At 44.9% G+C, this 72,089-nt stretch overlaps 1 protein-coding gene, 2 long non-coding RNA genes and 1 pseudogene across 3 annotated transcripts in view; 2 read left to right on the top strand and 2 right to left on the bottom strand.

The window, feature by feature from the left end:
* The window catches only part of LOC105883565 (nucleolar protein 11-like), a 19,154-nt gene extending 1,693 nt beyond the window's left edge, over positions 1-17,461 (top strand). Inside the window, exons 2-5 of the mRNA XM_012786752.3 lie at positions 316-417; positions 543-601; positions 2,185-2,333; positions 3,752-17,461. Coding sequence (XP_012642206.1) covers positions 316-417; positions 543-601; positions 2,185-2,269 — 246 coding nt within the window. The 3' untranslated portion in view covers positions 2,270-2,333; positions 3,752-17,461. The remainder of the gene's footprint in view (positions 1-315; positions 418-542; positions 602-2,184; positions 2,334-3,751) is intronic.
* A 2,465-nt stretch (positions 17,462-19,926) lies between these two features.
* Positions 19,927-26,759, bottom strand: LOC142861844 (rho GTPase-activating protein 27-like; annotated as a pseudogene).
* A 3,678-nt stretch (positions 26,760-30,437) lies between these two features.
* LOC105883561 (uncharacterized) lies at positions 30,438-38,922 on the bottom strand. The gene is made up of 4 exons (XR_001159813.2): positions 38,837-38,922; positions 32,260-32,323; positions 31,646-31,746; positions 30,438-30,915 (listed from the first exon to the last, which is right to left on the bottom strand). It is a non-coding gene; the product is annotated as an uncharacterized LOC105883561 (long non-coding RNA).
* A 112-nt stretch (positions 38,923-39,034) lies between these two features.
* LOC105883566 (uncharacterized) lies at positions 39,035-53,334 on the top strand. Its single transcript, XR_001159821.3, has 3 exons — positions 39,035-39,279; positions 47,859-48,040; positions 51,786-53,334. It is a non-coding gene; the product is annotated as an uncharacterized LOC105883566 (long non-coding RNA).
* The last annotated feature ends 18,755 nt before the right edge of the window (positions 53,335-72,089 follow it).

The raw sequence follows: 72,089 nt of genomic DNA, 5'->3' as shown, positions 1-72,089 counted from the left end.
GCGTCAGCCTAGCTCACGGCAACCTCAAACTCCTGGGCTCAAGCGATCCTCCTGCCTCAGCCTCCCAAGTAGCTGGGACTACAGGGATGTGCCACCATGCCTGGCTAATTTTTTCTATATATATTAGTTGGCCAATTAATTTCTTTCTATTTATAGTAGAGACGGGGTCTTGCTCTTTCTCAGGCTGGTCTCGAACTCCTGACCTCGAGCAATCCGCCCGCCTCGGCCTCCCAGAGTGCTAGGATTACAGGCGTGAGCCACCGCGCCCGGCCTTAAATATTGTATTTATTTTAATTTCATTTGCTTTCTGATCAGAAAACCTTGGGGAGTTGGTCAGTGAAGCAAGGTCAAATTATAACATGTCCAGCTGTGTGCAGCTTTCATACTGGAGAGTATATTGTTGTACGTGATAATAAGATGAGTTTTAAAACTTTTATATAATAGCATATAGAATGCAAGTCAAATGTTGATTTATTAACTATTTGTGTTTGTTATATAAATGGAGAATGGCATACATTTTAACTTGTATGTTTTCATTTCAGGTTTTGAGAATGTGGAACAGTGAAGATGTAAACCTGGATAAAGTATTTAAAGCTATATAGTAAGTCTTTAGATTTTCCAGCATATTTATTTAGCTTATGATGAAATGGAATCATTCATAATAGAATATACATTATCTTAATGCCTCTGGAAAAGTGAGCATAAGGTTACAGTTTTTCATTCTAGTTAGTGAACTTCCTGTGCCCTTTCTCAGAATAGACCCTGCAAGTTTTGTGTATTATACATATTAAGAATAGCACATAATACCAATGACCTAAAGTATGTTAATTAACTTTTTCTTACTTATAAAATGAGGATCTCAAACTAGATTAATCCCAAAAGTTCCTTCCAATTCTAAATGTTTGATTCTAAATATGATTGGCACATTTTAGAAGTGTCTCATAATAGGGCTGATTCAAATATATTGCAGTTGTTGCCTGGATCCTTGAAACTTCTAGCTAACTAGCTGTACTTTCCCCTGGCTCCAGTCTTTTCTTTTACCTTGGGGTAGAACAATCCTGAACTTTACACAGCAGAGGTTGTTTTTGTTTGTTTGTTTTACCTCACATATATTGTTAACTTCTTTTCTTGGTATTGTAGGCTGTAGTTATAATTGTGGCATTAGTCCTTATCTAACACCAGAACTGCATGTACATTTGCATTAGTAACTTTATTTGTACCGTCTCCACCCCCAGTTGTGGGAGACCCAGCTTTTTGCCTAACCTCCAGTATTTGTAATGGATAATCTGAAAATGAATAAAAAAGGTTACCTATGGAGGACAGGTAGGGACAGGGTAGAGAGGGTAAGAATAGAAGTTAGACTTCTGAATGTATTTTGTGTTGTACCTTTGATTTTGGAACCATACATAGTTATAAAGCAATATTAAATCAAAATGAAAACAAATCAGTCCCTTAAATCACTTGGTATGGCGCTCACTGGCCGCAAAACCTTGCCTACAGCCAGCACTCATAGTCTGTAGGATAGTTTGTGCTGTGCATTGATAGCAAATCCGTTTTGCTCTTGTGTGATGAGGAAAGCTTTAAAGCACTGAAAGCTTGTTTTACGTTACACGCAGCTTTACTTGTCATGTAAATCAGAATAGGTAACATATACATATATGTTTTTATTACGTTATTTTTAAATGTTGACAATTTTAATTAGAAAAGTCATATCACGGCTGTCAGTTAAAGTCGAAGCTCGGTTCGTCTGTGGCTGTCGACTGTAGTCAACGCTGGTACCAAAGTGGTTAAAAATAAGCCTTTTAGGCCGGGCTTAGTGGCTCATGGCTGTAATCCTAGCACTGTGGGAGGCAGAGGCAGGAGCATCACTTGAAGTCAGGAGTTTGAGACCAGCTTGAGCAAGAGTGAGACCCCCCCCCCCCCAATCTCTACTAAAATAGAAAAAATTAGCCAGGTGTGGTGGCAGCACCTGTAGTCCCAGCTGCTCAGGAGGTTGAAGCAGGATTGCTTGAGCTCAGGAGTTTGAGGATCCAGTGAGCTATGATGATGCCACTGCACTCTAGCCAGGGGGACAGAGAGAGAGTCTCTTGGGGCGGGGGTTGGGGAGCCTTCTATAAATGTCCCTATTACATTAGGTAAAAATTGTTTTAGAATAAAAATTGAAATAGTCTTGCATTTTTCCAGTTGTCGGCTGAGGTATATAGGATACATTCAATACAAGGAACAGAACCCTTGGTACTATTCAAGGAAGGAGCTATTCGTGGTTTAGAGGCTTTGCTTGCAGAGCCCCAGCAGAAAATTGAAACTATTATTTCCGATGAAGAGGTGATTAAGTAAGTTTCGATGCTTATAAGTGAATTTATCAAAATAAAAATGTACTGCATGTTTTTAATTATATTTTTTGCCATGTTCAAAAGTATTTTTAGTTATAAACATTATAAAAGTAACCTGATTAAAAAACATTTATAAGACATTGACGAAAATAACATCTCAAAAGCCTCTGGAGTGATAGATGATTCAAAAAACCATAGTCTTATGAGTCTTATTCTAATGACAGAGAACTGGACAGTCAGTTATTTGAAAATGAAATGGGTTATCCCAAAAGACCAAATTCTTTGTGTTTCTGTCATGTTACCCTGACTGCCAAGCTTGCGATTTTTTCCCCCTGGCAAAAAGTGCAGCTTGTCATTAATGAAATCATGATAGTGCTTTAAGACCTCTGCTTTCCCAGATTCTGGAAAAAAAAACTGGGAAAATGACCTACCCAAATGATAGAAGGACATTTCATGATTTCAATTCTCTCTAATCATTATTTCATCATGTTTCGTGTCCATATGACTTGCTGCTTCTCCAGGTCCACTTGGTGGAAACTAAACTTCTAAAAGTCAAAACAAACGCTTGTACTTAGTAAGTAAACAATGTGGACAATGACCAGTTATGTCTTAGACTGACCTGATGAATACCTCTAAGGTGTGATCAACTGTGTTTGGGGGAACTCTTGAGAGTATTTGTTTCTAATTGCCACTTTGCCATAAACTGGCTACACAACCCTTCAATGTTCCTGTACCTCAGTTCCCTCTGTCAATTGAAGAAGCAGATGAGATCTTAATGTTTTCCTCAGAACACGAGTCCCAAAAATAACTATGAAAAGAGGAGGCCAGGCACAGTGGCTGAAGCCTGTAATCCTAACACTCTGGTAGGCTGAACCTGGAGGGTTGCTTGAGTCAGGAGTTGGAGACCAGCCTGAGCAAGAGCGAGACCTCAGTCTCTACAAAACATAGAAAACTTAGCTGAGTGTGATGGTCCACATCTGTGTTCCGAGCTACCCAGGAGGCTAAGGTAGGAGGATTGCTTGAGCCCGGGAGTTTGAGGTTACAGTGAGCTATGATGACCCCACTGCTCTCTAGCCAGGGCGACAGAGCAAGACTCTGTCTAAAAGAAAGAGAGAGAAAAAGAGGAAGAGAAAAGGGAGGGAGGGAGACAATTTAAATTTGGGAAGTTCTGCATACCTTTCTCAGAACTTTACAATTTACAGTCATCTGGGAGGTTTAACAACCTGCCTTTCATCCAGAGATGCATTTAACAGATTCATATTCCCTATAGTATATACTTTGAAACACCAAATTAGGTCTTTGATGTCTTTCTGGTTCTCAAAAAAAATTGATAAAAGATTGGATTAAATTTCAATTGATACTGTGTTTCAACTGGTGATTTTGGCATCATGTAATTTTTCTTATTTTTTTTTTTTTAGGTGGACGAAGATTTTCATTGTATTTAGGCATCCTGTTTTAATTTTCATTACTGAAAAAGTAAGTGATATCTTCAATTCCTAGCCCATTTTGTGAAATTTCAAAATCACTCATGTTATTTTTAAAACTAAAGTGTGTCTTTTGTCTTTCTCTTAGATTTTTAAATGTTTTTATCTTTTTTAGATATTAAAAAGTCTATTAGTCACTATTTATAATATTTTACACTTAATTGGACAAGAGGTTTTTAAATACTCATTTATGTAATTACAATGGGATAACAACGTCTAATTTTAATATTTAAATATAGGTGGTTGGGCCGGGCGCAGTGGCTCACGCCTGTAATCCTAGCACTCTGGGAGGTAGAGGTGAGCCGATCCTTTGAACTCAGGAGTTCGAGACCAGCCTGAGCAAGTGCCAGACCCCTGTCTCTACCAAAAATAGAAAAAATTAGCCAGGCGTGGTGGCGCCTGCCTGTAGTCTCACCTACCAGCAACCTCAAACTCCTGGGCTCAAGCAATCCTACTTCTTCAGCCTCCCAAGTGGCTGGGACTACAGGCATGTGCCACCATGCCTGGCTAAGTTTTTCTATATATATTAGTTGGCCAATTAATTTCTTTCTATTTATAGTAGAGACGGGGTCTCACTCTTGCTCAGGGTGGTTTCGAACTCCTGACCTCAAGCAATCCGCCCGCCTCAGCCTCCAAGAGTGCTAGGATTACAGGCGTGAGCCACTGCACCCTGCCCAATTTAGTAAATTTCTAGATCTATAATTTTATAGTACAGAATTTAAATTCACCTTAAATTCCTGATTCTTCATTATGACCCATTCCAGGAATTTCCCTAGCCTTATTAAGAGAAGAGGGAGGAGCTGATAATAATTTGCCCCTTAATAATCTGTTAAGAATAAGAGAATGAAGATTAATGAAAAAATGTTCTCAAAGAATCTCATGGTAGACCCTCTTTAGGAACAGTATTTTTCTTGTTTGACATTCCTAAAAAACAACAACAACAACAAAAAAAACAGTATTTATCTGAGAAACAGTAGTAAACATTAAAAAATAATTTATAGGCCGGGCGCTGTGGCTCACGCCTGTAATCCTAGCTCTTGGGAGGCCGAGGCGGGCGGATTGCTCAAAGGTCAGGAGTTCAAAACCAGCCTGAGCAAGAGCGAGACCCCGTCTCTACTATAAATAGAAAGAAATTAATTGGCCAACTGATATATATATATAAAATTAGCCGGGCATGGTGGCACATGCCTGTAGTCCCAGCTACGTGGGAGGCTGAGGCAGGAGGATTGCTTGAGCCCAGGAGTTTGAGTTTGCTGTGAGCTAGGCTGACGCCACGGCACTCACTCTAGCCTGGATAACAAAGCGAGACTCTGTCTCAAAAAAAAAAAAAAAAAAAAAAAATAATTTATAGGTTGGAGATGCCTGTAATCCCAGCACTTTGGGAGGCCAAGATGGGAAGATTACTTGAGACCAGGAGTTCAAAGCTGCAGTGAGCTATGAGCATACCACTGTACTCTAGACTGAGTGACAGAGTGAGGCGCTGTTTCTTTAAAAAAAAAAAAAAAGATTTAGTTTTCATCAGCAACAAGACTGACTAAGAATTTCAGACACTTAATTTGACTATTTTTTGTTTTAAAAATGAGTTAAATTTTTAAGTTTTTTTTTTTTTTTTTGAGACAGAGTATCACTCTGTTGCCCAGGCTAGAGTGCAGTGGCGTCAGCCTAACTCACAGCAAACTCAAACTCCTGGGCTCAAGCAATCCTTCTGCCTCAGCCTCCCGAGTAGCTGGGACTACAGGCATGCGCTACCATGCCTGGCTAATTTTTTCTATATATATTAGTTGTCCAATTAATTTCTTTCTATTTATAGTAGAGACAGGGTCTCCCTCTTGCTCTGGCTGGTTGCAAACTCCTGACCTCAAGCAATCCGCCCGCCTCGGTCTCCCAGAGTGCTAGGATTACAGGCGTGAGCCACCGCGCTCGGCCACAGAAATGTTCTTTCTATATACAAACTTATCTTTCATTTTATTTTTTCTAACACAAATAAGATCATAGTATGTGAGCTAGTCTGCCATTTTTTTTTCACTCATGATGTTTTAGACATTTCCTAGACCAGTACACATACATCTACCTATTCCTTAACCAGTGCATACTATTTCATTTTACAGATGTATCTTAATTTATTTACTAGTGTTTTATCGATAGACATTTAAGTTATTTACAGTTTTTTACTATTGTAAACAAACCTTCAGTGAGTATCTTTATCTTTATATCCTTTATATCTTTATATATCTATATCTTTATATCCTTGCATATTTATGAGAGAACACCTGTTGGATAAATTTGCACAAGTGGAATTACTAGATAAAAAGGTGCATATATTTTTAGCTTTCAGAATGCCAGATTACCTTCTGAAAAGTTGTGACAGCCACCACCACTACTGCCACCAAGGTCTGAGGCCTTAGATTTCACATTCTTACTGACACTAGTTTTGTCAAAGTTTTGACTTTTTGCCAATCAGATAGGTAGCAAATGTTAACCTTATTTTAATTTGCATTTCTTTGTTAATGAGAGAGGTAAACCATCTTACCCATTTCTGTTTCTTTTTGTGAACCTGCCTGATCAAGTTGTTTGTCCATATTTTTATTACATTTGCTATCTTTTTCTTTTTGTCTTATAAAGAATTCTTTCTATATTAAGGAAATTAGCCTTTTTCTATTGTAAGTACTTCTTTCCTATAATTTGTCTTTTTACTCATTTTAGTATAATTTTTTGATATAGACAAGTTTTTCATATTTTTTTTTTTTTTGAGACAGAGTCTCGCTTTGTTGCCCAGGCTAGAGTCAGTGCCGTGGCGTCAGCCTAGTTCACAGCAACCTCAAACTCCTGGGCTCAAGCAATCCTTCTGCCTCAGCCTCCTGAGTAGCTCGGACTACAGGCATGCGCCACCATGCCTGGCTAATTTTATATATTTATATTAGTTGGCTAATTAATTTCTTTCTATTTATAGTAGAGACGGGGTCTCGCTCTTGTTCAGGCTGGTTTCGAACTCCTGACCTCCAGCAATCCGCCCGCCTCAGCCTCCCAGAGTGCTAGGATTACAGGCGTGAGCCACCGTGCCCCGCCAAGTTTTTCATATTTATGCTATTAAAATGTATTAAGCTTTTCATTTATGGCTTCTTTACGGCTTAAGTCATGCTTAAGGCTCTTCTCTTAAAATTCTCAAAATAATCACCGTTTTCCCTTCGTACATCAGTGGTTTCATTTTGTGTCTTTAACTCTTTAGTACATATTATTTTGGTATAAGGAGTTCCATAGGGATCAGCTCTACCTCCAAAAATTGATGACCAGTTTCCTTAATGCTTTTTTTTTCTTCTTATATTTTTTCTTTTTTTTATAGCTAGACATGTGATAGAACCATTGAATCCTTAATGCTTTTTCATGACAGTGATATTTGCATGTTAACCACACCATCTGAAGATATAAAACTGCATAGGAAACTTTTATAAATGTATAGTGATGATTTTTAGTTTATGGTAGCTTGTCTATAATATACAATACTCTATCCTTGTGGCACAGTGTATCTTGCAGAATAGAAAATGAACGGGTTCTCTTTTTGTAAGTGAAAATAATTATCAAAACACAATTTTGAAAAGACAAGTATTACTCTTCTTTGGATTAAATGTCACTTTGGCTTTACTATTACTGATTAACACTATGAAAAAGGTCTAATTATGCTTGTAAAATAACAAGTATAAAAGCCAGAAAAGAGCCTTTTTATAATTCTTAGAAATTCTTCTATCTCTAAACTAACTTGTTTAGATTTTTATAAAGACTTATTTTTCTTGTAACTGATGTAATTATAGACTTTATAAAATGAATTAAACTAAAGTTCAATTTAAAATCTTAACTTTCCCTATTTATCTTCAGATTATGAATTGGATATGCCTCCTGTTAGATGCTAATTTTACTGTTGTGGTAATGGTACCCAAAGCAAAAAGGCTACTGACAAACCTTTATAAGTTTGTCAAATCTTAGGTTTGTGATTGATATATACTGATTGTATTTGTACTCAAGTATATCACCTGAATTAAAGTTTATTCTTTTTTTTTTTTTGAGACAGTCTTGCTTTGTTGCCCAGGCCAGAGTGAGTGCCATGGCATCAGCCTAGCTCACAGCAACCTCAAACTCCTGGGCTCAAGCAATCCTGCTGCCTCAGCCTCCTGAGTAGCTGGGACTACAGGCATGCGCCACCATGCCTGGCTAATTTTATATATATATATTAGTTGGCTAATTAATTTCTTTCTATTTTTAGTAGAGACGGGGTCTTGCTCAGGCTGGTTTTGAACTCCTGACCTCAAGCAATCCACCCGCCTCGGCCTCCCAGAGTGCTAGGATTACAGGCGTGAGCCACCACACCCGGCCAGAAGGATTTCTTGAACCCAGGAGTTTGAGGTTGCTGTGAGCTAGGCTTATGCCACGGCACTCTAGCCTGGGCAACAAAGTGAGACTCCGTCTCAAAAAAAAAAGAAGAAAAAGAAAGAAAGGCAATGCAAAAAGTGAAAGAAAAATTTCTGCCTTCTGTGTGCTTACTATCTAGAAGGGATCACAAATCAAAATGAAATCGCCATACAGGTTCATCTTTGTATACCAAATGAGTTTTACTGACGTTCAGTGCTTCCAGAATTCTACAGGAAACATGTACAACAGTGTTTCCCAAACTTTGATTTCATGAATCAGTAAAATTTCCAAAAGATTTTGGGATCTGACATGAGGTCACCAAGGTTTTGTTTTGCTATTAATCTTTAAGAAGAGCTTTTTATGTTGCCCTAATTTTTCCAAATTCACCTCACCCTGGCTAACAGTCACGGCACATCAACAAGTAGACTTCCATTCATAGGACTGGAGTGTTGTTAGAGAACAAGAAGAATTAGAGCTAGGCTCTGAGTAAGATTTGTATGGGCAAAGGTAACCATTAAAAATATTCAAAACTGCAGAGTCAGTAAATTGAAATTAGCATCCTTAATTTGATGTGTTGGATCATAGTTTTCTGGAGTTAATTTGCTACTTAGAGGGTGAATATGGTACAGACTGCTATGGCTCAGGTTTCCTTTGGGTTTGATGTGACATGTGCTGTTGAAAGGTATGTAATGACTCAAGTTTCCAACCCTTTCTCTCTTTGAACTGTTAAGAACTTTTCATTTATATAGGACATCATGGCATTTTCCTTTCACTGTGCATGAGTGCTTTTCCATTAGCATATGAAAGTTAATAAGTGTTCAGGCAGGGTGTGGTGGCTCATGCCTATAATCCTAGCAGTCTGGGAGTCCAAGGTGGGAGGATGGCTTGAGCTCAGGAGTTTGAGACTAGCCTGAGCAAGAGTGAGATCATGTCTCTATCAAAAAGAAAAAGGAAAAAAAAAAGAATGAAAATCACAAGGGTGTCATAGAGACAGGAAAGGATAACCTGTACATTACAGAAACTTGAAAGACTTATCAGCTGACTGTAATGCGGGGACTTTGTTTAGTCCCAATTTAAACAATGACCCTAAGAAAATGTCTGACATGTATGAAACAGTTGATTTCTGATTAGCTAGGTGATACTATAAGGAATTATATAGGAACATGTGTTTTCTTTTAGGTGTTTTTATCATTTTAAAGGGAGTTCCTTTCTTTTGGAGGTACATACTAAAATATTGAAACAAGAAATTATATGATTTCTAGTATTTGTTTCAAGATAATATTTGAAGAGGGAGGTGGGGGGTTAGATAAAATGTGTCAAAAGACAAAATGACAACAAATTTAATTATAGGTCTAACTGGCTTTTATTTAAGATACATGAATTGGGGCAGCTTCCATTCTATAGAATGAGAGATTCCATTGGACAATGGCAGAACAGTGGGCTTTGTAAGGTGAGAACAAAGAAACAACAATAGAACAAAACCTGATTGGTTAATATCTGTTTACTTCAGGTTAAGTTTTTGTAAGGGTTAAAGGAGAGAGGACTTCCTTATTATACTGATTCAGGTAGATTAGAATCTCCTGTTTTCTCAGGAAAAACTAGTATGTTTTGGGATCTGTCAGCTTCCTTAAAGTTTCAGTTTTTTTATGTGGCATTTAGCATGCGTGACTCCATTTTGGTTTGGTCTGGTCTGTTGGGGCCCAGTGTAGGGGCTCAGTCCAAAAAAATGGCCTCCCATAATTTTGTTTAACATGTGTTTGGCCATAGAAACACATTTCCCTCTCATTTCCAACAAATTTTTCCTTCTTACTCTTACTGGTTTAGGAAAAGCTGGAAGCTGGGCCAGGGGAGAGGACCTTCAGGCATTGTTGATGAAGCTGAGGATTCATGGCAGGTCCAGGATAGAAGCCGATAGATACCCAAGGCAAGGGATCTGTGAAGGAGAAAAAGTAGTATTTTTTCCTTACCTGTCACAAGGTTCCCCAAAGACAGATTAACAAGAGAAAAGCATGCAAATTTATTTAATACAATTTTATATGACACAGAGCCTTCAGAAATGACCAAAGGAATAGGGAAATCTGTGTGTTTTTATGGCCAATCATGCATAAGTATGATCAGAAGACAAAGAGTGTGATCTAATAGCAGTAAACTGGGGGAACTTAGAGAGGCCTGTTTGACCAGATTCTTCTTGGCACTATGTCTTCATTCCTTTTCTCTGGGCATAGGGCATACGAGTATCTTCTGTCTGCTTCAGGGGAAGGTCATCTTGGTTTTACCGCCTGTTTCAGGGACAAGGGTGAGGGGAAGGTGAGTGTGACCTTCCTGCTTCTGCTGTTTTTTCATATGCCACAAGTGCCATATTTTGGTGTAGTATGTCTTGAATTCTACCAGAGCTGAGCTGGGCCAGACACTGGACAGAGGGCTAGAACAAGAATGACGTCAGACCATTGAAGCTCCACAAGGAAGGTAAAGTTTAGCATTCAGGAAGCAATGGTTGAAGACCAGGGAAGTCTGCCTAAGTATAGTGAGCAAGACCACTGTGGAGTCAGACCCAAGAAAGAAGGAACCTTGGGAGGTAAGTGGCATCAAAGGACTAAAAGGATCCAGAATTCCTCCCCCACCTTCACTTGGGGACAGTGTCTCTGGAGCCGTACCATTGTCTGCTATTCAGATGGTCAAATCTTTCAAGTGCCTGTTTACTAGCATCTGTGCATACATTTTATGGACTTGTTTGAGTCGGCAGCTCTAATTCCTTAATGTTCAAAGTGTGGTCGGCAGATCAACAGCATCAACTTCCCTGGGAAGTTAGAAATGCAGGATTGCTGTCCTCACTCTAGACCTATTGAATCATAATCTGCATTTTTTTTTTCCTTTCAGATAATTATATGCACATAATCTGCATTTTTAGCAAGATTCCCAGAGTATAAGGGATAAATTTCTTCAGGGAGGCCAGATGTAACTTGGTGCTGGCATGTTCTTAGGCTGTAGTTATACAGTCTTTCAGGAGGACAACTTATCAATGCATGAAAAACCTTAAAATGTGCATATCCTTTAATTCAACAATTGCATTTGTAGGAATTTATCAGATATGTGCAAAGATGTATGTGTAGAGGATGTTCAGCAAGGATGTTACTTATAGAAGCAAAAGTATAAACAAGCTAAATAGCCAGTAATAAAGGCATTATTAAGTAATTTATAAAAAGAAATTCTATGTGATCTTTAAAAGACATGTTATATAAGAATGTTTATTAGCACAAAAAAATATACATGATATATTTTGTGAAAATAAACAGGCTTTAAAACAGTTATGGAGTGTGATACTGTTTACACAATGATACTGTTTAAACGTGGAAAAATACTTTAATGATTATCTTTGATAGGTAGAATTATGGGGGGTGGTTTTCTTTGTAATTTTCTGTTCTCTAAATTTTATACAAGTTATTTCTTATTGTAATTAAGAAAACAACTATTCTCTTTTTTAAAAAAATAAAAGATAAAGGGAAGAAGTGAAAATTGCAACAAGGAAAACTATTCGTTATCATAGGAAACAAAAGAAAATGTTTGCTTTGGATAATGTGTCAATTTCCTCTGATAACTCAGAAATTAAACCATTGTTGTAGGTTCGGTGGTGTCTCCAGAAAGATTTGGTGACCTGGGAATGCAGCCTTATCTGGAATAAGGGTCTTTGCAGATGTGATCAAGATGAGGTCATACTAGATTAAAGTGGGAGCCAATGTGACACATACGTGGTACTTAGGAGCATGGCACCAGTTACAGGGAGCCAGTGGGTCACAATGCTTTGGCGTATGGATGGGAGCTTGTGTCAGGAGACCCAGAGCAAACAGGGGAAGGAGTTGTGTAGCAACAGTGTAATGGGGCCATTAAAGTTCAGAGCATGGAGAGATTACCACTGGCCAGAAAAGGGAATGCCACTGCTAGTAAAGAAGTAGAAATGAAGGACAAAGCTTAAAGAGGCAGAGGTCAAAATATACAAGGTCTGAGCAGCAGAGTGGCAGAATGTCAGGCCCAGAGGAACTGGTTGATGAGAACTAAGCTCAGGTACAGGGTTGCAGATCTACAGGGCAGGATCCAGGCAGAGAGACTGAGTGGCAGAGATCAAACCCCAGGCACAGAACGACTGCTCAGCACAACCAGTAACCACCATGTGTGAGCAGCCGCTGTGCTCTGCACTGTCCATGCAGCATCTTGTGTATTTACAGCAGTCCTGTGAAAAGAGGAAACCAAGAGGTTCAGAGATGTCAGGCAACTTGCTTGTGGTCACCCTGCTGTGTGGCCAAGCCTGGTTAGCCTGGTTTTGAACCCAGGACTGGTGGCTCCAATACCAATGGGAAAGGTCAGCAGAGATGGGGAGGGAGAGTAAGAGGTGCTGAGAGAAGAAGAAACTAGCAAATGGGGCTTAATCCCACTATCCCTTCTGAAAGGGGGTCCTGGAGGGGAACCCTTGTTTGCACATGAGCAGGATGGAGTCCTGCAGGCTGGGAGCCCACAGTGCCAGACATTCCTGACACAGGAACCACTTAGAACAAATCTCAACTCAATCATTCTGGCATCTTTCCAGCTCTGCTTAGGAAGTCAGCTGCAGGGAAAACCTGGAAAGCAAGGCTGGCATTTCTGTAAGCAACAAACTCAAGGTCTCTCCATCTCAAAAAGAAAAAGTGTGCTCCCTGGACCCAGCTCGCATTGCCTATTACTGACTAATTCCTTTCTCCCTTCCTCCTCTTCAGAGGTGACTTCTCTGTCCCTCACTTAGACACCTGCCCCCTGCTTGGAAGGCCTTCCATGCTCACTTGATGACAGATCTGGTCCTCCTCCCGCCTGACTGGGCAGGGGCTGCACCACCTCTGCCACAGCCTCAGTGCCGGGTACCTCACCTGGCTTCTCACTCTGCCCGCGAGAGTGCGACCTGCTGTAGGTCACAAAAATTCACAACCCCTCTCTAGGCTCACACATCCAACTGCTGCCTGCATGTCCTTTGTAGGCCTCGAAAGATGTCCAAAATCAAACTGTCTCCCTCTCTTGTGTCAGCATCACCCCTGTGACTCAGGTAGAATCATCTGTGACTCCTGCCTCCTTTGTGTCATCTGTCACTGAGCCCTGGTGATCCCCCTGCCCGAGCCTTTCAGACCACTGGTTCACAGGTAACTTGGGTTAGAAGAACAGGAAAACGCTGTCACAGGGAAGCCAGCACACACGACAGACACCCCATGGGGCAACTGGTCTGCTCTCTTGAACAAGTCAGTGTCAAGGCAAAGAAAGGGTGGCTCTGCCCAGACTCACTCCCAGACCAGCCCTCACCGAGGGGGAGAAAAGGACACACCTGGAAGTCCCAGGGCCCCACCGACCACCTGAGGCACTAGAGAGTGCATCTCCAGAGGAACAAGAGTGGGTTACAGGACACAAAAACAACAGTGTAGCCTTTTCCTCCAAGCAAGCACCACCTACTGACAGGACTTTCTGCACACCCTTTTCACAGCACCTACTGACTCATCATACAGGGTGTGGTCGAATCTCACCCACAAACACCACCTACCAGCTCAGAGACTAAACACAGTATGTCAATACCCAAACAAAAACCTAAAGGAAAGAAGCAACAACCGATCCAGATGGGAAGAAATCAGTGAAGGAACTCCGGAAATATGAAGAACCAAACGGAAACCACACCCCCAAAGAGGAGCAACTGCCCCTTAGAAACGGACACCAATGAAAATCAGGCAACCAAAATGACAGAAGAGGAATTTCAAATGTGGATCATAAGAAAATTCAACAACCTGCAAGAACAACTGGATAACCAACACAAAACACAAAAAGACTCCAGGACCTGGAACAAAAATTCACTAAAGAAATTGATACAATGAAGAAAAGTTTAACCGAACTCCTGGAAATGAAGAATCAATTCAGGGAACTACAAAACACAGTGGAAAGCCTCAAGAACAGGGTAGATCAAACAGAAGAAAGAATCTCAGAAATGGAAGATAACACCTTCCAATTAAATAAATCAGTCACAGAGATAGAGCAGAGAAACGAGAAAAGAGGAAAGCCTACAAGATATGTGGGATTACGTGAAGAAACCTAATGTGAGGGTCATAGGGTTACCAGAAGGAGAAGAAGAAAACTTTAAGGTTTGGACAAGCTATTTGAAGAAATAATAGAGGAAAATTTCTCAGGCATTGCTAAAAATCTCGATATACAAGTTCAAGAAGCCCAGAGAATCCCTAGGAGATTCAATGCAAACAGGAAGACATCATGACATACAGTCATCAGACTGACCAAAATATCAACTAAAGACGCTCTTCTAAGAGCTGTAAGACGGAAGCAGCAAGTAACATACAAAGGAAAGCCAATCCGAATCACACCAGACTCATCTAATGAGACTTTACAAGCAAGGAGAGACTGGGGCCCCATTCTCACTCTTCTGAAACAGAACAATGCCCAGCCTAGAATATTATGCCCTGCAAAACAAAGTTTTGTATATGAAGGAGAAATCAAGACATTCTAAACAAAGACTGAAGGAATTCACCAAGACAAAACCAGCCCTTCAAGAAGTACTCAAAACAGTGTTACCCACGGATCAGCACAATAAACACGAATGTAAATCTACTCAAAGCTAAAGATCAAAGCCTAGATACCACAATGGCTCAAGAGAGAAAGCAAAGCAACAAAGTTCAACCCAACATAATGAACAGAAATCTGCCCCACCTATCAGTTATCTCAATAAATGTGAATGGCTTGAACTCCCCACTCAAGAGACATAGGCTGGCTGAATGGATAAAAAAACACAAGCCAAGTATCTGCTGCCTTCAGGAAACACATCTAACCTGCAAGGACACATATAGACTAAAGGTAAAGGGGTGGAGAACAATATTTCAAGCAAACAGAAGCCAAAAGAAAGCTGGCGTGGCGGTGCTGATTCCAGATAACTTAGTTTTTAAATCAACAAAACTAATAAAAGACAAAGAAGGTCACTATATAATGGTGAAGGGTACAGTTCAACAAGAAGACATAACAATTCTAAATATATTTATACCCAAACTTGGTGCACCCAGATTCATAAATCAAACTCTACTTAATCTAAACAAATAGATAAACAACAACACCATAATAGTCGGAGACTTTAACACCCCACAGATCCTCCAAACAAAATCAACAAAGAAATAATGGACTTAAACAGAACTCTAGAACAAATGGGCCTGACATTTACAGGACATTCTACCCCAGAACCACTGAATATACGTTCTTCTCATCAGCTCATGGGTCATTCTCTAAGACTGACCATATCCTAGGACACAGCACATCTCAAACAATTTTTAAAAATATAAATTATAGCATGTATCTTTTCAGACCACAATGGAATAAATGTTGAAATCAATCCTAACAGGAGTCCTCATTTCTATACAAATTCATGGAAACTAAACAACCTTCTGCTGAATTATCACTTCATAAATGAGGAAATCAAGATGGAAATCAAAAGATTCTTTGAACTAAATGACAAAGGAGACACAAGTTACCAAAACCTGTGGGACACAGCTAAAACAGTCCTAAGAGGAAAGTTTATTTCCATAAATGCCTATATCCAAAAGTCAAAAAGATCACAAATAGACAACCTAATGAATCGTCTCAGAGCTGGAAAAAGAACAGACCAACCCCAAACCCATTAGAAGAAATGAAATCATTAAGATCAAATCAGAACTAAATGAAATTGACAACAGGGAAACTATATGGAAGATTAATAAAACAAAAAGTTGGTTCTTTGAAAAACTAAAATTGACACACCATTGGCTAGACTAACGAAAAGCAGGAAAGAAAAATCTCTAATAAGCTCCATCAGGAACAATAAAGGAGAAATTACAACTGATGCCATGGAGATACAAAATATAATTTATGAAACCTCTATGCACACAAAAATGTGGAGGAAATAGACAATTTCTTAGAAACACACAGCCTTCCTAGGCTCAACCAGGAATAAATAGATTTCCTGAACAGACCAATATCAAGTACTGAAATTGAAACAGCAATAAAAAACCTTCCTAAAAAGAAAAGTCCTGGACCAGATGGTTTCACACCTGAATTTTACCACACATACAAAGAAGAACTGGTGCCTATCCTGCAGAAATTATTCCACAACATAGAGAAGGATGGAATCATTCCCAACACATTTTATGAAGCGAACATAACCCTGATACCAAAACCGGGAAAGGATACAACAAAAAAAAACTACAGACCAATATCCCTTATGAATATAGATGCAAAAATTCTCAACAAAATCCTAGTCAATCAAATCCAGGTGCTTGTCAAGAAAAAAATTCATCAGAACCAAGTGGGCTTCACCCCAGGGATGCAGGGTTGGTTCAACGTATACAAATCTATAAATGTAATTCACCATATAAACAGAAGCAAAAACAAAGACCATATGATCCTCTCAATAGATGCAGAAAAAGCATTTGACAAAATTCAATACCCTTTTATGATTAGAATGCTCAACAAAATAGGCATAGACGGGTCTTACCTAAAAATGATACAAGCCATATATGACAAACCCACAGCCAATATCATACTGAATGGGGAAAAATTGAAAGCATTCCCACTTAGAACTGGAACAAGACAAGGTTGCCCATTATCTCCACATCTGTTCAACATAGTGCTGGAAGTCCTCACTACAGCAATCAGACAAGAGAGTGGAATTAAGGGTGTCCAAATGGGAACAGAAGAGATCAAACTCTCACTCTTTGCTGATGACATGATATTATACCTTAGAAAACCCCAAGGATTCAACCAAGAGACTCCTTGAACTGATAAATGAATTTGGTAAAGTTTCAGGATAGAAAATCAATACACAGAAATCAGAGGCATTCATATACACCAACAACAGTAAAAGTGAGAACCAAATCAAAGACTCAATTCCTTTCAAAATAGTGACAAACAAAATAAAGTACCTTGAAATATATTTAAGGAGGTAAAAGACCTCTACAGGGAGAACTATGAAACAGTGAAGAAGGAAAGAGCAGAGGACATAAACAGATGGAAGAATAAACAGATGCTCATGGGTCGGCAGAATCAACATTGTTAAAATGTCTATACTACCCAAAGTGACCTACAGAGTCAACACAATCTCTAGCAAAATACCATCATCATTTTTCACAGATATAGAAAAAATAATTTTACACTTGGTATGGAACCAGAGGAGACCCTGTATAGTAAAACCAATCCTAGGCAATAAAAAGAAAATAGGAAGTATCAGTTTACCAGACTTCAAACTATACTACAAAGCTATAGTCATTAAAACAGGTTGGTACTGGCACAAGAACAGGGACATTGACCAGTGGAACAGAGCAGAGAACCCAGATATAAAACCATCCTCATATAGCCAACTAATCTTCGACAAAGCAGACAAAAACATACACTGGGGAAAACAATCCTTATTCAATAAATGGTGCTGGGAAAACTGGATGGACACATGTAGAAGACTGAAACAAGACCCACACCTTTCACCGCTCACAAAAATCAACTCACACTTGGTAACAGACTTGAACCTTAGGTGTAAAACTATTAGAATTCTAGGGGAAAATGTTCAAAATACCCTTCTAGACATTGGCCTAGGCAAAGAATTTATGAAGAAGACCCCAAAGGCAATCACAAGAGCAACAAAAATAAACAAATGGGACCTGATCAAATTAAAAAGCTTCTGCACAGGCAAAGAAACTGTTAAGAGAGCAAACAGACAACCCACAGAATGGGAGAAAAATTTTGCAAGCTACACATCCAATAAAGGGCTGATAACTAGAATCTCTTTAGAACTCAGGAAAATCAGCAAGAAAAAATTAACCCTATCAAAAAATGGGCAAAGGACATGAACAGAAACTTCTCAAAAGAAGACAGAATAATGGCCAACAAACATGAAAAAATGTTCAACATCTCTAATCATCAGGGAAATGCAAATCAAAACCACAATGAGATATCACTTAACTCCAGTGAGAATGGCCTTTATCAAAAAGTCCCCAAACAAACAAATGCTGGCGTGGATGTGGAGAGAGAGGAACAGTCCTACACTGCTGGTGGCACTGCAAACTAGTTCAACCTCTATGGAAATCAATATGGAGATACCTCAAAGCGATACATGTAGATCTACCATTTGATCCAGCAATTCCACTACTGGGCATCTACCCAAAAGATCAAAAGTCACTCTACAAAAAAGACACCTGCACTCGAATGTTTATAGCAGTACAATTCACAATTGCAAAGCTGTGGAAACAACCGAAGTGCTCATCAATTCATGAGTGGATTAATAAAATGTGGCATATGTATACCATGGAGTGCTACTCAGCTTTAAGAAACAACAGTGATGTAGCACCTCTTATATATTCTTGGATAGAGCTGGGACCCATTCTACTAAGTGAAGTATCTCAAGAATGGAAAAACCAGCACCACATGTACTCACCAGAAAATTGGTATTAATGGATCAACACCTAAGTGGACATATAGGAGTAACATTTATCGGGTGTGGGGAGGGTGGGATGGGGGAGGAGGAGATGGGTATATACAACTACAATGAGTAAGATGTGCAATGTTTGGGGGATGGACACACTTGAAGCTCTTACTCAAGGGGGGAAGGGACATGGGCAATATATGTAACCTTAACACTTGTACCCCCATAATGCACTAAAAAAATAGAGTGGGGGGTGTTCAAAAGAGATTAAAGAGACAACCAGAAGCAAGGCACAATCTTGTACTGGATCTTGGTGCAAACAGAGCAGCTGAGAGAGAGAGAGAGGACAATGGAGGCAATTTGACTATACCCTATGTCTTAGATGACATTTAGCAATGAATGTTAATTTTGTCAGCTATAATAATGGTAGGGTGGTTATGAAAAACAAAACATTACTTTTCAGAGATGCATGCTGACGTTTTCAGTGGAAAATTAATAATAAAAATAAATATGGCAAATACTGTTATATATAGGTTATATATAAATACTGTTATATATAGGTATAATTGTATTCATTTAAAAAAATATTCTTTGTGAATAGCCTGAGCAAGACCCCGTGTCTACAAAAAATAGAAAAAATTAGCCAGGCGTGGTGGTGCGCACCTCTAGTCCCAGGTACTGGGGAGGCTGAGGCAGGAGGATCACTTGAGCCCAGGAGTTTGAAGTTGCTGTGAGCTACAATGACGCCATTACGCTGGTGCATTCTAGCCTGGGCAATAGAATGAGATCCTTTCTCAAAAAAATAAAAAAACTAAAAAGTTAATTCTTTTTATGAATACCACAGCATTTCGCATTACCACCCCATATTGAAGTGTCATATCGTATCATGTTTTTCCGATGCCCCAGTGCCTGGCACTGACCACCCATGCAGGCTGGCATTTCAGCACTGATGCCCGTCCCCTCCCACTCCTGGACACTGTCAGCTCTAGGAAGGGCAGAGAAAATAGGTGCAGAGAGAGGCAGACTGCTGGGGCCAGGAAAGAGGTGAGGCAGCAGGTGGGCTTCTCCAGGTCCCGTCCTGGGGCTGCAGGGAATCCAGGGCTGAGAGGTCAGTAATGGGCTGGGGCTCCAGGGAGATCCCCAGAGGACCATGGGGCTGCCTACCGGCCTGTAGAGGACAGAGGGACAGGTGGGGAGAGCTCTGGGTGGCCAGAGCTATGTGGGCTGGGCGTGGGGGACCCAGGAACCTGCTCCCTCACAAGTCAGGTCACAGGCTGGGCAGCAGGTGAGTCACGGGGAGGGAGGGCCAGGCCAGGTGTGAGGAAACCAGTCCAGGGCTGCCCTCGCTGGGGGGCGGGGAGCTGTTCGAGGAGGGGGGACAAGGTCTCCCTGAGTCCCTTCAGCTTGGCTGCAGCTCCCCTGCTGTTACCAACCCCACTTTCTAAAGGCCCCTGGCTGGCCCCGAGGAAGGACAGGTGGATCTGTCCCCAGGCCAGTTGCTGTATCTCAGTCACAGCCACCTCGGGGTTTCCCTTGGAGTTTGCCCCAGGAAGTGGGAGCCAGTCTAGGATCCAGAGAGGAGGGGTCACCAGGTGGGCTTTTGGACCTGGATGGGGAAGGGCCTGGTGGGGGGAGAGTGGGAAACCGCAGTTCCTGGAGGAACGAAAACCACGGCCCTGGGCTCCTTCCCCTGCAGGTGCAGGCCGCCTGCTCAGGTGCCGCCTCCTGGGCTGTTTGTGTAAGAAGTGGCAGCTGCTGGGCTGTAATTCTTCCTCCCAGCGGCCAATGTCCCGCAGCAGGGGGCGGGCTCCTGACTAGAGTCACTGGGCCCTCCTGCCTCTGGGGCAGGATGGTGACCAAACCCAAAATCAGGACTGTGGCTTTGGGGGAGGGGCCTTGGAGGCTTTTGCCAGGCTTCCCTGACTCCCTGAGTGGCCACCTTGGGGGAGAGGCGTCCACCCAGCCCACCCCCCCCCCATCTCTCTCTCCTTGGAAGCCTTTGCTTCCGCCCTCTCCTGGGACATCAGATTCTCCTGCCACACTCAGCTGCAGACAGCAAGGTCAGAGCTTGGAATTCATGTCCACGACAGGGCTGGGCACATAGGTGTATGCAGAAAAGTGAGCACTTGTTTGCCTTTGGCTTGTACTGTTCTTGCTGAGGGTAACAAGGTGGTTAACCTTGAAGGCCACCTGGCTGAAACAGGGTCCAGAACTGACCTGGACACAGCTACTTCCTAGCTGTGTGACATTTTGACCAGTTACTAAACCTCTCTGAACCTCTGTACTCAGGGCAACTTGGGGTACTTATGTCTGCCTTCCGAGATGCTGGGAGCTTAACCCTGGGTGCAAGCCTTTGAGTGAGAGCCCACAGGACTGTTAGCTCCTTTGGGACTGTGTCCCATGACCATTTGGGTCCCCAGTGTCCAGCAGGATGACCAGCACACACCAAGTGCTCAATATGTGCTATTGGAGTGAATGGTGAATGACAAGGCTGTAAAATACCATACATGGCAGAGGCTCCTCTCTTCTGGGGGTGCCCTGGCCCTGCCGAGTAGCCTGCCCGGAGCCCTGAGCTGATTGATGCCCTGCAGACGGGCACCCTTCACCCTCCCCAGCGACCCTGGTCACCTCCCTCACATCCTTGCCTCTCTGTTCTGGGCCCTCCCTCATCTTTTCTCCCAGGATCCCCTCTCAGCAGCCCCGTCTTCCCCATCCTCAGCCTCCGGGTCTCCTGGCTCTTGCCCATCCACTTAAACTTGGGGAAGGCTCCACCCTCGGCCCTATACCCGCTCTGGCCAGTTGTCTACACGCCATTCTCATCGTCACCTTCGCGCCTCTGCCTTCAGCAACCCAAGATGCCAGGACCTGGGGGATCTTCCTCCTTGGCCTGCGCTGCCCTTGGGCAGACTTAGAGCCCTGGTTCATGGTCAAGGGCTGCCTCCTCGTCCCTCCTCAGCACACTCTGTGCACACTGTCCAAGGGCAAGGCCATTCCCCCACCTCCAGGGCACAGCTCAGAGGGGCAGGCACACTCCCACCGTCACCAGGGCAGAGAATGTGCCCGGGAGTGCGCCACTGAGCCTGTCCAGAAACGAACGGGCGCTGGGGAAAGGAGTGCTGGCATCCAGCCACCTACCCCAGAGAAGCCGCCCGCCTGCTGGCAGAGCCGCGGGACACGGACCCGCCTGCGTCCCCGTCCGCCAGGTGCTGTTCTCCACCCTGGCCCCCAGGGGGAGGGCTGGCCCGGAAGAAACCCCAGTGCAGGCGGCGCAGACCCGAAGGGAAGCGCGCCGAGGGGGACCCCAGGCGGTCTAGGGGCCCGCCCGCTACTGCCCAGCGCTTCCACGCCCCGCCCCACATGAGGCTCGCCACACCCTGATCCTGAGGTGCGGCGCTTTCGCCCGCGGACACTGGGCCGGGGAGTCAGGGGGCTCAGCAGCAGCCGGCAGGGCACCCAGCGGAGTCAAAGCCGAGCCTCTGCCCCTCCCTTTGGGCTGAAGAAGAGACCGAGACCCCGAGACGGGAAGTGAATCACGCGCCGGGCGCAGGTGTCAGACGGCTTCTGCGCATCTTGTTTTGCCCCCAGGCCGCCCCTCCCTGAAAAGTTGCTAAAGTTCAAGACGTCGGGGCCTCCGGGAGGAGTCTGAGGATGTAAGAGTGTTTTTAAAACGTGCTCCATTTTCATTTCCCAAACTGACACACTGGATTCGGAAGAGGGAAAAACACCCACTCTTACCATAACTGGACTTCTTTCTGAAACTAACTCATCAAGAGGTTTTTTTGTTGTTGTTGTTTTGTTTTTAAAGGAACTGAAATGTTGGAAACAGCCCAAAAGGGAAATGAATGCCAGACTTTCACATTGTGAACTAAAGTAAAATTTTAAGGCTCACCGCCCCCCACCCCCACTGGCTTACTAAAGGGACCCCTCGTGGCCAAAGAAATATCCTGAAACTAAATTGTCTACCAAGAGGAAGGAGGTCAGACGCGCCTTGTGCCCCCTCCCTTCTAGGGGACATCCTTTGTAACCCATTAATAGGCCTAAGGGTATGCAAGACAAACCTGCAGGTCCTCAATTTACACAACAAATGTATGTTGGGTGGTTTATGTCTGATAGCAGTTTCTTATGTTGAAACATTCCAAGCCTTTAGACAAAGCTTCTTGTCTTTAACCAATTACAAGCCAAAGAATCTTTAAACCCACCTTTAACTTGTAAGCCCCAGGTGGCCCACCTTTTTGGGCCAAACCAATGTGTATGTCCTGTCTCCCTGAAATGTATAAAACCAAACTGTAACCCAGTCACATCGAGTACACTTGCTCAAGGCCTCTTGGGAGTGGCTCTGTGTCATGGTCTTCAAATTTGGCCCAGAATAAATCTGTTTAAAATTATTTTACACAGTTTGGCTTTTTTCCGTTGACAACATCCATCTCGTCTGAACCCCCAAGCTCCGGGAAGAAAGGCGAGGCAGCTGGAGCCAGTGCAGCTCCTCAAGCCCCAGTCCCACGAGCAGGTGTGTTTCGGAATGCAGATTGGCTGGGATTTTAGAAAGAGAACCCGAGAGCACACACCTGCCAGAGGTTACATAACCTCCCGCAAGGGCTCGATCTGCACCCTGCGATCAAGCTTATTTGCATTTCTGCAGCAAAATATGAATATTCACACCAAGTGTGACAAATAAAGACCGTCAACATCCTTATATCGGTTCCCGTGAAATTTTTTCACGGGTGAATTACAAAAGATCTTTGGGCTCCCGGGGAGCTTTGGCACTTGGGAATTGCAGATAAGGGATTGTGAGCCAGTACCACTCTCGTTTTGGGTTTGGGGAAACTCGTCGAAGTGGCGGACACAGTGGAGGGCGTCGAGCGGGACGCAAAGCCGAGCAGGTCTCCTCGCCCCCGGCTCAGTGCAGGCGCAGCCACCCGCCCGTCCCCCACGCCCAGCTGCGTACCTGCTCCGGGTTCTCCTCCCGCCGCTGGCCGCGCAAGTCCAGGATGGCCTTGTAGTCAGTCATTCTCTGAGTCGCTGCGTGCCAGGGGCCGCGGGCACACCCAGGAGCCCGCCACGCTGCAGGCCTTGAAGCGGCCCGTGCTCCCGAGGAGGCCGGCAGGAGGCATGGCGGTGGCACGTGCCAGGTCGTCCAGGGACTGCACTGGCCGCACGGGTGCCAACGGCCGCACATACAGGCAGGCAGGCAGGCAGGCCGGGCGCCAGCCCACCTGCGGGGGCGTCGCGCCACTGCACTGCGCGGGGCCGCACAGGGAGCTGGCACCGCCCCGGGGCTCGGCGGGGGCGCAGTTGGGGCCCGCACGCGAGCGGGCTCATAAACCGGTAGTCGGTAGTTGTAGGCAAGAAGTTCTGGAGCGATGGGGAGGTGACTGGCCAAGTGCTGGCAGCTCGCGCACGTACTATGCTGGCAGGTAGAAGGGGCGGCCGCCGGGCTCGCGCCGCACGTGCCACCAGTGCTCGGTGCTGCGGCGCAGCAGCCGGTGGCGCTCGTTGGGCTGGATGGCTACGCGGCGTCTGTCCTTGCCGGTGTACTCGAAGGGGTGCTCCACCAGCACGTACACGTCCCCCTCGACGTCCGCCGCCATCGCGGCCGCGGCGTTTTCCTGCAGGCAACGAGGAGGCCGCGAAGGTCAGGGCCGCGGAGCCGAGAAGAGCCCCGCGCTGGGGACCGAAGGCCTGGGTTGGAATCCCATCCCGCACTCGCCCCGCGCCTGAGGCCCTGCTTTCCAGTCTCCAAAATGCGGACTTGCATAAAATCGTCTCTAAGGCTCCCACTCTTACACTCAGTGATGGAATTAGGACAATCCGTTCACTGGGGGAGTTGATTGTAGGATTTGAGCCTTGCTTCAGTTCCGTCGTGGGGAGACTGTGGGTAATGCACGTCCAACTTTACTGCCAGGGAAGCCTTGGCTCTAAGACGAAGGGTGATTGCCGGCGACAACGTCGACACCACATTTACCCCAAAGTTAACCGAGCCTCAGCTTTCCCGTCAGTAAAGTGGGAAGAACAGCCCATTTCCCGCCGCTCCCTGCCCCTGTCCCCCCCGACACCTCCAGCCCGCGAGGACTCCGCAAGAGGCAGCGCCCCGTCCCTCTATCAGTCTGCGCCCTGGGCCCGCGGGGTCAGGGTTGCGGTGCGGGTTCTGGGGGTGGCCCCCGAGCAGCTCTACCCTGGGGGTGTCTCTGCCTTGCTTAGGCAGTGGGCCACCAAGGGACTTGGCGTAGTAGACCCGACTGCCAAGGCAGGGGAACCGGTTCTCTCGGTTTCTCTTTCCTTCCCCAGTGGCTTCCCCGCAGAAGTGAACCCAGAGCCCAGCCCGCCCAGACCGTCCCACGCCGCCTCCCGGGAGAGGCTTGGCCCTCGCGGCCTGCCCACCTGTCCCGCGATCCTCCACTGCCCCAAGAGAGTGGCCCCTAGAGGATGCACTTGGTGACGGTGGCTACCCGTGTAGGGTGCCCAGGGCCCCCAAGGCTTTCTGGAGTGGTCACCACAAGCGCCCTTGGCCCCATGCCTGCTCAGCCTGGCTCCCTGCGTGTCGCGAAGGGGGCAGAGCCTAACTGTAACTCTACCTGCGTCCCTCCATCAAAGCCCTCAGTGGCCTCCTGCGGAAGAGTCTGGTCCCTCCAAACCCGTATACTGACCACACCTCCTGCCCCACCAAGGTGTCCCGGGACCAGGCGCCTGGAGGGCTGGGGCACCGCAGGAGCAGTGTCCGATGGGGGCCCCTAGCGCTCCTCTACTTTCTGTGGCGTTCCTCAATGGAGGAACGGGTGTAAACTGAGTCACTGGGCACTCTGGGCCCTGGAGGCGGGGTCAGTGAGCTGCCCAGAGCTGAGCCAACAAGCCACAGGGAGGAGGGCACGCCCCTCGCGGCCCCTTCCCTGGCCCCCAGCTGCGCACTCACGTCGGCTGGGCGGGCGTCCCGGAGCCCATGGGCTGGGTGGGCGGAGCCAGCGGCTGGCGGCAGGTTAGGCCCCCACCATGTCCCTGGGCGGGGCTTCCAGGGGCCCGGCCCCGAGACTGCGCGCGGAACTGGAGCTGGGAAAGGAGAAGAGGGAGGGGAACGCTCAGGAGGACTGTCCCCAATCCCCAAAGCACCCATGTCTGGGAGGGGCGAGGAGGAGCCTGCCAGCCTCTGCCAGGGCCCTTGGGGGGCTTTGGGGCGCGCCCCGGACTTGGAGAAGGCGCTGGAGAGGGGCCGGAGCCAGGAGGGGTGCATCTGAAGTGGCGCTGGCGGGTCGCTAGCCGAGCCTAGGGAGGGGAGGGTCCCGCCCCTGCCCCGCCTCCCTCCCCCGCCCGCTGCGGGACTTGCTGTTCCCGAGCCCCTGCGTCCTGTGGGCGCGCGGCTCTGGGGATGCCGGCTGGGGCTGCATGTCCCGTCCGGGCGTTCCTTTTCCGAGCGAGGCCATTTGCACCCGGAACCACCAAGTACCAGCCCTTTCCAGCCGCACTGGGGCCCTACCCGCGCCGGGCCCTACCCGCCACCCCCGCCTCCCCAGGGCCTTTCCAGGGTTCCCACGGCAGGGACGCCCACCGGAGCGCAGTGTCTCGGGCTGAGTGGGAAGGGGACCGGGCCTCAGCTCCTTCCCCGACCTTGGGGGAGCGAAGAGAAGAGGGTCGGATGGGGGAGCGGGGAGGATCCCTGGAGCGCAAGAACGCCCCCGTCGCCAGGAGGTCCCCTGCGTCCACTGCCCCGCGACTCGAGCTACAGCGGCTTCAACGCCTGGGTCGGCCCTGGGGGCCTGGGCCTGTCCCCTCCCGCCCTGGGACTTGAGGACCGCCCTTCGCCCACCTTCTCCTCCCCAGGAGTACGCGGCCCTCGCAGCTCCCGCGCCAGCGCACAGCGAAGGGGAACAGGCGCGCGGAGCTCCGGGGTGAGGACCTGCGCCTGCGGCGCCCTTCCCACCCCCACTCCCTCAGCGCCCCCCGCCCGGCCCCGCCGGCACCTCCGGGCGTCCGCTCGCTGGCCTCGCCTCCACTTGCCCCGGCAGGCGCGCGCGGGCTCGGCGTCTGGCGCGCCCTCCTCGACCGCCCGGCTCCCGCGCTGCTGTTTCCTGTTCAACAATATGACCAGGGAGGCACCGGCGGAGAGCGCCCGGCAGAACTTCCTCCGGGGCTGTGGTTGCGAGAGACAATCCCCGGTGTCCTGGCTTCCTGTCCCCTCTGGGCCAGGCCAGCGCCCCAGGAGCAGAGATGCCACCCCATTCCCCCTGCACCTCCCAGATCCAGGGCCACACCTGGCTGTCTCCAGGGAGGAGGAGGAGGCAGCAGAGCTGAGATGGTGGGATGAGGGTGGCGGGAGCCTCCCCACTAGCTTCTCCTGGCCAGATTGCCCTCTCACTGCCCTCCCCGATTGTCCCCCTACCTCTAGGAGAGGAGGGCCACCCTCCAATCTGTCCGCAGGGTAAGCTCAGATCAACCTCCTGGAGGCCAGAATCTCAAGTCCAGCCCCAGGTTCCTCCACCCTGGGGGTCTTCTCTTTGGGAGTTATCTGCCTCTCTGGGGAAAGCAGCCTGGCCCCTCTGGGCCCTGCATTCACTCCAGACATCACAAGCCCCGGCCCGGTGGACCCTGCTCTCAGTGACCTCAAGGAACAGTTGTGTCCGCCTAGGTGCTGAGGACGGCCGCTTCAGGCTAGTGTCTGGGAGAAGGACGGAGTCCCCACCCCAGCCCCGGCCTCCCTGGACACCACCTCATGAGGCCTGACTCAGGTTCCAGCCACTTTCTTGAACCCCGGTACCTCTGTATCTTTGCCCCTGCTAGGTGCTGCCCAGCAGTGAGTCTACATTGTGCTGGGTATCTCAGTGTGTCTGAGCCCTGGTGGCATCTTGGGATCCTCCAGGGCAGGGTCCTGCTAGAAGATGGTGGCGGAACCCCCCCACCCCCAACCTACCTCTTAGGTCCCTCCCCACTTGCCCCGAGTTACCCAGCAAGCAAGGCAGGATGGCAGCAGCTGGTAGCAGTTGTGGTCCTGATGCCCGACTCTGCCACTTCCTGGCCTTTAGACCTTGGGAGTTTTGCTTTATTTCTGTGTCTCAGTTTCTTCCTATAGACTGGGGGCAGTAGCACCTACTTCATAGGATTGTTGGGAAGATTAAATGAGATGCACTAGGCACAGTGTCTAACACATGGTATGTATACACGATGTATTAGTTGTTATTGCTACTTTTATTATGAGATGAGCTCTTCAGGATTGGGATTGCTAAACCTCCCATCTTCCTTTAGGCAGAAGGGGAGGAGGAAGAACAAGTGTCCTCAGAAGCACCTTGCAGGGATGGAGGGGCTGAGCCCACAGTGGTGCAGCACCATGTCACATGCCCCTGGCCCTCAACCCCAGTTCCTTTTCTCTTCTCTGGACCTGCCATCTACTGGCCCCAAGGAGGTAAGGCCCTTGGGGGAAGCTGGGGCTCACACATGGACAGAGTGTGCCCCCTTCCCCCAGTGGGCTGAAAGGGTTCTTCAAGGACAGGAAACTGCAGACCTGAATGTTGTCTTTCTGTCCCGTTTCCCTGGAACCTGATTCCCCGTCCATTAGTCTGTTTCCGTCTGTTCTTACAATGGACACTGGTGGCCTCCCCTGGAGGGACCCCTGGGCTTCTCCTGGAACTTCTGAGGAAGGCCACCAGCCCAGCATAGGCCACTCTGAGCCCTAAAAGCACAAGTCCTGAATCCAGGGCCCTGCTCAAATAGCTGCTCCTTCCTAAGCCCCTTCTCTCTCCTGTATCCCTGAGGTTTCACATGATTTGGTGTCAAGGGTCTGTGCTTGGACATGTGAGGGACAGAAAAAGCAGCTGTCGTGGTGGAATCAGCTTCTAAGAGTGTCTGTGAGTAAACCTCCCCAATGTCCCTGAAATCCTACCCAGCGGGGGACCCTGACTTCTGGGCGGGGCATATAGACTGACACTGCTGCTTACTTACTGTCCCCTCCCTGCCCACTCCTGGTACACAAGCCCCCTTCCCACAAGTGTTTGCCACGGATGCCTCCAGGCCCTCCCCTGTGACTAAGGAGCGTGAGGGGCCCTATGGGATGCTAAGGGATGGCTGGCGGCCTCCCCCAGGCAGCGTGGTGTAAGGATTCCGAAGCCAGGCCAGTGAGTAGAAAGACCAGGTCTTTACTGCAAAATCATTCAAAAATCACACAACACGGCAGCAATTCCTTCAATACAAAGCACTTCTCAGGGCCATGCCCCCACTGACTAGGAACAGTTTATTGCATAAAATAACATTTTAAAATAGTGTGGGCACTACTGAGGTTCACATCAGCGTTCCACTGTTGGGTAAGAGTCAACTCCTCTGAAAGCACTAGCAGCTTCTCAGTCACAGTCACGGGGTGGGGGCAGCTCTAATGCTAACAATCCTGCGGGTGGGGGAGGCCCCTCCAACCAGGGCCTCACCCCTGCTGCCTCCTAGGGCACCTTCGGGGGCAGGGGGATATCCTCACTGGCCCAACAGGCCCAAGCCCACCAGGGCCAGGCTCCTGGCACTCCGGGACCGGGCAGCGCTGGCTCCGATCAGGCGGTGTTCACGGTGAGCGTCAATGCGGGCTGCGGGGCTGGGGTGAGGATAAGGACGCGCCTGTGGGTTTAGGAGGCTGTGGGTTTGGGCACAGGTGCCACCATCCTCCGTGACAGGGAGGAGGAGCCGTGTGGTGCCTCCACCTGCCTGCCCACTGCCTCCTCTCTTCTAGTGCGCATTCTTCCAGCTCCTCAGCTGGGCTGGTGACTCAGCAGCAGATCACCCCCAGGGAGGGGTGGGCAGGCTCATTTCTTGACAGTGACAGGCAGACTCCACCTGAGGCCTCCTACTCTAAGCTGGGGACCCCAGGGCTGAGACAAGAGGGCCTGCTGGGTCCAGCGGTGGGCGGGCAGGTGTGAAGCAACAGAGGGAGCACAGGGAGCACACCCGCCCCCCAACCTCAAGGGTCTCAACGTAACTGTGCAAACAATTCTAGGCTCCCACCCCAGCCCCAAGACCCCCATCAAAAGGCAATCCTGCGCCACGGAACTTTCCCCGTGTCCGGCAGCGCCCTGCTGGGGAAGTCCAGCGAAGCTTTGGGAATTGATGGCTTTGTAAGACCGAGGCTGGGGCTGCTTCCTCAGGGTAGCTTCTCTGCCCGTCCCTGCACATCTCAGCAGTGGAAGGACCCGGTCACCTCTCCACAGTGCAGGGCCCGGCAGTCACGGTGCCTGAGGCCAGCCCCTGCCTGGGCTCGCTGCCCTCTCTGGGCTCAGGCGGGCAGGGGTTGTGACTGAGAGCCCACAGCAGGTGGGGCTGTGGCGTTGGTAGCACTGGCCTGCCCGTCTGCGGAGGAGTAAGGAGGGCACAGGGCTGAGGGGCGGGCAAGGTGATGACCTTCCCTGAACTAAGGTAGGTGCAAAGTGCTAACAGTGCTGGTTGAGTCATTTCTCCTTCTCCTGCTGGGACCAAGAGCCCAAGCTAGAGAAGAGCCAGGACTGACACCAAGAAAGGGGACGGGCCCTTCAGGTGAGGAGTGTGGGAGCAGGGAGGAAAGATGACACAGGGAGAGGAAGCAGGGGTCACCGGGCCTGGCCCCACCCTGCCAACGAGCAGTTTGGCACGTGGCAGCAGGGAGGAAAGAAAGGCACCCGGTCCAGCCGCCAGGCCCCATCCGGCAGTGGCTCACCTGCCCAGCCAGGCCTGAGTGGCTCCTGTGCATCTGCTCAGGGTAAGAATGCCTGGATTTCATGGGTGACTTGTGTAGGGTCAAGAATAAAAAAATATTTTCTGTTGCAATATGAAGGAGAAAAACCCACCTTAAAAAACTAGACCTTTTAATCAAGAACATGTAATTGAAAATGCTTCCAAGTCTCATTTCCACAGTGTTTCCACCTAATGGAGGTGCCATGACGGTGGTGACCAGGGCCTGGTTAGGAACAGGCCCTTGTCTACCCCCAGATAGGACATCGTGTGGCACCCACCCCTCCCGCCCCCAGAGCAGAGGGTAGCAGGGTGGTCCTGGAGCATCATCGGGCATCCTGGGCTTTCTCTGGGAGGCCTGTGCTCTGGTCACATCTGAGGGTCTTCCCGCCAAGGGGACACAGCTGTGACACTGTGAGACTGCGCAGCCCAGGCTGTTGGCACTCACCCCCTGACCTCGAGGGTGGGGTCTGGAGGTGGGGATTAGGTGAGAACGTTGTGTTCCTGGTACTTGCGCCGGCGGGCACAGCGGGGGCAGCCCTTCTTCACCACGGCCTGGCAGCTCTGGTGGAAGACGGTCTTGCACTCGGCACACCTGGGGAGAGAGTGGCACATGCTGCTTGTGCTGGCTGGGTGCGAGACCAGGGCTGGCCAGTGCTTTTGACCAGAGCCCACGACACGGCTGTGGCTGTGCCACTCCCTCCCTAGCAAGAGTCTAGAAACAATGCTTGCCTGTAAGTCACGCTGATATTCTCTCTCCTATTTCATTTTTTATAAATGCTGCCTGAATGATTTCTTGCCTATGTTTGAAAGACTCTGCAGTTTAAAAAAGTCAGCCCTGGGTCCGCTGAATCATGGCCAGCAGACACCTACTGAAAATGAACTAACGCTCCCAGCATTAGTGGGAACTCCCCTCCCACATGGGTTAGGAAGGTGAACTTTTCCATTTAAAGGCTCCTGATAGTAGCAGTAACAGGGAACAAGAATGATCATGACAGCAGCAGAAGCAGTGGCAGCTACCACCCACCAGGTGTCCACTTTGTGCCAGGCCTTGTGCCAACACTGCAGGGCAGGAACCCATTCAGTCCCTTCTCAAGCCACTCACAGCCTGAGGCCCTGGGAGGGCCCATCTTGTCCTCTGAGCTGGACCAGAGCTGGCAGGACTGTGCAGGCTGCCCTGGACAACCTCCCACCCCTTGGTCCAGGCCCAGAGTAGATGTCCAATGTGTTCCTGTACCTCAGAGCTGGGCTGCCACCCTGGGACGCTCCACCAGGCTGTGGGGGTGGGAGTGGGGCTGCGAGGCGCTGGCTGGTGTCCCACATACCTGGCTGTGGTGTCAGACTCAAAGGGGAAGATGATGTTGTGGTGGTGGCAGATCTGGCAAATGAAGCCACGCTGGGTGCACAGGTCACAGTGGTAGACGTTCTAGGAGGCAAATTTGATCAGGGCCTTGAGGAATCCTTCATATACCCCCTCTGTGATCTAAGGCGAGCGCAGGCCACCAGGCCTTTCAGCAGCTGTGCTGAGGCTCCCTGACACCCTGCCTGGAGAACTACCCTCAGTTCCCACATGGGAACTGAGCAAACCTCCCCGAATCAGGCTGAGTGACGCAGGTGTCCGGCCCTTGTGCATGAGGTCACTGGGGGATTATGGGATTTACAGATGAGACTCGAATTCATTGTTCCCTCCCCTGAGGACAGAAGCATTCCCAACTCTCGGCCCTGTGTCCTGGGATTTGCTGGTGTGCCTGTGTCTCCCAGGGGTGGGGGCCTGGGAGCCTGTAGCAGCAAGGCACCCTGTCCAGAGGTGCAGAAAAGCTGAAGATTGCTTCTTGCCTTGGTAGACTACAGGCACCCCTGACCCATCTCCCTTTCTGATTTCTCCAGGAATGAGGTCCCTCTGGAAGGGCAGGTGGGAGGGGCAGCATGACAGTCTCACCTGATGGAGGTCAGCGACACTGAACCTGTGGGGAGACTCCAAGAGATAATTCCTGTGGTTAAGCCTTCAAAGAAAACACAAGAGATTGTGTAGAACAGTTTCCAAGACTGTGCCAATCTGTGCTGCTTTTTTTCTTTTTTTCCAGCATATTATGGGGGTACAAATGTTAAGGTTATGTATATTGCCCATGCCCCCCCCTCAGCCAGAGCTTTAAGCATGACCATCCCCCAAACGTTGCACATCTCACTCATTATGTTTGTATATATCCACCCCCACCACCCTCCTCCCACCTGCCGGACACCCGATAAACGTTATTCCTATAAGTCCACTTAGGTGTTGATCCCTTAATACCAATTTGCTAGTGAGTACATGTGGTGCTTGTTTTTCCATTCTTGAGATACTTCACTTAGTAGAATGGGTTCCAGCTCTATCCAGGAAAATACAAGAGGTGCTATATCACCATTGTTTCTTAAAGCTAAATAGTACTCCATGGTATACATATACCACATTTTACTAATCCACTCATGTATTGATGGGCACCTGGGTTGTTTCTACAACTTTGCAATTGTGAACTATGTTGCTATAAACATTTGAGTGCAGGTGTCCCTTTTGTAGAGTGTCATTTGATCTTTTGGGTAGATGCCCAGTAGTGGAATTGGTGGATCAAATGATAGATCTACTTGTATTGCTTTAAGGTATCTCCATATTGCTGTGCTGTTTGTTTTCTACACCTCCTGCCAGAGCGGGGCAGGGGCTAAGAGCACAAGCCAGCCTGCCTGGACCTGGGACCCAGACTTCAAGGTGACTAACCAGCTTCTGGGACCATGGGCAGGTTACTTAACCTCTCTGAACCTCAGGTTTCCTCCCCTGAAAAATAGAGTTGTTTAGAGGATTAAATGATGTATTTATTTAAAGCATCTGCCACAGTGTCTGGCACACAGTAATCACATAATAATGAGGACAACTATGACAAATGTTAACTCTTATGCCAGGAACTGGGCTAGGAGCTGTACATGTATTCATCCATTCATTTAATCCTCAGATCCTCACAATAAACCATTAGGCTGGAGCTATTATAATCCCATTTTTGAGAAGAGGAAACACAGAGAGGGTAAATAACGTGCCTGGGGCTGGGCACGGTGGCTCAGGCCTGTAATCCTAGCACTCTGGGAGGCCGAGGCGGGCAGATGGCTCCAGGCCAGGAGTTTGAAACCAGCCTGAGCAAGAGCAAGACCCTGTCTCTACTATAAACAGAAAGAAATTAATTGGCCAACTAATATATATATATAGAAAAAATTAGCTGGGCATGGTGGCACATGCCTGTAGTCCCAGCTACTCGGAAGGCTGAGGCAGAAGGATTGCTTGAGCCCAGGAGTTTGAGGTTGCTGTGAGCTAGGCTGATGCCATGACACTCACTCTAGCCTGGGCAATAAAGCGAGACTCTGTCTCAAAAAATAAATAAATAAATAAATAACTTGCCTGGGGTCACACAGCCAGTTAGTGACAGAGCTGGAGTTTGTTTGTTTGTTTCTTTTTTCTATTTTTGGTAGAGACGGGGGTTTCCGCTCATGCTCAGGGTGGTCTCGAACTCCTGAGCTTGAACAATCCACTTGCCTTGGCCTCCCAGAGTGCTAGGATTACAGGTGTGAGCCACCACGCCCAGCCCCCAGAGCTGGAGTTTAAATGCAGACGCCTGCGCCCTTATCCTCCCTGGTGAGGCCTGTAGGTGTCTGCTGCTGTAATTACCATCACATACCAGGCACAGAGCTGGGGGCAGAAATGCACAGAATATGGCTTCTACCCTCCTGTAGCTGCTGGTCTGGCCTCAGGACAGACATTCCTCTCTGGTTTCAGTGCCACATGAGAGGAACGAGATGTGTCCTATGCACAGCAGATCCCATTTTGGAGGTGGGGGTGGGGAGCAGAGGACCAGGGCTCAGCGGCCAGCTCAGCTCTGGTTTCCACCACACCAATGGCAGGATCCTGCCTGTCACATCCTGAGGGACAGAGGAAGCACCTGCTGAAAATATCCCTGGTACAACAGCCTGCCTGGCCTTGCCGTGTGTACGTGGGTAGTGTGTGGGGGGAGAACACTGTGTCACACGATGTTTGGGAACCTGCCCCAGGATGCCCTGGATATTGGGGGGCAGGATGGTGCCAGCCTGGGTCCAGGCCCCCAGGGTGCGGGCTGTGTGGCATCTAGAACGGGGGCTCAGCTGCAGTCCCCCTGCTGGCCTCAGCTGTGGTACAGGGGGAGCCCCATCTGGGGTGGCGATGAGTCCCACCAAGCAACCAGGCAGGCCATGGGGTGAGGACACTGCCAACCGGCCACTCAGGTGACCAAGCTTCCAGCTTTCTGAGGACAGGAGGCTGCCATTTACCACCAGGAAAACACAGGGTGTGGGGGGCGGGAGGGACACAGGTGGCCCTGAGCTGGCAGGAGGGTGGGGCTGACTTGGATGGAGAGTTCTGTCATCTGTCCTCTGCCCACAGTTATGGAAGCCCTGGGAGTCCCTGTCCCCTGGGCCTGTCACACTCTCAGCAAGGCCCTGCAACTGGTTTCTCTGCCATGCTCAGTCAGGCCAGAGGGAGAGAGCGCTGGCCCCGGCAAGAGAGGCCACTTCTCCTCCTGCCTCCAGGAAGAGAAACCACGTGCACCAGGGCACACCCCAGGCCTGCTCTGGGCCTCAGATTCTCCAACCACACAATGAAGTGGCACGAGGGTGACTACCAGGGAAGGGACCAGAGGAATCGCTATGGCTCTCTGGGAGAGAGTGCAAGACAGAGGAAAAGGCTGCATCTTAGCTCCTGTAACTAAGGGAGGGGCCCTGGCCACCCCCGGCCACCCTCCCTGGCTGTCAGGAGGAGTACCTGAAGTCTGGTGGGTGGACACCCCTGTGGGGCGTCCTGTGATGGTTCCTTCCCAAAGGCCTGAGAAGACACTCACAGGGGCTTCTCTGGCCCTTGGAGACGTGTCCCAGGCCTGCTGGGACAGAGAGCCTGGCCAGGCTGCTGCCGCCAGCACAGGGCAGCTCCTCCCTGACTTCGGCTCCCACACGCAAAGGCTGCCCAGGCCTCAGGCCTCAGCCCTCTTCTGCTCAGCCTCGCCTCTGGCCTTCCTGCTCCCCGGGGTGATCTCCACTGACGTGGCCCAATTACAGGACGGGGGATGACACAGAACATAAAATAACGACACAGACACACATGGACATGACAATGACTCGAGTGACCAATGCACCAGTCGCTTTATTTTTATACCCCCCCAGACCCAAGGTTAGTTCCTTGTACGTGAGCATCTGAGCATAGCAGCGATATCGGTTAATTCCGGAGTTGTTTCAAAAGGGAACAATTTCTCATGGTCTCAGACCTCAAAATGGTTACTAAAGTTAAGGTGCCGAACAGAGCTCAAAAGCCAAGGCTGAGATAGGCAACATAAAACAATGCAGCCATTTGAAGTGCTTCTTGGTCTCAATCCCAGGTGGCAGCTCCTTCCTGGCCCCCACGGTTGTGCCTGTTTTAGGTCACCCTGCTCCATGGGGAGTCTTATCTGTCATTGACTACCAACCATCAATCGGGGGCCAGTTCTTGGGAGAGTTCTTATTCTTGTTCTCATGGCCTCCAGACTCCCACCATAGGGGCCCTCCCTGTGGGAGTTGGGAGCATTTGCTTATGTGCAACAATTCAGGCCTCTTATCAAGTCACAAGGCAGCAACCGTGTCTGAAGAAAATGCTGACTACTGCTGCATCAGGCAGCACACGTACATTACAGACTATAATGAATGATTAGTATAAGGTATAACACCAGAATCAGCCCCCAACACACCACACTACCCCCCCCAGGCTCTCCCTCCACCGCCCGCACCCACTGCTGCCAGCACAGTCTTTCCTAAACTGCTGATCCGATATGACAGTCTCATGCTCAGAACCTTGGATGGCTCCCCACTGGTGGCCTTAGTGTGGCACATGGGCCCTCCGAGCTCTGGTGAGCTGTGGTCCCACCTGTCCCCCACCACGGGTCCCTAAGCTAGGAAAGGCCCCTTCCTGTCCTTTCTTCTCTTTAGTCATTTTTCTAACCCCCAGTTCAATACAGACACGATGCCACTGGCCCCACAGAGTGAGGTCTGGAAGCAGGTGGTGGTGGATTCCAGAAGGGTTGACTGCAATGCTGCTTTATTCCCTTTCACAAATATCCTTCCCTTTGAAGACTATCTTTGTAAACAAGAAAAATATTTTTTTAAAAGAAAAAAAGAAAAGAATCTGCAAACCCTCAGCTCAGATACCATCTCCTCGGAGAGCTCCTCTGAACCCTGCCATGATGGCTGAGGCGCCCTCCCTCGGGCCACACACCACACTGACCCAGAGCCATCTTTGGTTTAGGCTCTGAGCCCCTCACGTGGCACTCACAACTCAGGAAGTCCACTGGAAACTGGGGACCACCAGCCTACTTTCTAGATGGGAAAGCTGGCACCCTGAGAAGTGAAGCCACTATGCTAACTCATGTCGTGGGTTTGGGGTGAGGCAGGGACTGCGGGTGCAGTGCTGCTGTCCAGAGGTGAGCAGCAGGGCCAGGCACAAAGAGGCAGGACTGGCCTCAGTGACCAGCACAGGCCAGCTCAGAGACGGGTAAGTAAAGTCGATGAATAAACCATCTCAGCAGGGTGGGATGGCTGAGTGGGGCCGGCACCCAGAACCCACTCTGCAGGCACCTGGTCTACACAGGTCTGCAGGTCTCTGCAGATGCGTGGCCCCTTGGCCAAGGGAGGGTGATGAGGCCCCACCTGACCCAAGAGATTTTACCACCCTGGTCACGGAGGCAGGAGGGCAGACTCTCTGGAGCCCTGGGTCGTGCAATCTCTAAGTTGGGAGTGAGTCAGCACCTGCTGAGAGATGGTGATCAAGTCATCCAGCTGATGATCTGGGTGGGCGTAGCCACCCAGGGGAGACGTCTAAGGTCCCTCGGGACCGCCTTGAGGGCCCAGGGGGCTTGCACTGGGCACCCTGGGCCCCGAGGAGCACTGCAGGCATGGCTCCGTGAGAACCACAGCTGGATGAAGGCGGCGCCCTTCAGACAGGTGCTCTGTGTGCCAGCCCTGTGGGAAGGGGAGGCCGAAGGGAGGACCCTGGAGGGGCTTGTGAGCTAGTTCAAGTCCCCAGCAGCCCAGCAAAGGCAGACATGAAGCCCATGCTGGGCAGTGGGAGCAGCTCTTCCACCTAAGGTCTGAGGCCTGCCTTCCTGAAGGCCCCAGGAGAGCACAACCCCTCAAAAGGCCGCAGCCTGGGCTGTGACACAGGGCTAGAAAGTGTTTATGGCAGGCACAGAAAGGCCTTCTAAGCCCATGCTGAACCCCAGCACCACAGCCCTCCCCTGAGCACCAGAGGCCCCAGGGTACCAGGCCCTGGGTACTAAGAAGCTTCGTGAAGGGCATCCTGAGGGTCCTACTCCAATCTTGCACTCTTTGCACAATTTTAGGAAAGGCTGCCATGGAACAGCAATCAGCCCTGGGATGGAGGACTGGCGAGGGCAGGGAGGAGACAGGGCCCTGCCCTCTATGATCTGGCCCTTGCCTGCCCCTCAACACACTCCCCCCTTCCCTCCTTGATCCAGCCAAAGTGCTCCCTGCTCTTCCCATGGATGGTGCCTTTGGTCATGGCCTGCACATGCTGTTCCTTCTGTCTGGAACACTCTTCTTCCTTTTCTTCCCCTTCCTAATTCCTAATTCATTTTTCATGTTTCACCCTAGAAGTCACTTACTCCAGGAAGTCTCCCCACTTTGCCCTGCTCTGATCCTGAAGAATGGAGGTGGAGTTCAGATGGAGAGTTGTGGTGGGGACAGCAGAGATGAAAGGACATGGAGATCTCCTTTGCAATAAGATTGGGTAAGGGTGGTAAGAACTGAGGCAGCAAAAATTGGGGGCAGTTCGGCAAAGACTTAGGGATGAGGTGTCTTCAGGATGGCTGGAGACAGAAGGAAGTATATGGTGGGCTAGGAAGTTAGGGGCCGAGTCTGTGAGGACAAGATACATATAAGACTTGGGCTAAGGCTGAGCTGGGAGTTATCCAGAAGAAAGGGGTAAAGTCCACAGGGCACCCACTTGGGCAGAGGCAGGGTGTCTGGGATGAGCTCTTGGGGAGCTGAGCAGGGCGTGTGGGAGACTGGGATAAGAAAGCTGAGCCAGAAAAGGGGAAACCAGAACCGTGGGTCTAGGGGAGGTCTGCGTGGAGCATGAGGACTGCCAGAGGGGTGCAGGGGTGAGGATGGGGCGTGCTAGAGCCAGGCGAAGGGACGTGGCCGAGACGGGGGTTGGCACGGGGCTAAAGTGGGGGTCACGAGTAAGACCGGTGGTGAGGGGATGGGGGTAAGGGCAGGGGTCGGGTCACGGGCGGAAGAAGACGCAGGGGACGGACCAGCGGTGGAAGTGCGGGCCGCGGGCTGGGAAGGGTTGAGGGCTCGGAAGCCGGACAGTCTCAGGCAACCAAGGGTTTGGGGTCTGGTAGAGGGCTGGAGGCCACCGCGCGTTCGCGTCTCGGCCCCGCCGCCCCTCCGCTGCCCTCCTCGCCCCCTAACCCCTAACTCACCAAACCGAGCGGGAGCAGGCGTGGGAGCTCCTGGTTCGGCAGCCCCTCAGCCTCGGAGCCGACGCCGCAGCCTCACTGCCACTGACAACAGGAAGCGGCGCTCGCGGCGCCTGACGCGATCTCGTTGGCTCCGCGCTCCGTTCCCGCCCGCTTCTCACAGAGCCAATCGCGAAGCCAGGAGGGCCGCGGGGCGGGGCCATCCCCTCCTGGCAGCCGGCGGTTGAGGTGACCCAGAGCCTGTGCGTGGTCTGGGTGGCTCCTGACCCAGAGTGCCCGCCGGGCTCGGAGAGGCGAAGGCACCGTGCTAGGCGGAACGCGTCCGTCCTGCCCGCCTGCGTCAGACCAGATCCTGGCTTCTGGGTTCCTGACCTCGCTCGGCCTCTGCATCATCTGCGGGACGTTTGGGCTGTCACCTCACCTCCCTCAGCGGAAAGTGTCGGCTTGTGAGTGGGACCGTTAACGCCTGCCCTATTTGTGCCCCATCCCCTGAGGGCATCCGCGCAGCCAGGCTGTCAGGGCCCGACCCAAATTGGAGCCTCAGCCTCGCGCTTTCAGGAAAACATAGCTTGTTTTGACCACACCTTACCCGAGGGGGCGCCTTGAGGTCCCCTTGAACACTCCCCTGCTGTGACTCGCCCGTCAGCCCCGCGCGGCGCGAAGCTCAGGGGCCTGCGTATTCTCTTCTGGATGTAGTTGTATGTTTCTTTTCCATCGTACAAGTGAGATCTCTCTTTCAAATGAACTCAAAACAAAATGTCACAAATGGCAAAGGGCAAGAAATCGAGGGTTGGCAGGACCGTGCTTTGGGCACTTTATATTTTCAGGCCTTGGTGAAATGGAGCCTAGGACCAGAGTGTGGGCTCGTGTGGGGCAGTGGGGAGGAGCGAGGTATCACTACGAGCAGGTCCAAGAGCGCTTAGAGATGGCTGGGAATGGGCCATTTCTTAGAAGCAAGCTCCATGGACTTCGTCTGGGTGGGGGTTTCTGTGCTCCCTCGACTCTCCGGGAAGGAAGGTGGCCCTCATATCTCCCCAAAGGTCTGGTCCCAGTCACACTTAACATCTAAAAACCGACTGTATGGGGGCTGCTTCTTCAGCAATTCTCTTCCCAGGAATGAAAACCTCCCCTCCTCAGTTTTAGGCCAGGTACGTCTGAATATGTTCAGTACAGTTAATGTCCTAGCAGGAAGATTGGAAAGAAAGACACAGAGACAAACTGTTCTCTTGGTGTTAAATTCATTTTAAGCTGACCAGTAGATGTGAACTGCCCTTGCAAGTGTTTTGAGCTCTTTGTGCTCTGGCCTCCAACTGTGTTAGTGCATCCTCCTTCCCACCTTGTGCAGTCTGTCTCCCCCTCCCCTTTCCCTTTCCTTTTCTCACTTCCAAGTTTCCTCTCTACTGCCGGGAGCACCCTCCCCTGAGCTCAGCCTGCATTCCTGCCCACTGGCCACTTACCTAGCAGTCCCTTCACCTGCAATGCCCTTTCCTCTATTCACCTGGAAGGCTTAGATCAAAAGTTGCCATCTCCACGATGCCTCTCAAGTTCTCCTCTCTGGTCCCATAGCATGTTGCAGTTGTCTTTATTATTGCTCCAGTGACATGGTAGTTACTTTTTTTCACCATCTGGAGACTTCCTGGTGGGCTCACAGTCCATCTATAAAATCTTCTGTGGAAACGTGCACTTAGTGTGTGCATTTGTGCATTTCCCTTTCCTCCACCCTCCCCACCACAATCCATGGTTTTATGCAGCTTCACACAGGCATGTAGAGCAAGATGAGAAGAGGTACCGTGCTTCCCCGAAAATAAGACCTACCCATAAAATAAGCCCTAGCAGGATTTCTAAGCAATTGGCAATATAAGCACTACCCCGAAAATAAGACCTAGTGATGGGCATGGCTAAGCAGCGCGTATCTGCACAACCCATGCATTTTGTCACGGAGCGGTAAAGAAGACAGCAGCCCTTCTCATCTGCCCCATGAGAGCTCTATTGCTCGACATGATGAGACACCGGGGCCAATGATTCTAAAGAAAATAGAGTTGCCAGAAATTCAGGATGGAATTCAGGGTTTAGAGAGTTATGATGATGTTCCAGAAGACAATGACTTAACTATATTTGATAAATGTAGATTGTTGTACCATACTTAAAAAAAAACACATCTCCTGAAAATAAGCCCTAGGGTGTCTTCTTGAGGAAAAATAAATATAAGACCCTGTCTTATTTTCAGGAAACACTGTAGATAAGCCTACAGACGTTTCAGAGAAGTTGAGAGCCTTGGGAGGTAACATAAGATAAGGAGACAGGAGCTGCTGAAAAGCAGACAAGTGATTACTTATGAGCTCCCTTCTAGTAATCCAGCAGACAGCAGCTGAGCACACATGTAGTGTAATAACTGAAGGCTGTTATGTGTTTGATTTATGGGCAGGGAGTGCTTGTGTCAAGCCACCAATGATTTTGCTGTGCCAATTATGACCAGAAACACCATCCTTTTGCCAAGATAAAATGATTTCCCTAGTGCCAAGCAGAGAGCCCAAAGTATGTGACCTCAGACAAGTTCCAAAAACTCTCTGAGCTTCGGATCCCCATCTGTATATGAGAGATAATGTCAGTTGATGTGAGGATTAAATAAGATAACATCTTTTTTGTTTTTTGTTTTTTTGAGACAGAGTCTCACTCTGTTGCCCAGGCTAGAGTGAGTGCCATGGCGTCAGCCTTGCTCACAGCAACCTCAAACTCCTGGGCTCAGGTGATCCTCCTGCCTCAGCCTCCCGAGTAGCTGGGACTACAGGCATGTGCCACCATGCCCGGCTAATTTTTTCTACATATATTAGTTGGCAAATTAATTTCTTTCTATTGATAGTAGAGACGGGGTCTCGCTCTTGCTCAGGCTGGTTTCGAACTCCTGACCTCGAGCAATCCTCCCGCCTCAGCCTCCCAGAGTGCTAGGATTACAGGCGTGAGCCACCTCGCCTGGCCTGTTTTTTGTTTTATTTTTGAGACAGAGTCTCGCTTTGTTGCTCAGGCTAGAGTGAGTGCCGTGGCATCAGCCTAGCTCACAGCAACCTCAAACTCCTGGGCTCAAGCAATCCTACTGCCTCAGCCTCCTGAGTAGCTGGGACTACAGGCATGTGCCACCATGCCCGGCTAATTTTTTCTCTATATATTAGTTGGCCAATTAATTTCTTTCTATTTATAGTAGAGATGGGGTCTCACTCTTGCTCGGGCTGGTTTTGAACTCCTGACCTCGAGCAATCCGCCCGCCTCAGCATCCCAGACTGCTAGAATTACAAGCTTGAGCCACTGCCGCCCGGCCAAGATAACATCTTTAAGACAGGTTCTGGCCAGCAGTCAGCAAAGATGAAGAGGTATTATTGTCCCAGCTTGGGCTAATTTTCCCCTGCCAACTGCTCACCTTGCCTTCTACTGCTCTTGGGAGCACTTGAGTGAGATGCTTTCTTGTCTGAACTCCAAATACATCTTTACTCTGCATCTGAATGAAAGCATCAGACTAGTATTTAACATAACCACATTTCTGGAATAGCTGATGTTCTCTCTGGTTCTGTTATAGGAAGCTGGTTCTTTCTACTCCCTCTTTTTAGAAGTTGATTTAAAAAAATGTATTATACACATGTTTTCAATTCATATAGTACTAAATGAAGTTAAATGGCGATGAAACAGAATGATCCACAGTGGTTCCTTGCCCCGACTATGCCCGCCCTCCTGAGCCTGGTTACTTCTGGGGAGCAGGCTTTTAGCAGAATCTTCTTGTGCTTGTTGTGCTTGTGTCTATGTCTCCTGCATTCTCCTTCTATTTTAGACACTGTCTACTGCATTCCTAGTAACCACAGTCCACTCTCGAGGTTTGGTTATGTCATGATTTCTAGTAAATTAATAATGTTTACAGAATTGAGACTGTGTAAATATTGTTCACTATAGAGCTTAATGATGTACTCTGTTTAGGGCTGTTTCCTTCCTTCCTGGGGTGTTTAATGTCCTCTGCCATGATCTCATCCTCATTCCCTTCCATACCTCTGGCACCAAAGTTGGGCCTGTGCCCTCAACGCCCTCTATGTGTTCTGTCCTCATGTGCTTGAGTTACCTCCTGGGCCTGTCACATACTGTCATTCTGGACCTTCCTCTCACTGCTTCCTGGGTTGGGCCTTTATTTCCCGGCTCCCCTCTCTTTTTGCTTAATTTACCCTCTCTTTGCAGGAGCACATCATCAGTTAAGAATCCCTTTCTATATTATTAATAATTTTTAAAAAATAATAGTTTTTAGACTTCCTCATTATAGCATTTGTATTTTTAGTATTCATTAATTGAAAAAAAAAAAACAACATAAGGACTAAAAATTACCATGAAGACACAATGCTTTTAAGTGAATTTGTGTGTTATTTACCATAATAGCACTTAATGGACATGTGAAAAACTGTTTGCTAAAGGGTTAGTTCAATCTAGCTTCAATCTTTTATCCTCCATTCCTCATCTCACCCTTTTATCTTCTGGTAACCGAATCTCTTGTTTTATTTTTGGGGATGAGCCTCCTGGTCTCCGTGAAATTCTGCTGGGATTGAGTCAGTGGTTTAAGGCCCAACCCCAAGAGGTACCTGTGGCCATGGGTTGGCCAATCAGCATCTCCTCTTCCCCAATCCAAGGGTTCAAGCTGGCCAATCAGAGGTCTTTTTAGGGATGGCTTTTCTCTGAGCTATTTCCTCCACAGCAGTGTAGAGTTGGAATGACCACTTTTACAGACATGGGGTGCCAGTCCTCCCAAGGCTGAAGCCATCACAGAGGAAAGCAGATGGGGAGAGGATAACATTTGAGCCATGGATGCAGCTATAAGCCCTTAGGCTTTCCTGTTATATGAGCTGATATAGCATATGCCATTTTTTGTTTAAGCATGTTTTAGTTGGATTTCTTTCACATGGAACATAAAGAGCTCTAACTAATATGTCATCTTTTTGGGTATGGGCAAGTTATCTCTCCCCCAGCCTCAGTTTCCTCTTCCTTTAGTGGGAGAGAATTAGATCCACCTCACAGGTAGCTGTATGATTTAAACGACATGTATACATGCTCAATATATAATCACTACTAGTGACATAATACCTATATTTGGGGGAGGCAGGATTTATTTGCTCTGCAAGTAATGCTTGGGGCACACGTACATTCAGAGGCCCCTGCTGTAACTGCCCCTCCAATGATCTATAGCCACAGATTGGAAATCACTGCTCTAGAGGTTGCCAGTTGAGCAGAGTAACTTAATTCTCCTGTCCCCATTTGGTCTGTGTGTATTCTTTAAGAGTGTAGTTTGGTGTCACACAGTTCCCCCACCCCATTCCCTCCTTAACTGGCCTGGTACACAGGTTACTTCTAAGCAGGACCTCTGTCCTGTCATACCAATTTTCAAATGTGCTCAGGAGCTAGGTGCTCCCAAGTTGTGCCTTCTATAGAACACTTATTTCTGTTAGAGAACTAGAAAGAACCTTGCCATTTCTTTACCTGTCAAATGATGATGGTCCCATGGATTGTTGGGTTAAATGATATAAGGCTGTAAAATGCCTAACCTAGGGCTTGGCACCAAGTAAGCAAATTGTAAATGGTGGCTGCCGCTGCTGCTGCTTCCTATAATTATTACTATTTGGTCTTCTGCTTTAAACCCAGTAAATGTTTTCTATTGAGATAGGGTTTTGCTCTGTCGCATGGGCTAGAGTGCAGTGGCATCATCATAGCTCGGTGCAACCTCAAACTCCTGGGCTCAAGACATCCTCCTGCCTCAGCCTCCCCAGTAGCTGGAACTATAGGCACATTCCACCAGCCCAGCTAATTTTTCTATTTTTTGTAGAGCCAGGGTCTCGCTATGTTGCCAAAGCTGGTCTTTAACTCCTGGCCTCAAGTGATCCTCCTGCCTCAGCCTCTCAAAGAGTTGGAATTATGGGTATGAGCTACCTCACCGGGCCTTCGGTAAATGTTTGATGGCTCACTGAAGTCAACACACAGAGAAAGACACTTGTTTCTCATTCTTAGTAAGGAACTTTGGGAGGTCACTGGGGCAGGCATCAAGACAACAGGTATGTCTCTTGCCCAGCACTGGTGAATGGATCGGCCAGGTGGGGAACTGAGGGTCGTTCACTTTGCCAGACCCCTCACCAGCAAACATGCTGGGCTGCTCCCCAGCTGGACGGCTGGAGCCTCTGGGGGTTGCTGTGCTGTTCTTCTGTGACATGCACAGCTCTTCATCTGTTATCATGGAACTGGCAGCATTCATTTGGTTAGGTAGAATGTCAATTCTTGTTCATTTGGATTTTCTCTTACTCACTAATGTGCTTAACTCTCACCGACTTACTAAATGTGATTTATTAATGACTTTTTTGAGACAGAATCTCACTCTGTTGCCGGGGCTAGAGTGCTGTGGTGTCAACCTAACTCACAGCAACCTCAAACTCCTGGGCTCAAGCGATCCTTCTGCCTCAGCTTCCCGAGTAGCTGGGACGACAGGCATGCGCCACCATGCCTGGCTAACTTTTTCTATATATTTTTAGTTGGCCAATTAATTTCTTTCTATTTTTAGTAGAGACAGGGTCTCGCTCTTGCTCAGGCTGGTATTGAACTCCTGAAGTTGAGCTTCAGGAGCTTCAGCCTCCCAGACAGAGTGCTAGGATTACAGGCGTGAGCCACCATGCCTGGGCCTTATTAATGACTTTTTAAAGATGGAGCAGAGGAACCCTTGCATCTTCTGCAGAGTTGCACCTGCATTATCACTTGGAACAGGCAGCCATGGATCTGTGTTGGGTGAGGCAGGAAGCGCGTGGATTTGGTGCTGGGCGGTGCTGGGGGTGCAGGAGGGTCAGGAGTGGCCAGGGCAAAGCGTGTGAGTGGAGAAGCAGCCCCTCCAACAACGCGTTTTCTGCGAAAAGGCCGCAGGAGGGCTTTCTTGGGAAATTACTGCTCTCACACATTCTTCTTCACCTTACCCCCCAGCACCTCCCTGCTAGCTATCCAAGGGTTGGGATTTTTAAAAAGAAAAAATAAACAAAAAAACCAATGTGAATTTTCCAGCTTTAAAGGATGGAGAACTCCCTACCAAGACAGGACACACATTCACACATTAGTTTGAGGGCTTGGGAAGAAAGATAGGACTTGGCCCTACAGTTCAGGGAGGCTCAGCGATCTAGACATTCTGGGAACCCCATTGACCCTATGAGAGGGGCCAGAAGGTGGACCGACCCCCTGTGGGCAGGAGGCCAAGTATGTCATAAATAACTGGTTCTTGTTAACCAGGGGAGAGAGCCCCAGAACAACTGTATTTGATTTAAAAATCAACCCCTCCCCCCCAAGGATGATATGTTTTCAGGTTCCTGGAGACTGATTAGACTGGGAAATGAGGTGGGGAAGCCCTGTGAGTCCTCTGTCCACACCGCCCTTGTGGGAGTGTTGCCCAGCACCAGGGATTCTGGCCTCAGTCCTGTTTTTCTTTCCTATGGCCTTTGTTACCTGCAGATAAATATTTAACTAGTTACATTTTAATTCTTTACCATGTGGGTGGAATTGGCAATGGATACATTTTAGTATGAGAAAAATAAGTCTCTTACAAGCAATGCTCAGAATCCTATATTAGAAAATAAAATTTGTAGGCGGCCTGAGGCAGGCTGGGTCACTATCAATCCTCCTCATCCTCTGGCGGGTTCTCACTTTCCTCAGCTTCGGTAGCCGACTCCACCGGTGTGGTCACCACAACTTCAGAGAGCTCCCTGGGATAGGAAGACAATGCCAAGGTTTTTACTCTTGAAAGGAGCAATTAAACTTTTCATTATCGCTCATTTTAGATATGATTTTAAGTTGTCCCCAGCCATTTACCCAGCATCCTTGTTGAAAATCTCCTCCTCTTCAGAAGACTCCTTGTCGTGCAGCTGCTCTGCCATGTTTTTCTGGCGTGTGGCATTGAGAGGTCTGTACATATCTCTAAGCCAAAGTGGCCAGCTGAACCAGAAAAAGCCCCTTTGGGGGAAACACACACATAAGACAATTAGTGATTCTTGCCATTTTCAAGGGCTCTCACGATGTACATCTCTGGTCTTATTAGGACTAAACGTGTACCTTGGTCCATAATCACAGTGAACAACATCACTACAGACCTGGAATCCTGAAAATAATTCCATGTGTGCTGGATTCCAGAAGCTCTCCATGTCTGTCCAAGAGGGCCCCACAGTGTCACTGGGGAGACCTTTGTGTGTGGCTTGGCATTGAATATAGGCAGGATTTTCAGTCCCACTCACCCACCTTGGCCAAGTGCTCTTGTGCAGGAACAAAGCGTACAACCATACAGGGCAGAAGTATTTTACTCTCTCCAGAAGCATTTTACATCAGTCCCTTTCCACCTTAGTCCCACATGCAGCATTTGCTGGGGAGTAAAGGATAAAGTATTTCTATTTTCCTGGAAGCTTTGTCCTATAATTTGAGTCACATCAAGCATGCCTTAGTCTAGCTAGCAAAGTCATCTCTCTTACAGATTTTCATACTGCAGGCCGTCACTGGGCAGTGAGCTGTGAAATCAGCTTAAAGGACAAAATATTCTTTTTGAATATGAACAGAATGGAAACAAATCAGAGTGCATTGTTTTAGAAACTACTTATGTCTACACAGCCTATGTGTATTGATTTGTGATATAAAATGCAGCTCACAGCCCAAGTAGAGTATAATCAATGGAGAAGCCCCCAGCTGGAAAGGGACCACTCTCTTTCTGACACCCACTAGCAGTGTGACCACAGGGCAAGATAATTTCTCTTTCTCTGTCTCTATTTCCTACTTACAAAAGGAAGAGACAAACTATTGTCTAAGATCTCTCCTAGTTAAAATTCTATGAGGTTGAGGTAAAAGGAATAGTGGGGTCCCGAAAACCAGTAGGATGAGAAGGTAGGTTTTCCTGATACTCTAGAGGGAGGATTCATATCTTCCACCTTCCATCAGCCTTGAAGGAGACTGGCTCCCTTGCCCCCATATCATGTGGCCTTCCCTATCTCTTCCCCAGAGCCTACAAAAAGGCCTCCGGGCCTGGCCTGATGCCCACCACCAGCAGGGACAGACACAACCACAACCCCCCCACCTTCCCTTGAAGGACTGGTGACAGCAGATGCGTCCTTGCCAGTCCTGTCCAACTCAGCTTTGGCTGGGGAGCTAATTTTGCTGGAGCCAGGCAAAGCACTAGGATAGGTAAGTATTCTTCCTGCTTCTAGCAGTTTCCTCACTGTAAAATGAGGGGATTGAAATAGATGCGTTCTAAGTTCTCCTCTAGTTTTAAAATTCTAATTTAAATATTGCCAGACCAATATTTACCTCCTTGAAGATGCTTCTGAATCTCCTTGTGATGCTCTTTTGTGAGAATATATCTGTTTTGGAAGAAAACGATCATGATTATCCATCATAATGGCCACTATCTCCAAATCTTTGTTCATTCCTTTTATTTATTTTTTTTTAATTATTTTTTTTTTTTTTTGAGACAGAGTCTCACTTTGTTGCCCAGGCTAGAGTGAGTGCCATCGCATCAGCCTAGCTCACAGCAACCTCAAACTCCTGGGCTCAAATGATCGTCCTGCCTCAGCCTCTCAAGTAGCTGGGACTACAGGAATGCGCCACCATGCCCGGCTAATTTTTTCTCTATATATATTATTTGGTCAATTAATTTCTTTCTATTTATAATAGAGACGGGTCTCGCTCTTGCTCAGGCTGGTTTTCAACTCCTGACCTCGAGCAATCCACCTGCCTCGGCCTCCCAGAGTGCTAGGATTACAGGCGTGAGCCACCGTGCCCAGCTTGTTCATTCCTTTTAAGTCTTATCTACCCAGTGGAGTAATTTCTTTTTATTTATTTATTCATTTTTTTATATATAAGGGTCTCACACTGTTGCCCTGGCTAGAGTACAGTGGCATCATCATAGCTTACTGTAGCCTCAAACTCCTGCGCTTATGTGATCTCCTGCCTCAGCCTCCTGAGTAGCTGGGACTACAGGTGAGGCTAAGAGAGAACTTCTTTGAAGATAGGAATTCTTTTTTTGAGACAGAGTCTAACTTTGATGCCCAGACTAGAGTGAGTGCCCTGGCATCAGCCTAGCTCACAGCAACCTCAATCTCCTGAGCTCAAGGGATCTTACTGCCTCAGCCACCCGAGTATCTGGGACCTCAGGCATGCACTACCTTGCCCGGCTAATTTTTTTTGAATATATATTTTTTAGATGGTCAATTATTTCTTTCTATTTTTAGTAGAGACGGGGTCTTGCTCAGGCTGGTTTCAAACTCCTGACCTTGAGCAATCCACCCGCCTCAGCCTCCCAGAGTGCTAAGATTACAGGCATGAGCCACCACGCCCGGCCTTTTTTTTTTTTTTTTTTAAGACAGAATCTTGCTCTGTTGCCCTGGCTAGAGTACAGTGGCATGATCATAGCTCACTGCAACCTCAAACTCCTGGGCCCAGGGATCCTCTTGCCTAGGCCTCCAAGTTGCTAGGACTACCGGTGCATGCCACGACGCCTGGCTAATTTTTCTATTTTTAGTAGAGATGGGATCTTGTGCTTGCTCAGGCTGGTCTTGAACTCCTGACCTCAAGCAGTCCTCCTGCCTCAGCCTTCCAGAGTGCTAGGATTACAGGCATGAGCTGCCATTGCACCTGGCCTGAGGATAGGATTTCTATCCTATTTAATGTTTCTTTGACTCTTTCCTTGGGATCTGCCAGGGACTGGTTCTAGGACCCATCCTCCCTCCAATACCATAATACAAGGATGCTCAAATCCCTATATAAAATGTTATAGTATTTGTATATAACCTATGTACATCCTCCTATATACTTTAAATCATCGCTAGGTTACTTATAATATCTAATACAAGGTAAATGCTATGTTATTACACTCTATTTTTTTATTTCATTTTATTCATTCGAATATTTTGATGCGCTTGTTGGTTGAATTTGCAGCTGTGGAACCCAACAATGCAGAGGGCCAACTGTGCCTAGCTTGGGGTCCTGTATGCTGCTGGAACTTAATAGATTTTATTGACTATTTTAGATAACAAATAATTCTTGATGAAAACTCATAAAAGTGAAAACAAAGGAAACATCCTTGACTTGATCAAAGTATCTACCACAAACCTAAACAACAGCATTGTTTTAAAGTCAAGAACAAGAGTAGGATGCCTGTAATTATTGCTACTATTCATCATTGTTGAGGAGGTCCTGATCAATGGAATAAGAAAAATAAACGGGTTGTAAGCATTGGAAAGGAAGAGACAAAAGTATCTTTGTTTGCATATGAAATGACAGACAACCTAAAAAGCCCAAAAGAATCAACTTTTTATTAGAAGTATATGAAAGTTCAGTAAGATGGTTCTATACAAAATCAAGAGATCAGCACACAAACCTCAATAGCTTTACTATGTACCACCAATAACTAATTAGAAAATGGAAGAAAGATCCCATTTACAAACACAAGAGAAATGTATAAAGTATTTAGGAACAGAGATACAAAGATCTTTTACCTAACAGGAGATGTAAGATCTATGTGATGCAAACATGAAAACTCTTCTGAAGGACATTAGGAAGAAATGAGGCCAGGTGTGGTGGCTCACACCTGTAATCCTAGCACTCTGGGAGGCCAAGACGGGCAGATTGCTCGAGGTCAGGAGTTCGAAACCAGCCTGAGGAAGAGTGAGACCTCATCTCTACTATAAATAGAAAGAAATTAATTGACCAACATTAGTATCTCTGTTCCTAAATACTTTATACATTTCTATTGTGTTTGTAAATGGGATCTTTCTTCCATTTTCTAATTAGTTATTGGTGGTACATAGTAAAGCTATTGAGGTTTGTGTGCTGATCTCTTGATTTTGTATAGAACCATCTTACTGAGTTTTCATATACTTCTAATAAAAAGTTGATTCTTTTGGCCTTTTTAGGTTGTCTGTCATTTCATATGCAAACAAAGATACTTTTGTCTCTTCCTTTCCAATATATATGTAGAAAAAATTAGCTGGGCATGGTGGCCCATGCCTGTAGTCCCAGCTACTCAGGTGGCTGAGGCAGAAGGATTCCTTGAGCCCAGGAGTTCGAGGTTGCTGTGAGCTAGGCTGATGCCACGGCACTCACTCTAGCCTGGGCAACAAAGTGAGACTCTGTCTCGGAAAAAAAAAAAAAGGAAAGAAATGAATACATGCCATGAGATACACCATGTTCCCAGAATGAAGAAAAGATGTCAATTCTCAAATTATTTTACCAATTTAATGTGATCCTCTTCCAATCCCATGATAGCCTTTACAAAAACTGGCCAGCTAATGTTTGGTAGACAAAATATGCAAGAACAGCTATGAAATGTATGAAAAAAATAAGACCAAAGAGAAGGAGCTTGCCCTACCAAATATTTAACTCAAAATATGTCACAAAGCAATGGAATTAAGTAGTATAATACTATTACTGGTACAGAAAGACAACTGGATCAATGGAAAAGAATAGATTTCAGATACAGATGATATTTTAAATCTGTGAAGAAAGAATGAATCATTCAAAAAAATTATTTTAAAACAATTGAGTTTTCATATAGGAGAATAAAAGATCCTCTACCTCAACCATACTAAAAAACAAATAATAAAACAAATTCCATATGGGTTAAAAAATTTAAATAATACAATGTCATCAAAATACTAAAAGAAAATATCAGAGTGTATCTTCATTCTATGGGTTTGATGAAGGCCTCTTTCCCAAGCCCCACACCAGGTAAGCCGTGGGGTGAGGGCCGCTGATGGGATGACTCAGACTATAATCACACCTGCTCGTCATAGCCTTCGTGTCCCCTTTTCCACTGGATTGTTTGTCTTTTGATTTATAACACTCTTTTTATATTAAATATATGAATCCTTTCAAAGATCTTCATTGTATTTTAATGTTTCAAATACTTCTCTGTGTTTTTGTCTTTAAGGAGGCGGAACGGAACAGTGGTAATAAAGAATGCAGGCTTTGCAGTCAGCGGAATCTGGGCTCTGTGTTTGGCTTTGCTACTGGGGCCTTAAGTTGATCTCCTTCATCTGTACAAGAGGATGATGTCATCTTCCTAACAGGATCGTGAGGATTAAACCAGACAGTATGTGGAAAACTCTCCATCCCATGCTTGGCCTTCCTCAGGAATAAGTTTGCCAGTGGTCTCACAGACCAGGTGGTCAAATCCACCAAAGGTTTCTGCCTGCACTATCAGGCATAGAAAGCTCCTTTCCATCACATGATTATAAAAATATTGCTTCTATTTTCTTTCTAATACTTTTCTTTTTTTTTACATGTACTGAAATATGTTTAAGGTCAGAAATAGGGATCTGCCATTACTTGTCACCCAAATAGTTAGGCAGAGCTGTTCTATTACCATTTATTCATTTTCTTCCACTAATTAGCATATTAAAAGGTGACATTTCAAAAGTCTTAGGAACACATGGATTGTCTGTTGCCAGACTCCACATGCTAATTCAAATAAATATTAGGTTGCATTATTCTTCACTGTGGAATTAACATAATGCCACATCCCTCTTCCTGTAAATGCCTTGTCTACTAAAGGTAAAACACTGCATGCTACCTTATCCTCAAAAAGCTTATCATCTAAGTGGGGTGAGGAAATAATGAAAAGATATAAATACAAATATAAAGGTTAAACTGTACATAGAAACTAAAAGCAGTAGAGGAGTTTATAGGAATTTCAGAAAAAAAAGCAAAAGGCCACATGCCACCTGGAAATGATGCAGAGGGTACTGTCTGTGTAATGGCCAGGGACTGTCTTCCTGAGGCCTTGACAAACTGACCCCATGCTGGTCCCTGCTTCCTGGGCTCTGAAATCAGACTCTGTCCTCAAGAGAGAATTCACTTCTTCCTTTTGGAGCAGTCTCACCATACCAATAGCACAAGACTGACCAAAATCAGAATTCCAGATTATGCCTTGTCAATGAGAAATACATCTGCTCCAAAGACAAACACTCTGTAGACAGAGGCCTCCGCGGCACACTCAAGTGCACTCAGAAAGCTACTCGGTGAAAACGGAATTAGAACAAAAGGAATCAGCTGAATCCAGAGTTTAACGGAAAGGGCTGAGGTGGCCGGATGCGCCCATCTCCCCCTAGGCACAGTCTCAGCAGTGGGCCTGACCCCACGTCTGCCAGCTGAGGCTGTGGGTACTCTCGTGCGATGTTAGGATGGACACTGCCCACCCTGGTCTCTTCTTCACCTTTTCTATGTTTTCACTACTGATCAGCCTCCTGCAGAGAGACATGTTTTTCTTTAGGTAAGTTAATACAGGTTGAGTATCCCTAATCTGAAAATCTGAAATCCAAAATGCTCCAAGGTCTGAAATTTTTGAGCACCAACATGACACTCCCAGGAAATGCTCACTGGAGCATTTTGTATTTCAGATTTTCAGATTAGGGATGCTCAGCTGGTAAGTATAATGCAAATATTTCAAAATTTGAAATATCTGGAAAATCTGAAAAACATTTCTGGGCCTGAGCATCCAGATAAGGGCCCCTCAACCTGTACATTCCACCAGGTTCTGCTCCTGTCTCATGGAGCAGGGAGCCATTGGCCCTTACAGCTCTGCTCTGTTTCATGTGCTGACCCAGGGGTTTCTGTCTCGGGTAGCCGTCTTTAAAAAAATTGTTTGCCACAGTTTTAAGTTTTCAGGGAAGGGGAAATGCTTCACCATGTCCTCTAAGAAATGGTGACAAATCACACAGAGGGAGTGGGCCCAGGAGGGCCAGAATATTCAGGGAAGGCATCGTGAAGAAAGATGAACTTGAGTTGGCTTTTGACAGATTCACAGGATTTCCACGGGCAGAGTGAAATAAGAGAATTTTAGATGGGCAGAGGCACAGACGAAAGCAGGGATGGGAATGGTGTGACTAGGGTATGGTGTGGGGCTGCTTTGGCTGGAATGGAGGGCTGCCACGGCAGTAGAAAAGGTAAATTAAGTAAGGTAAATTAGGTTGGTTGAGTCATGATTGTCAGCTTATTAAACCACTCTTTTAATATGCTAGCACCTACCTGTTGTGAAAAGTAATAGACCATTATGAAATTGAACAAAAGGTAAACAGAGGCAAGCTCCAGGAAGGAGCCACTGTTAATATGACACACCTCAGAGTAGCTGGATGCAGGGTTTAACTGGACCTATTTAGACAATGCCTTACACACTGGAGGAGGATGCTACCTGAATCTAATGAATCTACAAGATGACACTTCTATTTTTGACTGTGTCCTTTCTCCCCAGGGTGATGACAGCTCTGTGAGGGAGGAGATAATACATCTCTCATCATTTCAGCAACAAAGAAAGAAATCAGTGGTAGAATGAGAGTCATTGGTGAGTACATCAAATAGTTTACATAGTTTTGGGTTGGAAAAATTTTGCTATAATATCAACTTTAGCTTTCTTAAACTTCTCAAAATAGTGTCATGGTTTGTTATAACTTGGTTTCAATCCACAGAGATCTCCTGGGAGTGGGGTTACTTTAAAAATCCTTGATATATACGTTGCAATAAAAGAACAAAGCATACCTCAGTCTTAGTGACTGTAGAGGAATGTTAGGAAATAGTAGGTAGGAAAGTAGATTTGATTTTCAATTCACGGGTTCTGAATCTATTATAAAGGATATATTCTGGAAACCTGAATTAATTGTTGTCCTTACCTCAATGAGACAGAAAATTATAATCAAAATCATCACTACTGCAGTCACAGATATTGCCAAGATGAGTTTGTTGTTATAGCCATATGCTGGAACTTCTTTAATGAGCTAAAAAAAAAAAAGAAAGAAAGAACAATTAAAAAACAACAACAAAAAAAGAGATGGAAAGGATGAAAGCTAACTATTCAAACTCCCATTCTTCCAGGTAAATAGCTTACAGGTTCTTCAAGAACATATCAAATCTGATGTGTTACATAATCTTATTATTAAGCATTTTATTCTACAATTTCTTTATCTTGAGTGTTAGATCTGCTTCATTCCCTAAATGAGCAAAGTGGGAATCACTGTCATGGCCAAAATTACATGGCCAAGACAAAATATGGACTTGTCTACCCAGGTCTTGCTGCATGGGTGTTTTCATGGCCTATCTTAAATGATGGAAAAGTCCATCCTGTTTCTGCAGTTGTCCTCACCTCACTGGACTCCTGCTCTGTCTGTTGGCTCTGGGTTTCTATGTTCTCATTGATATAGTTCTCCATGTTCCATTGATCCATGTCCCATTCTGCCTTGGATACTTTTACTTCTTGCTGCTCACTGAGAAGCTTCATCAGGAGGCCTGTTCTAGAGATGAGCTTTGCACAGGCCAACTGCACATGGCTCTCAGAACAGTCCATTTTCAAAGTCCGGATGACGTGAGCAATGAGCCTTCGCACGTCGTTGTTGGGGATGAGGGATTGTAGCTGCTGGCTTAGCTGAATTTCAAACTGATCACCTGGGGACGAGAGCAGTGGATAAGTCAAGCTTTTGGGCATGGGGGTTGAGTCAGTGCCCGTGTTGTGGTATTCCCATTGGGTTTCATTGGCTTCTTTAACGGATGGTATTATGTTGAATGCAGCCCCAATGGACTCTGCATCAGAAGGATTCTTGTAGGTTGTGCTTTCAGGTAAGGTTTCTTCAGGCACAGCAGTGCTATCTACAGAAACATTTTCTTCAAAAGTATTTCCTTCAGGGAATGTACTAATGTTTCCTGTGGAAAGTTGTGAAAGAGCAAATAATTTGGGTAAAGGATTCTCCTGAGGACTCGGGTCTCCTGAAGATGAAAAAGCTTCATGTGAAGGGGAATTTATGAGGCTCCTTACTGGAGAGAATGGAGGCCTGTTTTGACTCCATATCAGTCTTTTGAGCAAACTTTCCTTTTTGACCTCTTGACTTACTTTGGCCTTGGGTGTTCTATGGCCCACATGGGAATGAGTTTTATGAAAGTGATATTTTTTTCTGGAATGTACGATTGGCTGACCAGCCTCCATACTTTTAACTCTAGCATTTGCGTCTTCTAAAACAAAAATGGTGTCAGTCAAGTCTTTTGATTTGTTTTTAACCTCAGGTAGGGATTTCGCAGTGGTGGGAGCAGAAGACACACCCACTGAGTCCTGTTTCTGTAAAGAAGAGACAGCTGCCTTATGCTCCTGGGTGAACAAAGGCTTGGTGTAGAAGGAGCTTTCCACAAACTTCCTGGGCCTCTGCACTGCATGAAGCTGTTCCATTTCACTGGGGACTGGTCTCCCAAGCCTTCTTGCTTGGGCAATTTTCTTTGCAATGGGCCAGGCACTCTGTTTCCTCCTGATTCTCTCCTCTTCTAAGACCTTTTTCCTTATGCCCTTTGGTCTCTTGAGGACTATCTTCATCCTCTGCCTCATCCTTTTCCCTATACCCTCAATCTGTGCCAGGCTGTTTTCCTGTGGTTGAAGAGTTTCCAATTTTTTGGAAAAGATTTGGCGTTTAAATTTGGGACCGAAAAGGCTAGACTGCATAAGCATGGCAGTTCTTTCTTTCTTTTTAACCTCATCAATTTTGTCTTGAATTTCTGCATCTAACAAATTTTCCAGAAAATAGAGTTTCCTCAGTTTATTTGTGTAAGTTGAATTGTGGAATGCAGGTTCAAGAGAGGTGGTCTTTGTATTGTTTTTCAGATGACTCCGGGGCTTGTCTCTATCTTGTACATTTGAAAAAAGTAGTTTAATGAACGGTAATAATGTTGATTCTACATCTTCTAGATTTCCCTCTGAGAAGTAAGGCAATATGTAATTTAGTGCACTAATAACATCGCTTTCATCATTGAAGTCCAGCGGCTCATTCGTGAAGCCTGACAAGCTGATGCCATTTTTATCTGCGGGTGTCTCTGGCTCAATAGTCAGCTCAGTGCTGGTGTGCTGCTTCCGGGCTTGTACTACCTTCATGAGTGTAGATCCTCCTGCATTCTCTAGAGATGCTTCTTCAACTGTCAAAAGAGAAGAGACTGTTTTTGATAATGAAGGACTGATGGAATAGCTTTTTGTCAGTCCACAACCATATATCCCACTCAAATAAATGATCAGACACCAAACAGGTGAGTGCCATTTAGAGAGGAGAAAAACTGACCCAAACTTAAACCTATGAAATGGCAACAACAAAAGGGAAAAAGATATCTTTTGAAAAAGTGGCTACCTGCTGAGAACATCTCATAATGTGAAATATAGCAACTCTATTTAGGATTATTCCATTGGTCCCCAACAGACCAGCGCTCATTAAAAGTACATGGCGGAAGCTAAGTGCTCCCCATGAGCCAGCCTCTCTGCGGATCTGCGTTCTCACGCTCCCGTAGCCCATGCTGTCCTGCCTCACATGCAGAGGGGCATGCTTGTATTCTTGCTGCCATCTCAGAAGAACAGGACAAAGACAGTCCTGTGAGGGGAGCAAGAACAGAGGCCACACGCCCACTGCTAAGGGGTCCTCCTCTGGATGCTCCTTGTCCACCTCCCCCACCAGTTCCTCTGCTTGGCCCCCACTGCCAAGTACACTAGCACCCATTATAGGAGGCTCTCCACACAAAAAACCACTAGGTCCATCCTGGGTCTTTCCTTAAATTTGGGCAGGGATCTGGGGTGGATGTTAAGAGATTTTTAATTTGTCAGGTGTATGCCTATGTGGAATGTTCAGTAGATCTCAGGAATGACAAAAATTTCTGGATAAACATTACTTGAGGTAATTACTTGAGGCAGAAGGGAAAAAGCAACTTTTGCCTACTTTGCTTTAATTTCATTTCTGTAATTTCCAGCTTTACTTGGGGAACCATCCAAAGCTTCTAACTACATGCAGGGCACGTGTACCATGGTGGTGTAGGTAGATGTTTTTCCTCCGGAATTAAAAGTTTCTGTGGTGGTGGTGAGGGTCCGAGGAGTAGGTAAGCGCTATGAGAAAGGAGGAACATGGGCTGTGGAGAACCCAGAACTGGGGACAGAAGACCTGGCAATAGACTACAGCACTTTACGCCTTTGATCTTGTTTTCCCTCATCTGTAAAACAAGATTAAAAATGTTTGGTCTGCCCACCTCTGGGGCAGAAGGGAATAATATAATAGCATTGGTGAAGAACTCTTTTGGAAAGTGAGTTATACTGTGTTTATATAAGCAATAAAGAATTCTTATTGATTATCTGCCCTATGTCACTGGTAGAGACCATATTCAAGTTGTCTGGACATGAAAGCAGTTGCATTTTGGAAGTCATAAAGTTAGCACTAATAAACCTAATATGTAGAAAAACACTTAAAAGCACCTGAGTGTTTGCTTTGTGGCTATAAAAGCTTAAGATTCAGAGCAAGTTCAGAGTTGGACAGGCTGAAGAATGGAAAAGCCCTCCATTCCGTTAGAAGAGCCAGGTAGCATTTTCTGGCTATGGAACCAGAAACTCTCAGGCTCCAAATAAAACAGTGTCACTTTTACTCTTTTATAAAATTATAATAACAAACAAACCAAAACCAGATCTACACCTGTCCTATAAGGCAGAGGGCACTTGAGATCTAATGCATATAAAACAGGTTTACAAACTGTGATGTGCTGTATAGATAAGTTAGGGGGGGCAAAACACCAGGGGGCAAAACACCAAGCAAAGAGCACAGTACACAGTGTGTGGCCTATAATGTTATGCCCTTCCCCTTCCATTCGTTCCTCCTGGTCCTTTATGGATGTGGAACAGTTACATTATTAAGTTATGTAATAATAACTGAGAACTTGACTTTCAGCAAGGGAGTAGTTCAGAAATTTAGGGAGTTTAACTCTGAATGAATGAATAAAAATAAAGCAGTTGCATCATTAGCTTAAAAACTATCAATTAAAAATAAAAAATTAAAAAGCAAATAAATAAAAATTTAAAGAATTATCATCAGGCAATTTAGACTCACGACAATCTGTGGTGTTTGTCAGACATGCATTCTCACAATGCAGCTTCACTGTCTTGCAGACAGCCTCAATATTATTTTTAAATTGGCAGATGCAGCAGGTGAGACGGGTAGGTAAGATCCTATAAATGGAAACATAGAGAATTAAATTAATGTAAAGGGTTTACTTCAGTTGATAGAAGAGGCAGGCCAAGGCTACCAGAGGCAAAGGCAAAAAGAAGTTCTTGAGGCATATGGCCTGGTTAGTTGTTGAGTAGGAACCAGATGGCCAATAGGAAGGAGGACAGAGGTTGGTGAGCATGGCCGTGGGTATGGTATGCCTAGAAAAAAGATGATAGAGATTAGAGTTGCCAGGAGTGGTAGCTTACACCTCTAATTCTAGCCCCATGGGAGGCTGAGGAAGGAGGACCATTTGAGGCTAGGAATTCAAGACCAGCCTAGGCAACATAGCAAGAACTTGTCTCTTTAAAAAAAATAAAAATAAAAACAACAAAAGGGATTAAATGGGATATTGATTTGTAGTTTAATTCAGAAGTTATCTTCTCCCAACTCAAAAGACTCAATTTGGGTTGAGAGCACACAGAAAAAAGACCGACTTCTAAGAAGAGTCTGAATAAGCCCCCAACTTCTGAAGTCCTTTTCTCAATTGCTATTGAGAGTGGTAAATATTAGAAATTACTCTGGGGATAAATAACAGCTTAGTTTAATCCATATTATGGGGTTAAACATTAATGGAGATTGCATTGGCCATATCTGGGCAATTTGAGCATTCAGAAGAATAATGATGACAATAAGGTACTACATAATTACTGTAAAGAAGAATCCATGAATTCACAATGATACTCTAAAAGAAAAGGGAGGGGTCTTTCTTTACAGAATAATGCCAGCTATTAAATGTAGAAGAATAATAGAATTAGAAAAGTGTCATTTTGCAACCACCAACATAATAATTCATAAAAGGATCACCATGGATGCACAGTTGGGTATAAAAAGATGTTTGAGAGCAGGACGTTCACTGATCTCAAAGTATCACCCCAGAGATTATTTATTAATTACCAAGGGAATATATAGCTTTACAATGAAGAGATCTGGAAGATAACACCTTAAATAAAGTGATTAAACTTAGCATTATGGGCCACCTGAAGTCATGAGGTAGGAAGGATACATCACCTATGTAGTATTCTTCCCAAAAATGTTTAATCTGAATCTAATCATGAGGAAACAGACAAATCCAGATCATGGGAGAATTTATAACACAACTGTCTTAGACTCTTCAAAAGTACCACTGTCATAAAAGACCAAGAAAAAGTACAGAAATGTTTTAGACAAAAGGAAACAAAGACATCACATGCAATGCCTCATCTTTGATTGTATCTGGATCAAAATCAAACAGATTTAAAGAATACTATTGGCTTCTGGAGAAGATGGTGTAACAGGGACATTGAGCCTTGTGCCTGAAACGACCAAAAATACCAGATAAAATATATTAACAACAGTTTTCAAGACATTAGACACCAGGCAATGAAGGACAGTGATCTCTGTGAGATGGGAAATAAATGGAGTGTGACCTGTGACTGCCCTAGCTTACTGCTTTGAGAGAGTTTCCAGGGCTTGGTGCAGGGAGAGGAAACTCAGGCATAGACTGATGGACTCTCTGATTAAGTAAATGGAGCTGAGAGTCTGGGAAAACCCAGATGGCTAGAATTCACAACTTGTGGAGTACTAGAGAGAAAAGAGGCACAGAGAAAGAATTCTGGGATAGGCAGAGTGATCTCCTTAGCATTCAGCGAAGTACTGATTGGTGCATGTGTGTGAGGAAACTACTTGAGGCTAGGAAAAGAACCACCCAAAAGGATTAGACAGAAGAATAATCAGATATTGCACAGGGTTAGGAATAATGCCTATTACGACAAGCTAGACTGGAAAACCTTGTGATTCATGGGGCAATGGGTACTCTTAACAAACTCAAATTCACAATGTCTAGAATCAAACAGAAAATCATCAAGCATGCAAAGGAGCAAGAAAATATGACTATATTGAAGGAAAAATCAATCAATCAAAACCAACTCAGAACTTACATGGATGTTAAAATGATCAGACCAGGACATTAAAACAGTTATTTCAAAAACTTAAAGACAAAAAATGCTAAGTAGAGGCATGGAAGATGTAAAACAGACCCAGATTGAACTAGGTATTAAAAACTACAATGTCTAGATGAAAAATACACAGGATGCAATTAAGGGCAGACTAGACACTGCAGAAGAAAAGATCAGTGAACATGACGGCATTGCAATAGAAACTACCCAAAATGAAACATAAGAAGAAACAAAACAAAACAACAACAAAAATGAACACAGCATCAGTGGGTTGCAACAACTTACATTCTGTGCCATAAAACTAATTTCAATATATGCAAAAGGACTCAAGTCATTCAATGTAGGTTCTCTCTTCTCTGACCATAATGGAATTAAATTAGAAATCAACAAGAAAGATCTGAAAAATTCCTAAATATTTAGAAACTAAACAACCCATTTCTTTTCCTTCCTTCCTTCCTTCCTTCCTTCCTTCCTTCCTTCCTTCCTTCCTTCCTTCCTTCCTTCCTTCCTTCCTTCCTTCCTTCCTTCCTTCCTTCCTTCCTTCCTTCCTTCCTCTCTCTCTCTCTCTCTCTCTCTCTCTCTCTCTCTCTCTTTCTTTCTTGCCTTTCTTTTAGACAAGGTCTAGCTCTATTGGCTAGAGTGTAGTGGCATCATCATAGCTCAATTTAATCTCAAACTCCTGGGCTGAAACAGTCCTTCAGCCTCAGCCTCCCAAGTAGCTAGGACTATAGGCACATGCCACCACACCCAGATATTTTTTCTATTTTTGATAGGCATGGAGTCTCGCTGTGTTGCTCAGGCTGGTCTTCAATTCCTGGCCTCAAGCAATTCTCTCACCTCAGCCTCCCAAAGTGCTAGGATTACAGGCATGAGACACCATGCCTGGCCTAAACAACACATTTCTACACAACCCCATGGATCAAAGAAATCAAAACGGAAATTAAAAACCATTTTGAACTGACTGAAACTGAAAACACAACAGGTCAACATGTAGGATGATGCTAAAGCAGTACTCAGTTTCTTCAGCTTCTACCTTAACAAATCAAAAAAGGAAGAGCAAATTAATCCCAGAATAAGGAGAAGAAAGGAAATAAAGATCAAAGTAAAATAAGTGAAATAAAATGAAAAACAAAAAAATGAAATCAGGCTGGGTGCAGTGGCTCATGCCTGTAATCCCAGCACTTTGGGAAGCTGAGGCGGTGAGAGGATCACTTGAGCTCAGGAATTTGACACCAGCCTGCTCATCATAGTGAGACCCCATCTCTCCAAAAAAGTTAAAAACTAGCCAGGTGTGGTGGTGCATGCCTGTAGTTCCAGTTACTTGGGAGGCTGAAGCAGGAGCCAGCAATTTGAGATTGCTGTGAGCTATGATGATGCCACTGCACTCTAGCCTGACCAACAGAGTGAGACCCTGTCTCAAAAAAAAAAAAAAAAAAAAAAAATTAAAGAAATCAGTGGAACAAAAAGATGTTTCTTAGGGAAAATCAATAAAATTGATAAACCTCTAGAATGATCAAGAAGAGAGAAGACGCAAATATCAATATCAGGAATGAAAGGGACAACATCACTATAGACTTTGTAGATATTAAAATGATAATAAAGAATTATTATAAAATACTTTATACCAATAAATTCAACTCAAAACGAAATGGAAAAATTCCTTAAAATACATAAATTACTAAGGTTTACTAAAGAATCCATATGTAACTTAAGTATTACTATTAAAATAAATTGAATAGGTAGTTTAAAACCTTCCCACAGAGAAAGCTCCAATCCTATATGGATTGAATGGTGAACTAAACATTTAAGGAAAAAATAATGCCAATTCTACACAAACTCTTCCAGAAATTGAAGAGAAAGAAATACTTCCCATTCATTTATAAGGCCAGCTTTTACCTTATCAAAATTAGACAGATAAGAAAAAACTACACACCAATATCCCTCATGAACATAGAGGCAAAAATTCCAAACAAAATTTTAGCAAATCAAATTCAATATATACGAAGATAATATATTGTGATGAAGTGGTGTTTATGCCTGGAATATGCAGTGTTTTTTAATATTTGAGAGAAAGAAAGAAAAGTATGTATGTTAACAATTGAATCCACATGAAGGTTTCATAGGTGTACATTGTTCTATTCTTTCATCTTTCTGGTAGGTTTGATTTGGTCAAAATATAAATTTGGGCAAAGAAGATAACCAAGATAATTGATTAGCTTATGTTGTGGTTTACTGGGGCAGTTTCAAGAAAAAGTCTCTATAACTGGAGTAAATTCTCAAGGTTACCCTTTAGCAGTATAGCATGGTGATTAAGAATACAGATTCCATAGCCAGACTAGGCTCAAATACCAGATCTGCTAATAATGTGAACTTGGAAAAATTGCTTAATCTGTATTCCTTAGCCTACTCATTATGATGGTACCTACTTCTAATAAGCTTTGAGAATCAAATGAATCAATACCTGAAAAGTGCCAGGCACACAGTGAATGCTCAATACATGTTAACTGCTACAGTTGTTAACTTGTGGAGGCTGCCAGAAAAATAATAATGCTCTCCTACATTGGGTTGTTTAGGGTATTCTCTGTAACCTCCAGGATTACTTTATCAGGACCACATTAGGACCATGAAAACAGAAGTGTGTTTCCTGGACACATATAAGGCAATGAGTTGGAAGTATGATATATAGAGTTTTAGATTAAAACTGCATCCAGGCTGGGCATGGTGGCTCAGGCCTGTAATCCTAGCTCTCTGGGAGGCTGAGGCAGGCGGATCGCTCAAGGTCAGGAGTTCGAAATCAGCCTGAGCAAGAGTGAGACCCCATCTCTACTAAAAATAGAAAGAAATTAATTGGCCAACTAAAAATATATAGAAAAAATTAGCCGGGCATGGTGGCACATGCCTGTAGTCCCAGCCACTCAGGAGGCTGAGGCAGTAGGATCGCTTGAGCCCAGGAGTTTGAGGTAGCTGTGAGCTAGGCTGATGCCACGGCACTCTAGCCAAGGCAACAGAGTGAGACTCTGTCTCAAAAAAAAAAAGAAAAGAAAGAAACTGCATCCAATAAGTTGGCCTGATACATCTTTCACATGTATAATGGATTAATTACAGGTGACTGATGTTATTCTTTTGGGTCCAGTGGAAGCCTCTGATCTTCATATAAAAAGAAAGGACCCAGAACAGTAACCTAGCATTTTATATATATACCAACTGGAACTTTGACACAGAGTTTTTGTTATTCCTTTCCTGGCTCTAAATTTTTATTCTGAAAATTTTCAAATCTACTAAAAACTTGAAAAAATAGTATAATGATCATCTGCATGCCTTTTACCTGGATTCAATAATTGTTAATACTTTGCCACATTGGCTTTCCATGTGTGTATGTCTATATATTTTCTGGGCAAACCATTTGAGAGAAAGTTGCAGACATAATGACCTTTCACCACTAAATACTTCAGTGTGCAGCCCGTAAGAACCAAGGCATTTTTTCCTACATAACCGTGATACTATTACCACCCAAAATGAAATTTAATGTTAATATCATTGTTTACTATATAGTCCATACACAAATTTTCCCAATTGTCCTGATCATGTCATGGCATTAAAAAAAATCCAGAATATAAACATCAAATATTGCATTTAATTTTCATAATTCTTTAGTCTCCTTCAGTTTAGAACTATTCCCCATCTTTTTAAAATCTTTTATGGCACTGACATTTTTGAAGCAGTAAAGCCAATTGTTTTATACAATGTTCCTCAATCAACTTGAATATAATCACAAAGGAATATTTTTAGCAAGCATACTTCATAGGAAGTATTATAGCTTTTATTACTCATTAAAATGTCTGAACTAGAAATGATACACTTAAAGAATTGTTTTAATATATACTGACAAATCTTTGAGACTGCAAATGACTTGAGATATAGATTATCCTTATTTGAGAATAATAATTTTTCAATATGCATTAAAGATCATTAAATGGCTGGGCATGGTGGCTCATGCCTGTAATCCTAGCACTTTTGGGAGGCTGAGGTGGGAGGGTTGCTTGAGGCCAGGAGTTCAAGACCAGCCTAGCCAACATAGCGAGACCCTGTCTCTACAAAAAACAAAACTAAAAATAAATTAACTGGGCATGGTGGTGGATGCTTGTAGCCCCAGCTACTCAGGAGGCTGAGGCGGAAGGATTGCTTGAGCCCAGGAGTTGGAGGTTATAGTGAGCTATGATTGTGCCATTGCACTCCAACCTAGGCAACAAAGTGAGACCCTATCTCTTAAAATAAACAAACAAAAACAAACTATTATTACACGAGTGAAGACTCACATGAGCTGGCCTACCTACTTTATATATAAGTGTGTAAACTCCTGAGGACTTCCAATAATGAACTCCAATATGGCAGTTGTTTTAATCTCTTTATGGCCTTGGTGGCAAATGGCTACAGAGAATGAGAACACTTACCCTATCCACTACTGGTCAAGAAAAAAGCAGAGAGAAACCCACTACCTTGGATAACTGAGAAAGCTGGTTGATGATGAGGACTTTGACAACCCAGAGAGGAAAGCATCTACCTAATGTGGAAGACGCTGCAAGATGTTGAGAAAGATGAGGCCAGAGCAGTAAGATGGATCTGACCACATGGTGAAGATAACAGAGTGATCTGACAGAAACGACTGGAAGAGAGTGCTAAATGAAGGGCCTTTTTCCATACTAAGCTTGTGTAGTCTCCTCACCTAGCCTTGGAATAATAGCAAGTTTTTATTTAGTTTGCCATATTGGAGCGGGTGTGGTGGCACAATTTAAGTTGCGGTAAGTTGTGAATCAAACTACCACAACAGGACCCTAAAGAAATATGTTTTACACATAAATAGAGTCATGTATCTACCACCACATGGAATAATTCTGTCACCTGAAAAAAATCTCCTCGTGCTTCCTCTTTGTGGTCAAACCCTCACCCCAGCCCCTTGCAAACACTTATTTGTTCTCTGTCTCTGCAGATTTGCCTTTTCTGGAATGTCAGATCAATAGAATCATACAGGGTATAACCTGGAGATTGCCTCCTTCCACTTAGCATAATAGCTTTAAGATGCATCCATGCTGTTGCTTTTTGAGGCTAAATAGTATGTCATTGTATTGATGGGCCACAGTTTGTTTTACATTCACCCCTTAAAGGATATTTTGGTTCTTCCCAGTTTTTGACAATTACAAATAAAGTTACTATAAACATTTATGGTTAAGCTTTTGTGTGAACATAAATTCTCCTTTCCCTAAGGTATATAATTCAGAGTAGGGATAACTGGGTCATGTAGTAAAGGTATGTTTGATTTTGTAAGAAACTGCCAAACTTCTAGAGTAACCATTTTTTTGTGTTCTCACCAGCATTGTATGAGAGATCCAGTTTCTCTGCATCGTCACCAGTATTGGGTACTGCCAGTACTTTTTAATGTTAGCCATTCTGATTGATATGTGGTATTAGCTTTTTTTTAATTTTAATTTGCATTTCCCTTTTGTTAATGATGTTGAACATCTTTTTGTGTGCTTAATTTCTTTCCATGTTTCCTCTTTGGTGAAGTATCTGTTCAAGTCTTGCACATTTTTTAATTGAGTTGTTTTCTCACTGTTGAATTGTAAGAATTCTTTAAGTATTTGGGATGCAAATCCTTTGTCAAATATGTAATTTGTAAATGTGTTCTCCCAGTCTATAGCTTGTCTTTTCTTTCTCTTAAAAGTGTCTTTTGCAGAACAAATGTTTTTAATTTTGATGAAATATAATTTATCAAGTCTTTAAAAAAAATGTTTTAAAACTATAAAAAATTGAAATACATCACACCATACATGAAAATTAATTCAAAATGAATCATAGGCCTAAAGGTATTAATAACTATACAATTTCTGGAAAGAAAGAGGAGAAAAATCTTTGTTACTTTGGATTAGACAATGAGTTGTTTGACAAAATGTCTTAGATAAGACACTAAAAAGCACAAAGCACACAAGAAAAAAATTGCTAAATGAGAGTTCATCAAAATTAAAAACTTCTGTTCTTCAGAAAACACTTTTAATACAACAAAAAGACAAGCCACAACCTGAGAGAAGATATTTACTAAGGACATATCTGAAAGGACTTATGTCTAGAGTACAAAAAACACTCTTAAAACTAAATAAGAAGATAAATATCTAATTAAAATACAGGATCAGATTTGAAGAGGCAGTTCAGTAAAGAAGATATTTGTATATGAATAGACATTCAACACCATCAGCTATTAAAGAAATGCAAATTAAAACCACAATGAGATTCCACTATACACCTAGTAATAGGAAGGCTATAATTTTTTTCAAAAAAACCCTGAAATATAAGGATCTGCTGATGATGTGAAGCAACTGCAACTTTTACACTGCTGATGGGAATGCAAAATGGTACAGCCACTTTAGGAAACAGTTTAGCAGTTTCTTAACAAGTTAAATATGCACCTAGCATGTGATGCAGCAATCCCACCCATAGGTATTTAAGAAATGAAAATATATGTTTCATGCATATGAGTGTTTTTAGCAGCTTTATTCATAATTGCCAAAAAATTGTAAATAACCCAAATATCTGTAAACTGATGAATGGATAAACTGATAGATCTATACAAATGGAATACTACTCAGCAATAAAAAGAAATGAACAGTTGTCCCTCAGTATCAATGGGGGATTGGTTCAAGGACTCTCTGCAGATACCAAAATCTGTGGATGCTCAAATCCCTTTATAAAATTATATACTATTTGCATATAATCTCCAGTATACTTTAAATCATCTCAAGATTACTTAGAATACCTAATACAGTCTAACTGCTATATAAATAGTTGTTATACTGTATTTTTAAATTTATGTTATTTTTATTGTTATATTATTATTTTGTATGTTTTATTTTTTCCAAATATTCCCCATCTGTGGTTAGTTGAATCTGTGGATGAGGAGAAGACCAAATGTACTTATAGATACAACAACACGGATAGTAGCATAATCTCAAAAAAATTATGGTAATTGAAAGTTGCCAAAGACAAAAGGCTACACAGTATATGATTTCATTTATAAGACAGTCTGGAAAAGGCAAAATTATAGGAACTGAAATTAGATTGGTGGTTGCCAGGGGCTGGTGGTGGGAGGAGGGGGTTGATTGCAGAGGAACAGGAGAAGCCTTTTTAGGGTGACAGAAATATTCTATATTGGGAATGGGATGGTGGCTACATAACTATACATTTGTCACAACTCATGGAACTGTACACTTAAAAAGGGTGAATTTTATTACATGAAAATTATACTTCAATAAGCCTGACTTAAGAAAATGTAAATTACAAAACAACTAAGCAAAAATAAATTTAAGAAAAAAAGTAACTTACAGTTTTTCCAGCTCAAGAGTTGCCATAAGGATGTTCTCAATTGTTGTAAGTGGGACTTGTGTTGTTCCCAGGTCTCTGAAGGAGAAAGCCCAAGCAGTCATGATATCAACCCCAATATGAAAATTCTATACTTAAAAAGATATTTCAAGGACATATGATTACTTCAATTTTGGCTTCTCTATAAAACAAGCCAGCTCAGAGTTTGCCATTGAAAATAATTCTAGAGAGCTCTTATTGAAGAAATGTAATTATGTTCATTTGCATCATCAAATTAATGACATTGAATAACAGAACTTATACATTTTTTAATCATTATCTTCTCATTTTAGTATTGCATTCACCTCTCTTGATCATTTACTCTATTTTTTCTTTTTAAAATAGTGAATACCTATTCCTCGTTGCTTTCTAGGATAAATGATATTCCTACATGCATTTATACATTCTATATCTGTATGTGTTCTTCAACACTGCTCTCTTCCCCTGCTGGCTGTCTTGCCCATTATACATCCTTTCTTAATCTCTTTTCATTGCCAAGAACATTTTTTTCAATAACTCAGTTAAAATTTAAATTATGACTTTTTAGCCTAAATTCAAAATATTTAAATAAATATTCAAAATATTTCATCTTTGATGCAAATAAAATATAGGAGCAGAAATCATCTCATAACTCATGAGATTACTATAATACTTACAGATATTTTAATGCTGGCAATTTAAAAAGATATGGATCTTCAACAGTAGTCAGAGGATTATGATTGAGAATTCTGAAAAAATGCAATGGAATTAAAATTACCTGCATTTTCTGTGTGCATGAAACTGCATGAAAAGTTTATATTCATTTTGTAGTATGGAACTCGTAGGTAAAAAAAAAAAATCATTTTCTGTCTTTACCTATAAATCACCCTTAGACTCTGTAAAACACTCTTCCTTTGAGAATTACCTGCATTTCTAAAGGATAAAGTGGAGAAGAGAAAGAGAAAAAATAGGAAAAAAAGTAGATAGCAAGAAAACACTATGCCAATTATCTTCCATAATTTGAGGTACTTGTCTTTCATCTTTAGAAATTAAAATAAATATCATGGTTTAATACATACAGTTAAGAAAGGGGGGTCTGACTCGAGTCTGACTTGAGGGGGGAGGGGGGGCATGGGCAATATATATAACCTTAACATTTGTACCCCCATAATATGCTGAAATAAAAAATAAAAATCCAATCAAATTTAAAAAAATAGAAAAAATGGACCAAATCCTTGGCTTTAGAGCTAACAAAAAAGGGATAAATCTAAGAGAACGGAACTCTCATCACATACTCACACTGGTATTCTTGTATCACATCACAGCCTTTGTTACTTTGCACGTAATCACCTGTTAACTTGTCAGTCTCCTGGACTGTCAGCTCCTTGAGAGCAGGGACCACACCTTATTGTCATTCTCATACACATGCCTGGCACACTGCCTGAAATTTACTAGGTATTTAATAAATGTTTGTTGAAAAATAACATTTTGTTTAAATATCAGTAAAATGAATACATTCATTTTTTGATGCAAATTTTATTCCAAAATGCTGGAACAGACTTCCTTTTCAATTCTTTAAAGCAAGCAAACAAACAAAAACAAAACAAAAGAAATAGGAAGGAAGAGAAGAAAATCTGCCCTTATGTTAACTCTACTCAAGAATAATCAGTATACTACAGAACATTATAAAAATAACAATTATTACAACTGATATTTATTGGGCTGCCAGGCACTTGTGATTAGTATTTCACATTTAAGTCTCACAGTAAGCTTACATGGTAGATGTTATTATCTCACTTTATAAATGAGGAAACTGAGGCACAGAGAGGTTATATAACTTGTCCAAGATCACCAAGCTAGTTAGAAGCAAAGATGGAATTTAAACTCACTTCTGACTACAAAACCTGTGTTTATCTTCTATGAAGAAAAGAGGTTTAAAATAGCTGTTATTTTAACTTTAATTCTGAGAGAACTAAATATAAAATGCCTTTTCAAACTTTATCCTCTCATCTGGGAGAAACTCTTGAGAATTACATTTCTCTTTTTATTCATTTTTCCTAATCACTTCCTGTGATTAAATATTTAATTAGCCTGTGGTCATTGAGTCTTTAGAAATTCAAAACCATGTTGTAGGTAACATCAGTAAAAATGGTGGAGTAAAGCCATCTGAAAATTCATCCCTTCATAAAAGCAACAACAAAAAATATGGCAAAAGTGTCCAGAATCAACTTTTTCAGAACTCTGGAAATTTGCCTGAAGGCTTGCAGCAACCCAAGGAGAATTTATTTAGGAAATATGGCTGACTTTCTGTAAGAACAGTGAGATTTGTGTTGTTTCAGCTTGCCCTAGACCATTTCTTGCTCCCCAGCTCAGGAGTAGCCTTGAAAAATAGCCCTTCAGTACCAGAGGGAGCAGAATGGAGCTGGAGCTCCTTCAAAACCTCATCCCCAATGTACTGTCATTATTTGACCTATCTGGTGGTTCCATGGTGGTTTCTGGTGGTTTCTTTATTTGACCCAACTATGAGCTGTCAAGTGCTAAAAGCCTCTCCCCAGAGGGTGTCTGTGGAAAACAATTACAGGAAAAGTGTTTTAACATCACAGGTCCCTGAGGCAATAGACAAAAGTTGGGACCAAAAAAATAGCCTTAATTAAAAACCTTGATAGAAAAGGCTGAGGAATAAGATGTCTATAGGAACTTTGAAACACTCCAACATATCCTTGGGAAACTGGAAGGCCATGAGACATATTCTTGGGAATCTGGAAGGTCGTGTACAGGTTTAGGACTATCAGGAAAGACCTGAGAAATCCCTAAACTCTCATCTCTGGCTGATCCTGAGGTTCTGCACAAGCAGTAAATGAAAGCTAAGGCAGAGCTGTAAACTATCTTGCTGAGTGCTGAAGTTATGCCCTAACATGCACATGATGAACACAAAATGTATAAAGACATAATATGTGATAATAACAGTATAATGGGAGATGTGAGAGTAGAGCTTTAGAGAAGCAAAGTTTTTGTATACTATTGAAATTAAGTTGGCAGTAATCTGAACTAGAATGTTATAAAATAAGATTAAATTACTAGAATGTAATCCTAGGGCAACCACTAAAAAAAATTTCAAAAATATATAGTAAAAGAAATAAGGGAATTGAAATGGTACACTAGAAAATATCTATTTAACACAAAGAATGCAATAATGGAGGAAGTGAGAAATGAAAAAGACGAAAGACATAGAAAAAACAAATAGCAAAGTGGCAGATGTAGATCCTACTTTATCACTAATTACATTAAACATAAATGGATTAGACTCTTCAATTATAAGGCAAAAATTGGCAGAATGGATTTTAAAGAACATGATCCAACTATATGCTATACAAAAACCTCACTATTTCACCATCCATGAACCGTGTGCTAAAAAAAAGAAAGAAAGAAACTCACTTTAGATTGAAAGACACAAATAGGTTGAAAGTAAAAGGATGGAAAAAGATATATACAATGCAAACAATAACCAAAAGAAAAGCTGGAGTGGCTGTCATAATAACAGACAAAATAGACTTAGCACAAAAATTGTTGCTAGAAACAAAGGTGGACTTTTATAATGACAAAAGACTCAATCCATTGAGAAGATAAAGTGATTATAAATATATACGCATCTAACAACAGAGCCCCAAAATACATAAAACAAAAACTGACATAATTTAAAAAAATAGATAATTCAACAGTAGTAGCTGGAGACTTCAGTACCCAACTATCAATAATGGATTGAACAACTAGAAGACGATTAGCAAGGAAATGGAAGACTTGAACAACTATAAACTAACTAGACATAAGAGACATCTACAAAACACTTCCCAATATTAGGAACATTAAAATAGCAAAAGA

Source organism: Microcebus murinus, chromosome 18, assembly GCF_040939455.1.
Source record: "Microcebus murinus isolate Inina chromosome 18, M.murinus_Inina_mat1.0, whole genome shotgun sequence".
Classification (NCBI taxonomy): domain Eukaryota; kingdom Metazoa; phylum Chordata; class Mammalia; order Primates; family Cheirogaleidae; genus Microcebus; species Microcebus murinus.
The sequence above is the reverse complement of the archived record's forward strand: the minus strand, read 5'-3'. Positions and strand labels throughout refer to the sequence as shown.